Consider the following 60948-nt stretch of genomic DNA (forward strand, 5'->3'; position numbering starts at 1 on the left):
ATTTCTTTGAATTTTCTGTTGATCTAGACAGAGTCTATCATAAAGTCTATCGATGCGCAAACGCTAGTGAAACAAAGTGCAATGGAATAAAATCAAGGGGCAGTTTCTTCAGTTTTTCAACGGGATTTTGAGCTGTGAGTGTGAATCATGAAATTAAATAAGAGAACTGATTTTTTTAGGTTATTTAAACTGCAGTATGATTTTGAAGCATCGTGATTCATATTCAATATTCAATTGAACAATAATTTACAATTTCTCCTATTTATAATTTAGTAGGCCTAGATCTAGATCTAGATCTAGGCTACCGGTATTCGTTTTGTAGACCTGTTAGATCATGCATGCCAGTGTGTGGAAAAGTAATTTGTTAGTTTAACTTAGTAAAATCCAATGATTTTCATGAGGTTGATACCGGTTAATTAATGGCTAGACCTTATGCATTGAAATTATAGGAGTGTGAAGTGGAATTTGGTATGCTCAAGTTGGATGAATTTTGATTGTACAACACTTTTTCGTAGAAAAATTGCCAACACACACACACACAAATAACGATGGAATCACACACAGAAAAGTTTATATTTGGGACTATTCATGAAATACAAAGGCAAATGTTTTTCAAACAATATCAGACTAGGCCTAGATCTAGTCCTTATCGATTATTCCTCTAAGATGAATATCTATAGACATATTTAAAACTTACGGTATACATTGTAGATATTTTTGGAGTGAAGACAAGGAACCACCAGCAGCATAGGCAAGGCTAAAAAGCTGCGCCGACCAGCTGAAACTGTAGCTGATGCTAGCTGCAGGTACGGTATCTAGCTAGGCGCTCTGGCGGGTCTAGCGGCGGCGCCGGCGGTCGACGCCAGTCCTGGGCGTACTGCAGAGAGCTAGCCCTGCCGGATCGCGTCGAGCTAGCTAGCCTTGCCAGGGCCGGACCCATGGGGAGCGTTGGGGTGCATGCCCCCTTTTCCTTCCGAAAAAAAACAGGGAAAAGCCCAGAATTTTCAAATAAATGTTCAGTTTACGCATTCAGAAATGCCTCAGAATGTACCTTAAAGCATCTTATAGTTCAATTTTTTTCCGGGGCCCTTTGGCCCGGGACCCATGCCGATATAACACTTCATGCCCCTCCTTAAAAAAAAAAACTCTTGGATCCGCCGCTACAGCCGGTCGAGCATGCAGGATATGGCACAGGCTGCCTAATGGTACGCACGCGTATTCCGCACAAGCCTTCCACAGTAAGTTACTGTTACAGAATATAATCCAGAGGCGGTGATCTACAGTAGCTGAGTAGCGCGCGCGCGCTGGACGACTAGTTTTACAGTATCTTACTGGGTCATCAGTATAATCCAGGAGACAATATAGTTCCAGTTCATTACTATTGCAACTATGTCACCTGGGTTACAGAATATATATTCTGCTCTGATATATACTGAGCGACTTTGGGTCACCTGCTTCGATACCTTACTGGCTCGATTATTGGTATCAGGTGGCTAATGGGTCTCAACAATCGTCAACATTACCCCTTATAACGGTTAAATAGTGTGTTGCCATGGTGACCCGACGTGTGCTCATGTGACACTTGCTCCGGGCTTTTCTTTCACCAAAGATGTAGAGAAAGAGTTAGGGTTGCAACTGGGCTTTATATTAGGTTTGTGGTTAGGACTAGGTGTAATGCTTGATCCAAGGTTCAGGTTAGGAATGCGCTTTTTGTAGGATGCTGACCGCGGAGAAATTGTCGCCGGAACAACCGTTGACATTTGACCAATTCCATCCTGGGATTTTTTTGTGTTTCAACCATTTGTTTTATAACCTTATATCTTATTTTTTTAATTCGAAATATAGATCACACATGTCCTGATGGATGGGATGTTTTCCAAGGCTCGTGTTACCGGCTCTATATCAACTCAGAAGCACGTACATGGAACGAGGCAGAACTGTTATGCCAGGAGAACCCTAAGGGTCATCTAGTCAGCATTCGTGATGAGGACGAGATGGTCTTTCTACATTATATGATTTCTTCCCAATGGGACGCGACAGAGACCGAGACGTATATAGGAAAGTATAGGTGTACCTAAAAGTCTTTTGCTTTAACATATAACAGTCACTATATATGTCTCGAGACCTCTTGAGAGCATGCATTGGTACTTCTTTGGTCTCTGTTTAACATCTTGATCATCGCCACTCTGTGCTTTATGACGATCTTTAAAGCCCCACTGTCGTACTGGTAGCTACTTGCTCCCTCTATATAGAAAACAATGCCTAATCGGTGACCATTGGTCCCCCATGATCCTCTTTTTCTTATGTTAATTAAGAGCTGAGTTGATGAGATAACCACCTGTCCAGTGACCTTGCAGAGTGGTCTTAACCCTCCTTTAAACTAGTACAGATAGTGCGGAGAGACGGACGTGTTTTGAGGAAAGAGAATGCCCTTCATTAGCAAGATAGTTATGCGATGGCCAGTGAAGACGTCTTATTTTTCAGCCACGCTACTCACTCCACCGCTGCACGCATCCCTATGAAACATGACAGATATGAATTAAATTTGAAAATCTTTTGTATACACAGTGCGTCCCAGAAAAAACGAAACCGAGAAGTATCGATGTTCTATCATAACTTAATCACAACTATAATTAATGAATGATACATATTTGGAAAGCTTAGAGTCTCCTCTTTCATGTGATGCTACTCAGATAATGCATATTTCACGCCTGAGTGAATAAAAGCAATTTGAAGGAAGGAAACCAAAAAGACATTTGGCGGGCGGTATCTGAATTTCGAAGAAAAATTCACATTTCTAGAAAGTTGAGTTTCTGCTCGTAGACGAGAGTCTTCATGCATGGCTGATTGTCAACGAAACGGACTTAAGTCTTTTGTCAAATCTGCTTTTTGCTTCGGCAGGCCCCCAGTGAAAACGAATTCGTTTGTTAAAATTATGAAAATGTAAGGGCTACTTTAAACAAACAGAACTTTGTTATTCCTGGCTTATTTTTCTTGATTGAGGTATCATATGAAAGAGCAGAAAATGAACTTTCTATAAATATGAATTTTTCTTTGAAATTCAGATACCGCCCGCCAAATTACTTTTTGGTTTCCTTCCTTCAAATTGCTTTTAATCACTCATGCGTGAACCATGAGTAGCATCAACTGAAAGAGGAGACTCTAAGCTTTCCAAATATGTATCATTCATTAATTATTTAATGGTTGTGATTAAGTTATGATAAAACATCGTTACGTCGCTTGGACACATTTGATATAGTTTGCTCGGAACAGCAACTGCCATACATTATACAGCTTTACGCAGGGTCGTATTGGGCAGCGTGGCTCCATATCAATTCCTTCGCGCTCCTTTTGGGAGATCAACCGACCCGCGCGCATTTTATATTACATGACATATGGTAAAATTCTCGACATCTTTTTACACTTTTCTTTACCATTAAAAATCGAAATTGAGAATAATATCCTCAATCGAGATATGAGAAGAAGGAAACATTTCCTTTACATTCCATGTAAAACCATGCCCTTACTTGAAAAAAAACCTCCGTCACTTTGACGTTGAACTTTACAATCCATTTAAAAAAAATTACTCTCTCATACACAATGTCAATGGATCGGTCGCACTGTGCTCGATTGCCTTTCAATAAACCAATCTTTAACTTTGCAGCAACGCGTTTTGCGTCAAATTTGTAAATCCTCAATCACAGACAATGACATATGATACGTAAGCTTTTCATACATATAAATTTCATTTTGATTGACTCATTTTTAGCTCCGTCAATTTTCATGTCAAATCATGCTTCATGTCCCATTTTAGAAGCCCGACCCAGGGTTTTGTGCCAGCTAGCCCTGTATGCATGTACGTAATGCTATGCATACACATATAACTGAACATGCATAAGTACAGTACATGTACACACGCAGCGCAGCGCGTACGAGCGCACTGCACTACATTTCATTGGTTCAGTACCATTATGAAAATAGGGGAACAATTAGTGGGATGGGTTTAGTGCCGTCACAATAAACTTGCGCATTACACGCGTACGTATAATTAGAGCAATTTATGCACCCCAAAGAAATAATGAATACAGCCCGACCTCTCTACTCACAGAACTGCACAGATACCGCACAGTCCGGTCAAGGCGGTACGCGTATCGTTAAACTGCCAAATTTACAGAAATTGTGAGGAGCGCTTTTGCTATGAAAGGAATTGATATGGATAACGGTGTTTACTTATTGCGAAACTTTCTTGTAAACGGAAGGTATCCATTGTCCTCCAAAAGCGACCGTCTCTCTGACTGTTCAATCGACCCCTCTTGAATCTTCGTGGCTTGTGCAATTGCGAGCACTTCATGCATTAGCAAATAATTGTCAAGATGGTTGACACATGGTCGTGCAAGCAGACCTTGCGAGAAGTATCCAAAGTGGACCAATCATATTGCTTCTCTTCTGCTCAGATGATGTCTTTATGTTATTACAGAATTGCAAAGCATTTTTTGTTTTAAGAGGCAAATTTTTAAAAATATGGACTAAATTTGACGACTGAACTGTTCGCACGTTTTGATCGTAGGTCTCGGCAGAAGAGATGAACGTGGAGTTTTCTATTGGAATGACGGCACCCCTATGTCTTACACAGATTGGTACAGTCCTCCTCAGTAAGTCACGTGATGGAAAGTAATATTTCGCATAAAATTGTTATTTTTAAACCTTATGTAAGTTGTATCCTGTTTAAAAGTAAATAGTCCTAATTATTTTATTAAATTGTATTCATTTTTCTGAATCATTTCTGTGATTCAGCTCAGTATATTCTATGTAGGATATATGGATTACGTTTAAACAATATTCTTGTTCAGTCAGCGAAATAAAGTCGAAGGCGCATACCGAACCACGAAGTGCAGGTGTACCAAAGCATCCCATGTACACACTATTTTGAATGATAACCTTCTTCTATTGCTTCTTACATAATATATTTATAATAGAATCGCACGAATATTTTTTTTGGCACATTAATGTTTTGATAAGTTGAAGACTTTATTACTATTTTCGTATTAAAAGTTGCATTTCAGAAAGAAATGTTCGCTAAAATAACGTGAAAATTGTAAATAAATTGTTGATAAATTTTCAGAGGAGCAGGAGGTGACAGACAGCCTAATGGAGGTTTACTGGAAGCATGCACGATGCTAGTCTTCGATTCAGCCACTTCGACAGATCTGTCGACCAATCTCTGGCATGATGTAGCGTGTGCATCTCCTGAAACAAAGCAGTTCATATGTGAAACAGAAGCATCCGGAACGCCAGGTACAGTGATTTAATCTAGCCACACAAACACACACCCACCCCCACAATTATATATACATGTACGATGTAAATTAATACCACTTTTTGGAATATCTATGAGATGGTGTAGCAAAAAGTTAAACGAGACAATTTTCATTGCTTGAAAAATGTACGAGTATCCCAATATATGAAATACACCAAGACACACTCACACTTACACCTCCACTCACACACACACAATTTTGTGTAAGAATAAGAAGTGACTCTTATTTGCACTAATCTTCGGTCTGCCTATCATATTCATGGTACAATGTACATAGTTACAGACTTAGTTTTAAAAGTTCTCTTTTCAAAATGTCGAAAAGTACGTGATCTGTATGCTATAATAGTTTGTTTCCTTGGTTTACTTTTACTCTTTTCACAGATCTATCAGGGGAATTACTAATACATTTACCATCAATAGGTAAGATACTTCTCCATGCTTTGTTTCTAGTAGGTAGCAAAACATGGTCATAATACGTTTAAATTTCATTTCTGATGGATAATTTCGCACTTTCAATTGAAAGACTTCGAGTGGAATCTATTATATATGTGTGAAATAACAATTAGAATTGCTATAATAAGAACGGTATTTTGAATAGTATACAAAACTTACGCATACTTAATATTCTAATACAATGTGATTTTACCATTCTTTACGCGCTAATCTATATACAAAATATATATAAACGTTACCTATAAACCCCTGTCCTTTACGTCGAACGACGTCTTGCTTTCTTAATAGATCGGCGTCCAATTTATCTTGTTTACACGGCGCTTGTCTCATTTTTAGTACAATATTTTAACAGTTACTTCTATGTTTTTCATAATTACGTGAAACTTTTACGATGTGCATCTCATGCCACACTCCACCCAGGTGAAATAAATGGGTACCTGGTAGGAATTTATTCCTTGAAATGCTAGAGCGCCGTATGGCAGCCGTGCTAAAGCCAGGGTAATAATCGGGAGCGCCAGCAGGGTCAAATCTGACTGACATGAGCGCTATACAAGAACCCACTATTATTATTAATATTATGTTCAGTTGCAATGTAGTATCTGATAAAGTGGAAAATAAATTTACCATTCTATTGCTTCATTTAGACTCTGTCAGGTACTGCGGGACTAGACTTTTCCAATGTTCTGCGGGTGAATGCATCAGTAAGGCAATTGTTTGTGATGGAGTAACGGACTGTTTATACGGGAGCGATGAAGAGAGTTGTCAAGAAGGTAAAGTACAGATCAAATCAAAGCAATTCACTTATAAAATCCAAAATCTCAAATTCTCATGACTCCTTACAAAAAAATTTACATATTTGTTGGTCCCTAATCCTTCTCCTGTGGTACGTTTTGGTGTTAACAGGATTTCATTATGATACACAATTGTATACCTACTAGTATAGGGAAGCGCTAAAAATTATAAAGATCAGAAAAAAAAGAAGTAGCCCGGGCCACTTTAAGGTAACGATAACTAAATACACAGTTTGATTCTTTGTTTGTGGTTTATAGTTTTCTCTCAAATATTTTATTGTAGATATCTAAATTTGTTCTATAAATTATTTGTTTGCTAATACGATTATGTTCATTTTACCTGTTTTTTGTTAAACAAAGTGCACGCGGAACCGCCGAAAAGCTGTTTGGTTCGAAGGTGGATGGTGATTGTGGATATTTACCGTAAATAAATAAATACAATACAATACAATACAAAACTCTAAAGCCTCAACTCTAACATGTCAAGAATTTCGAAATATTGACACTCTTGTATGTCATTCTTATTGAGTTAGCATTGAAAGAAATTGATAATCGATAAATTAAGGAACAACGTACTAGACAAAGATTTATCAAAAATAATATTCAACTTTTTTTCTTCTGATTCAGTTTGTAATTCTGATCAGTTTCGATGCAGTGACGGGTCATGCATATCAATATCCTTTTATTGCGATTCCATCCCGCATTGCCTGGATAACTCAGATGAAAGTGAATGTGGTAAGTGAGATTTTCTTTTCTTTTCTTTTAAAGGGAGTGTGTCATGTGTCTTTCCCGTGGCCCTACTCGGGGCCAATCGGGTATAATGCGACTACGGACGACGCGACCGCTGCATTCACGTGCGTGCAAACATACGCGAAACCGAAGCGTGAGGAGAACTTCGGTCTGTTTCGCGAACGCTAGTGCGCGCTGACCCAGTTAAAGGTAATACAAAGTTTTGGTATGGGATCATGAATTTGGTTCAAATGAACATATTGGAAGCATATGCGATCCTACTCTATTCAGTGATCGTTGTCGCGGTTGAAATCGAATCTAAAGTTATGAAATTGTAAATCATAAACTTTATGTTGTATAGTTCCCTCTCAAGGTCAAGATATTAATTAAGCTATATAAAACAATGCTTCTTCACTAAAATCGACCGTTTAGCTATTCACGTTTGGAAATTGTATATCACAACTACATATTCTGATATTTTCATGGTCGCAGCTACCATTGTACGGCCGTAGGCGCTATTTGGAATATTATCAAAATTCGACGGGACCACCGGTAAATTTTCTAGTGCTTATAGCACATCCACAGGGGCATCATAATATATCAAAATTGTAAAAAATCAGTATCCACCTAATTTTCATGTTTTTTCTCAAAAACGTATACCTTTAAGCAAAATTAATTTTCCAAAACCTCAATGACTCCAACAACAAGTGCTACAGCAGAGCCTACAAGCTTGTGATGAAATTTCGTATCTCACGCAAAGTTAACAACAAGCATGCTCATGGAAATGTGACATTGTTAACCTGTTTTACTTTTCTTTCAGCCTTACCGCCTTGTACTGAAGATGAGTTTGCATGTAGCAATGGTCAGTGTATCCCAGCCGGCAAGAGATGTGATTTCATCAGCCATTGTTACGATAAATCAGATGAAGATGGATGTGGTAATAACTATACTTCATACACTATAATACAAATGTCGAATGTTAAATACCACAAAACCATTTTGGATTGTCCGGTGGATCTACATAACCATACAGGCCCTATTTCGTTATTTATACGTCAGTTTAGTGTTATGTGATTGTAGGTTATAGGTCTTAAGTTAGTCTTTGGTCCTATTGGTCCATATTATTGTGATTACGGAGTTAGGGTATAAGCGATACATTTAGTTTTCAGACCAAATAAACGTTGAACCATAGCGGACGATGTAGATCTAACAATGAAAAGATAATTTTATGGTAAAAGAAAAAAAATCGCTGTATTTTCCATGTTCGGTCATTAAATTATTATGACATTCCACATTAACAAAAATAAGTTCTATCTCAATACCTTGCCGTTAAATAATTTATTCAAGAATGCAAACGAGGCAAAGTGACGTGGTTTAAACAAAATGTAAAAAAGGAATACAATTTAAACATAAAAAGCGCTTTCTAATCTGGTCAATTCTTAAACTTCATTGTGAATTAGTGGTTCTCTGCCAGAACACGTCCTAGAGGTTGTCGGCTGATATTGTCAACTTCACAATATTCTAACGAAGTGACGCTTAACCTTTTTTCCGCCGTAAAACCGATCTATTCTAGATATATTGTGGGCAATCTATTTTGTCATCTTCACACTATTCTATGTGTAAGGGGATGCATTTAAATTCTACAATCCACACTATCATTAACAAAATTCTAGGTATACGTTTTATACTATCCTATCTTTTCTCCCCCCCCCCCCCCCCCCCGACACAGTGTTGGAGCTTTCTCCTTCGGCCTTTCAGTGCTACGACGGCTCGCTTTTTCCAAGTAAGGTACAATGTGATGGGGTAATAGACTGCATAGGAAATACGAACGAGGATGAATATGAGTGTGGTGAGTACGTGTCACTCTTCAATCTCCTACATTACCAAGTCCAATCCGGATGACTTCCACTGGATTACTTGTACCCGGACAACCACTGAGTATTTAGCCCGGTCAAATAGTGTGTTTATCGTCGTAAATCAATATTAATTTCCCCTAGGGCAAAACAAATGAAAAAATTAAAAATAAGCCAGCTTGTGGTTGTCATGTGATCGTTATTCCTCATTTCTGATGATTTTTTATTCCACCTGAAAATCGATTATAGGGAAGACGAAATGGTCTTTAGATAAGGCATACTATCCACTGTATTTCTCCTTCTTCAAAGTGTTACCTTATTATTGTACTTAAAGCCCACATAGGTCAATTGCCCAGATTAAATGTTTCGATTATTCACGTCTTTGGTACAGGTTATGGCAATCCGGATGATGCCTGTGATTCGGCTACAGATATCGTGTGCAATAACGGAGCATGCGCATCACACTCATCACGATGTCTTTATGAACTAGATGAATATGGCTTCTTCGCCGGATGTCGTGACGTCACACATTTAAGAGCATGTGGTAGGCGCCATTTTAATTTCAATGATGTCCAGCAGTATTAACGAGTGTTAAAACGCTTATTCTAAAAAGCTATATAATTTATTTTATCCGTTTTTGTCAGCATGAGAATATCTTTTTCGAGTTTAAGAATGACTTTGAAGTGTAAGGCATTTCTTTGCTCTTGGAAATGTTGCCTAAAAATTATCATTCATAAAGTGCTTGTTTCCAAGAGTTTATTTACAGCCGCAGTAAGAACTTAAATTCAGTTATAATACATAAAAACAGATCAAGGAAAAGAAGGGCGTAGTCGTTTTTCTTATAGGAATTCACAGGTCATTTAAACTTTTTTGTCAAAAATATTACGCATTTGCGTGTATCACGCATTGTTTCTCAGTTAATATTCTCAAAATTTTTCGTTCTATACAGATGATTTTGAGTGTCCGGAGTCATACCTAAAGTGCCCCTCCTCTTACTGCATCCCCCTCCGATATCGATGTGACGGGAAAATGGACTGCCCCTCCGGAGAAGATGAAGCCTTTTGCGGTGACTTTGGTCAACGATTTTCATTAGATTAGATGGATGGATTCAATTATAATAATATGTGTATACACTAGTCGATTGGCAATTCGAAAGAAATTCGCAGAGCCATTTTGTTAAAGTTTGCAGAAAGATATTGACATGACAGGTTGAACGATATCATTGATTTGGGGTTCGAATTCGAGAACCTAAAGGTTTTTTTAAAACCTTTAATTACGTCGTAGTTGTTTAGCCCGAGCTCTTAGTATGTTGTGAAACTAGGTTTTGTAGAAATATTCTTTGCCATCTTTTGAAATCCATTAAGCAGCTTCTAAGGTCCATAAAAGAAAAAGAAAAGAATCTCGAAGATTTTGGTATATCTATGCCATGAAAAATTCAAAGTGGCAAATGGAGAATTAGTGGTTTATAAAGAGTTAATGTATATTTCTGTTTTATATATTACTGAACCTCTACCGCTTTATACATCAAACTTAGATCAGTATGAATGCCCGGATGGATCATACCGATGTCATGGGCAACACTATTGTATCGGTCTTGATCACGTGTGCGATGACATCATACACTGTCCCAAACAAGACGATGAGGAATTTTGTGGTATGTGATATTCACTATTTTTCCGAAATGAACATAATTATGGTATGATTCATACACCTGTACAGCAAATGACGTGTATATTTAATTTGAATGTTGTTACTTTAGGCTTGTGTACATTCTAGTTAAAATATCAAACCACTTACCCTTTCAACAATGATAAAACAACAGCAACAACGACGGAATAAATAAATGAATTAGTGAATATTGATCAAGTAGTACAGATTCGGGTACGGTAGTCAATGTGGTAAAAATTTACATTGAAAACTTACATTACTGTATAAAAAACTGTTAACAGAAAATGATAAATATTGTTAATATTAGCATGATTGGTAAAAAAAAGAATAATGGTAATATATACGCGTAGTTTTATGCGTAAAATATATCATGACGTAGTCAAGTAGGTACTTCAATAACATCATACTATTAACAATAGAATGATAATATATATATGTATGCTGAACACATTATCATTGTCAGGAAATACTAAAATATTGTCAATACTGGTATTTTGAATTAACATGTTAATGGATTGGATTTTGTTTGTCCAACAGGTCAATGCCCTCAAGGCTGTAAGTGTGATGCATTATCCTACTCCTGCCATCCGGACCAGGTCGCTCTTAAGCTCCTTCCCCGCCAGCTCAGAAAATTGTAAATAATTTATAATATATATATTTCACAAGATTTTATTTACAAGGTTATGCACTTGTGTACACACAATCATTGCGGTATGTAATATTTGAACTGATTTATTTTATGAAAAGATGAAATATGAAAATCTATAGTTTCGGAGCAGTTTTTCACAGAAATAAACTGATTTGATTTGAAAGTTATTGCTCTGAGTTAAGCATGAAGCCAAATATGATGATACTTAGGTTTTTATTTCATTCCATTTTACTTAGTCCATGTTTTTTAAGTACCGGTGTCCTCAGACATTTGAACAAAATACGTTTAATCCCTAAAATCTCCCTGTTTGTGCAGTGTAGACTCACCCATATTATACCCATCATCTTCTTTAGATCTCTGATCTGCGATGGGCTAGCTGGCCCGTGCAATTCATCATTGCGGATTGTGACGAATGATGACGTCACAGAAGAGACTCGTAATCAACTCATGCCCGTAGTGATGCCGTCTTTGATTTCTTTGTAAGTATCCGTTTAATTTGGTCTTTGACTAATTATTATTTTGTGTATAAGTGCTTTTTGCGATTTTTCCTTTTGTGCACCTTAAGTAAATGATTTCGAGTGGTCGATCTGGGCCTTTATTAACCTTAGTCACACCGCCAACCCGACTCCACACCGATCCCAATCCGAACGATTCTTGGCCACTGATGGTAATGTAATTTTTGTTCTGTCTGGGGTCGGTCGCGTTGGTGTGACTGAGGTATTATGAATCCTATGATATTATTATTGGTATTAGTATTATTATTAGTAGAAGTAGTAGTAGTAGTAGTAGCAGCAGCAGCATCATTAGCAGCAGTAGTAGTAGTAGTAGGATTGTTGTTGTTAGTATTGTTCTTATTACTGTTTTGTATTATTATAGGCGCAGAACCAATATCAACACGAAAGTGCTTTGCCAAGCAATGTGCGATATTGTATGATTAAGTTTTAATTTTATTTCCTCTTCTTTTCTTTTTGAAAGACTTAGTGACGATACAAAAAGAACAAAACGATTTTCGTTAATGGTTTTTTTTGTCAACCTGATACAGATAATTGGACATACCGGTTTTAATTTGTGAATAAATTACAGGTACTTGGAAGCATCATTTCTGGAAGAAATTCAACAAGGTTCATTTCTGGAAAACAAAAATCTTTTGAATTTGTAAGTATGTAGTCCTTTACGATCCTGTGTATTGTGTACTAGAGGTTTTCATTTCTACTGGCATTTCACCGAGAACGTCGCTTTAGAGCCACAGTACTTCTAATGAACATCCGGGTAATGATCGATAAATCTACCGGATCTGCAGGAGGCAAATGGTATGCCAGAATCCTTGTTAACATACAGCAGCCAAACTTTGATACTAAGAATGAATAACATTTAAGAAAAATGCAATATCAAAATAATTGTCAGTGTGTTACACTATGGCTACATGGACGGTTCTCAATACAGCATGACCCATTATGCTTATTTGGTCACACTGTGGATCTTAGGAGAACGAATAATAATGGGTCTACTGTGGTCACTAGACGAGCTTAACTTAATACCTAACGAATATTGATGCCCACAGAGTAAAATTTATCACACTTTGGCTACCGAAAAAACTGTGAAATAAAGAGACCACAGTGTGGTAAAAATGAATGTGACCATTGTAGCCACTAAGAGAATTGTGGAATATTGGTACGGAAGCGTGACGATATTGGATATTAACACACTGATCACTGGTAGAACTGTGAGATATAGGTACCACGGACTGCTTGCAATCACACTGTGTCCACCAGAAGGGCAGAATTGTGGAATATTGGAACGACAGCATGACGAGAATGAATATTAGCACGATCTGGATCAATCGTAACTCTTTATAAGACGGAGCCCAGAATACATCTAACCACTGTGGTCACTGGGATGGCTGTGAAATATAGGTACCACAGTGTAATCAGAACGAATACAATCGCACTGTGGGTACTTGGAGAATTGAGGAATACAGGTACTACATACAAAGTGATCATTATATGGGCTGTGATATATAGATACCACAGTGTGATCAGGATGTGTGTCATCACTGTGATCACGGGGAGAATTATGGATAATGGTTCCACAGTGTAATTAGAGTTTATACAATCACACTGTTGGCACTTGGAGAATTGAGGCATACAGGTAGTAAGAACAGTGTGATGACCACAACTCGGCAACATTAGGTACAGTTTACCAACATTTATGCCGGGATATATATGCATGTATATACCAATGTGTTTTTTTTTCATTGCAGGAATTTGGCGAGGAACAGTATTCGCAGTCTATTTCGAGGTACTTTTGATGGTCTTTTTCGTATGAAGACGTTGTAAGTATCAACCTGTGAATTCATGTTAACCAAGGCTCATACCTTTATGACGTTACTTTATTATCATCAATATAGCTTCAAAGCTCTCACTCCTACGTTTTGATTTGGATGGATTTTCTCCTTTGATCTCAGTAAAGTCTAGCTACGCAAGATTCCGATAAAATTTCAAAGAGAGCAGGAAACATCGGTATTACATTGGAGCTTTGTAAATGTATAGTTCCATCCATTGACAGCACAGGAAATGTGGCAGCATTCGAAAATGGAACAATTCCGATTACATTTTTGTTAAATGAAAAATGGTACAGTTGTTTGATTTCAAACAGCAAAACCATCGTCTCTGCTTTGTGAAACCATTCTTAGTGCGATCGACTTATGATAAATAAACTGTACTCTATTGTCATTAATCTCTTTCAGAAACCTTTCCAAAAATCCACTCACGTTAGTCGAGGCGGGGGCATTTGGGAATCTCACCCTTCTCCAAGAATTGTAAGAACCGTTATCTAATTAGATCTTTCATGTAACCTATTTGTTATCTATAATGTTAAAATAAAAATAAATATATTTATACTGCTTTAACTGAAGGCCCTGCAATTTTTAATACCTCAGCAAATGACAGGTACCCATTTCAGCCTGGATAGAGAGGGGCAAGTGTGGATCAATATCTTGCCAAAGGACGTTAGTGCTGGGCTGGGATTCGATTCCTCTATTCGAATCAACCACTATACCACGGCATCTAAATAGCCAAAGATGTGTAGAATATTGCCCAATTATAAATGCTTACTACTTGTACTCTGAAAAACTGTGTAACCCACATAAGCTTGTAATGCCATTTCGCCACACAGTCTCAAGTCTTTCCAGAAATCAATTCAAAGGCAATTTCAGTACCCTATTGTGTATTCCATAGAAATGATATTACATGTAATACATAATACGGCAACAGTATAGTGTTCAAAACCATTAAATGGGCGATGACCTAGGTTATAATGAATCGCTGTTTGAAAGGTTGATTTTCCGAGAAGATTTGGAGATCGTGTTAAACGAATAAAATTGATTTACGGATTTCTTTTCAGGGATCTTCGTGGAACCGACATCACCGTCACAACAGACACAGGACGTGATATGTTCCTAGGATTGGAGAACCTACAGCATATGTTCGTTTCTTAAATCTAATATAAACTAGACCGTTCAATGATTGCAGAATTCATGTTTACGGTTTGATGAAACAGAAATAATAAGACACAGGAATGTTATGCGTTTTGGCCAATTATTTATTAGTTTTGGCCGATTATTTGATGTAAAAATTTTGAAAAAAAATTTGAAAAAAGTTTGCTCTTGAGGAAAGTGTCAGGAAACGTCGAGCTGTGTCATTAAATCATTATTTGCTAAAATGAATAAGGTACCTGCCTCTTGACTTATTATTTAAGTGCAATGCTTGTATATATGACCCAGTCACATCCACAAAAAAAACCTATCCGAAATCATTAGAGATCAAAGACAATCCTGTATTCGTGGCCCAAAAGATAAAGATAAAGTTCGTGTTTGGATTACCATTATAGCGTCCATTTCCCCTGTATACTTATTTTTTCATATTCCAAACTCTTCCAGGAACAGAGTTCTTTTGATCATTTCGTGCAACTTACTGCTTTTTCACTATAAAAGGAAAATGTATAAGCATGGAAAGGTCACGTATCAGATATTTTGAGAAAACGGTTGTAAGACTCGTCAAAAATGTCATCTTTCCACATTACTTTTTTGTTTTTACTTAAATGGAATTTATAGTTAATAGTTAATAGTAAATAGTAGAAAGTATCATAATATACATGTACAAACAAGGATAATGATGCAATTATGAATTTACTAATGATGCCTCAATCTTTAAGAAAATCAGCAAAATTTAGTAGGGTCCTAGTAAATTTGACGTAGTTTTATTTTATATTTACTATACTTTCAAGTCAGCATGTTATTGATTCTAAACGTAACCAATATATCATATTTCTTTCAATAGACATGCTGACCGTTACGTCTTTTGTTGTCTCGCTGGATTGGTGGATTCGGTCGGATGCAATGCACCACGTGATCAATTCTCATCATGCGAAGAACTCATGGCCAGTGGAGTTCTACGGATTTTCATCTGGATTCTAGGAGGCAGTGCTTTCATCGGAAACGGGTTCGTCTTCGCCTACAGGGTATTCAATCAAAAGAAAGACAGAAAAACCTTTGTTCAGTCCAGTTTCATCACGAATTTGGCCATTTCTGATTTTATGATGGGTCTGTACATGATCACGATTGCATCTGCTGATATCTACTACAGGGGGAACTATGCCTTGCATGCTGATGAATGGCAGTCTAGCGCCCTCTGCAAGGTGGCGGGGATGCTTTCGGTCATATCAAGTGAGGCTTCTGTCATGTTTATCATGATGATCAGTGTTGACCGGTGCATTCACGTCCTTCTCCCCTTCAAACAAGGACTCCATCTCTCCCCCACAGCTGCTCGATGTTCTCAGCTAATCATCTGGGGTCTCGGAACTCTGGTTAGCGTCCTACCTGTGGTAATCCCAGCATACAGCAAAGGCAACTTCTACGGACAGTCCGGGGTCTGTTTGGCTCTGCCTCTGACCGTTGACCGTCCTGCAGGATGGCATTACTCAATCTCCTTGTTCATTGGAGCCAATTTTGTAGCCTTCCTTGTGACCCTGCTCTGTTACCTGGCTATGTACATCCGCTATCAACAGTCCAAACAGATGATTGCTCAGACAGGTAAAGGATCCAGAGATGACAAAAGACTCACTGAAGATATGAAGTTGGCATGGAAGATGTCACTGATTGTCGGAACTGATCTAATTTGCTGGTTCCCGATCATCGTCATGGGTCTCTTGTCAGCGGCAGGGAAACTTACTATATCGGCTCAGGTGAATACCCACAAAATTATATGTAACTAACATTACATACTCAACTAAATTAAAAAAAACGCTAACTGTAAATGATTTCTGGCTGAGTGGAATGCAAAAATCCTTTTCGGTCAGGAGTGCATTTCTTTCATATCTTACAGACTTCGAATTTCCAAAGTACGAGGCAGCAGATATAAGAAACGTGTTAAATAAGATATCTGATTCCAGTAAAAATGATGCTCCAAAGCTTTGACCTTGGTTCCATAATCACTATTCATTACCACAATCGAACACAGGTTAAAATACAAATGTATTAATGTTAAAATAATTAGCAGATAAACGAATGCATTTATATTTGTTTCTATTTGTGTGATGTGTTTATAATAGAGTCATTGCTGAAATCTGATGTTTTGCTCTCGGCTTATCTCGGAGCTTGTCTTTCCATTGAATTCGATTGTTCGATGATTGTTCCTTAATGAAAGTGTCTTCTTCGCTTTTATTCTTTTGATAGGTGTATGCCTGGACTGCTGTTTTCGTCCTCCCTGTCAACTCATCTCTCAACCCTTACCTCTATACACTCTCTAGTATGCACGGGAAGAAACAGAAGGCCAAGAAATCTGCCAATTCAGTTACAGAATCGAATAAAACGATTGGTACGCCATTTTGCATTTCTAAAACTTGTTGGCCAATCAACAATTAGGGAGACAACCATTATTTGGAGGTCAACTTTACAACGCAAGTTCTGCATCAAATATTACTGACAGAATTGTGATGAATGATCACCGCATCCTAAGATCTTTGAATCTCTATCTCTCTGTACTCAGAGGCTGTCTCAAGTAATTTCCATTCAATATTTATTTCATATTTTTTTAAATATCCCATCCATTCAATACTTTACATATGATTTTCCAGCGTTTCATATTCATTTTAAATATCCCATTTATATCGCCTTATATGCCTACATTAAAAACATCCACAAACGTGACTGCAAAGATTTTCAACACATCAACCTTAGACACTATCAATATCCTTGTGCATCACAATGTTCAATGTGCGAATATGACAATGATGTTAATTCGACGATGAATTATAAAGGTATTTTTGAAAGTCTATACGGTCGTGTTCACACAGGGGCGTACGCAGGGGGGGGGGGGGGGGGTTCAAAATTTGAAAATCGCGCCGAAAATTTCGCAACGACTCAGCAAGCCGCTGAATAAGGGGGGGGGGGGGAGCAGTTCCTCCAAAACACACACCAAAAAAAAAAATGAGGGGGGGGGGGTTCGACCCCCACCCCCCCCCCCCCTTGCCTACGCGTCTGTATTCACATGAATGGCCGAGCAGCTCATGAGACTCGATAGGATATTTATGAAAATAGTAAATCTTATTTTTGAAATATGACTAAAAACAACGACGAACAAGCAGCACCCCCTTCAGTAAAATTGTATGCAACTTCTTTTAAATGTGTTATGCTCGTTGTTTCCTTTTTGTAAAATATAGAGAGCAGCTTTGGGGATGGAGACGGTTCTTCTACGGCTATAGCTACCCCTTTTACTATTCGGCCCGTCCCGGTTGTGCAGCACCTTGAACACTGGTTGAAGGGTGAATCTCGTGACTTGACCCGACAAGAACTTGAGGTCATCGGACAAGACATTAGCCAATCACATGCGCTCTTGAGAAAGGCTGGCAACACCGTGGATGGATGTTTAAAGAACATTGTCGTTCAAATAGTGAGTAAAGTAGAGTATATATTTAGACCGATGATATATCAATCAATTAATTAATTAATCAATCAACCAGATTTTTTTGTATAGTGAATAGTGTGGTTTTACCTACTTTGTTCAACGGGTGCTAACCCAGCCACTTGGACAGCTATTCACCCATAAATAATAAAATATCAATATATAAAGAAGGCCCGCTGCTTCGACATAAATATATAACAGTAGAAACAAATTCATGTTTCCATTAAAACTGAACAAACCTTAGTGAGAATACAAATGTGCTGACAGCCTAACTCATCCTTCTCTTGGCCGTGCTAGCCGATACATAAAATTCATTGTAGGCCTCTTGATTTTATATCAAAAATTCGACTATCGTCCCCTCGATCTGGATGTGTACGGAAGGCAAAAAAGATAACCGCAGTGAATAAAAGGATATTATGAATTATAAACAAAAATGAAGAAATAATAATAATAGTAATAGCTAGTTCTAATATAGCGCTTTCCAGGACCGAAGGCCCTCTCAAAGCGCTCTACAAATATATTTGCTATCTTTGTTGCGTGCTTGTTATTGATATTATAAACTTTTGATATGGTATTAGTCATCGTGACTGTTGATTTCAATTGATTTCACTTGATTTTCATTTCAAAGGATGGAGCTAATAGAATCCAGAGGGCCTTTGTGATTTTGGATCCTCCGACGTTCAATTTGGTATCGGATGAGCAGTGCAACGATGAACCTAACCAGGCCAATATCAATCTCGCTAAGGTTATGGGGTTACTCCAGGAAATACACGAATTGAAGTATTAAAGGCCTACTGGACAACTTGCAATGACGATGGAAACGCCATTAATCTCAACAACAACATTGTAGCTACTTGCTCCCTCTATAATATAAAACAATGCCTAATTGGTGCCTGTTGGTCCCCCATGATCCTCTTTTTCTTATGTTAATTGTGAGATGAGTTGATGAGATAGCCACCTGTCAGTGACCTCGCTGGGTGGTCTAATCCCTGTTGTCCACTCTAGTACAGAAGGCCTTTAAATATGTGTATATAATTATAGAAAAAACAAAATGGCTACAGTCCTCGAGACCAACACCCAGACACACCGTCTCGCAGGAAATCTATACAAGAATATTATCCGACTTTTCACAAGACCAGCTGACATCGAAACTGACAGCCCAAGAGACCAATACGATTTGTCAAGCTTTCTAGGCTTTCGGTCTTGTAAGCAGTTGGTTTTCCTTGAAGACCTGACATATCAATTATGTATATATATTATATATATATATATATATATATATATATATATATATAGATTAATCAATGGGGCTCCCTCTATTGTTTTTATTGTATCATGCTTTTGAGTCATGCACCCTTCAAGTACAAATTATTTGGATAACGAAAAGAAAGCAAATGACGGGATTGTATATATTATGCCATATTCCTTTTTAATCATGCTTTAGATTTGTATAATTCAGGTACCAAAATAAATTACCTTGAAATGGAAATTAAAGTTAAAACTAGAATTAAAGACCGTATGCATGCAGGAACAGACAGGGAGGGGAAAGAGTCACCAAATCTTCTTTTCTTTTTGGTACAATCTCTGTTAACAAATAAAAGATTGAGAATCGTGGTTTCCCTTCAAATGTTTAAATCATGCATTGCTTGACCTTTTTTGTTATCCTGTTGGAAAATTTTAACAACGAATGGTAGCTGAAAAAAGAATGGTTGCTATTTTTTTCTTTGGGGACTTTTTATTAGAGCAGTTGTAAATATAATTGTCACCGATCTGTCTTCGCACTTGTGTTTTAGTAATATGTTATTGTATGTATGATGTTGTTGATTCTGAAACTAAAAACAAAGTTACGTTTAATTTATGCTGGCAAAGAGTCGTAACATTTTTAAACATTATTTAGTGTATCATTCGATGTCACAATCTGTTTCTAGTTTCTAATAGGTAATGAAAGATCATTTGGATCAATTAACTGTTTACTATATTGATTAATAAATTTATTGAATGTTTTATCTATGTATTTACTTGATTTATCGTTCGGGTAAGTGATCTAATGAATATCTGGTTGTTTTAGTAACTGAATTGGTAACACATTCGTTGATTTGAATGATCATCTAAAAGGGATGACTGGCAGTTGATACCTTTCTAAAATTGTGAAATAAATCTTACAGTTGCATTTCTATTGTTTTTCATACTCATTGCTGGTTATATGGTAGCAACATTTCATACCAAAATTATTAATCATTTCGCAGCTAATATACGAAATATTCTCTTCTGCGCTTGACCAAAAGAAACGTATTATTATTGCATGTTCTTTTCCGTTTACGGGCTTAGTAACTATTGAATCACATGAGTCGCCGGATTGTCGACGGTCCGTCCGCGGTTCGAGACCCGCCGCGGCACTAATGTCCTTTGGCAAGACATTGGTCTACATTTGCCACACTCAACCCAGGTGATGTAAATGGGTACCTGGCAGGAATTAATTCTTTAGAGTGCTAGAGCGTCGTAAAGGCAGCACAGCTAAAGCCGCGTAATAATCTCCAAGTTTGGAAGCGCTATATAAAAACTGAGTATTATTATTATCACTATTATTATTATTATGTCCAGTGACGTTATGAACTATGTATACGTTTAAATTAAAATGCTTGAAATATGAAAATTATTGCTGGTTGCAGAAGCGGATCTAGAGGGGGGGTTGGGGGGTTGCAACCCCCCCCCCCTTGGACGGCCCAAAAAAAACAAAAAAAAAAAAAAAGGGAAAAAAAAGAAAAAAGAAAGAAAAAAAGAAAGAAAAAAGAACGCACGCTGGAGAGAAACCCTTTCAAGTGCAAATATTGTGAGAAGATATTCAACTCATCTGGTAACTTAACCAAACACATGATAACTCTGGATATAACTATGTATTAAACTGTTACTTGATTTAAAAAGACGTTATCATGCACTGCTTTTTATGGTCTCCATTGTGTTAATAGATGCCAGGAAAACATCACTTACGGGGTTCAAATAAACACCCCCCAAAAAATCGGCTCGCCGCTTCGCGGCTCGTGGACGATGCTCCGCATCGTCATTATTTTGGTCAACCCCCCCCTTAGCAAAAAGCTAGATCCGCCCCTGGGTTGTATGGTAGCAACATTTCATACCAAAATGATAAATCATATCGCAGCTACTATACGAAATATCCTCTTTTGCGCTTGACCAAAAGAAACGTATCATTAGTGCTTTATTGTTTACGGGCTCAGAAACCTATTGAAACACATGTCCAGTGACTTTATTAATTGTGTATACGTTAATAATCAAACCTTGAAATATGAACATTATATAATATAGAGAAAAATCGTTTTACAGTGCACTCATAGATGAATATAATCTTTTATTCTGTGTCATGAAACGCTCAAACAAAATAAAGTTCATGTTTAAATATATCACTATACTTCTTTTGTTTAAAAGTTTACTCTGTGTACGCTTTGCTTGATGATCTAATATTTCTTGACAATCTTGATTTATTTTTTGCGACACATACCACAATTATTTAAACGTTATACTATGGTCTTTGTTTCTAGTTCATTTTATGATAGCCTACTTAAAATTATTTTTAAATGAAAAGATGAGAATCGTGTCTGCATTGGTTAATTCATGAACTCACAAAATACGTTTCATATCATCATTTCCTAGAATATCAATCTGGTATTTAACATCCTAATTTGAATAAAAGACTTACCCATAATTGCATTCCATGCGAATATGGGCCTATACAGCTTCAATTTCGTAAGAGTGGGGGTCTGAAGTTGGTCTGAAGTTTCTTACTCGAATACGATTTTACACTTTCAAATATAACGAGCGAGTATAACATAATATATTGATACTTATTTCAAGCACAGTATAATGATAATGATTACTCTTGCAAAAGTAAGTCGAGCGGGGGGGGGGGGGGGAGGGAGGGGGATGCAGCTCCCCAGGCGCGTACGCAGGATTTTTTTCAAGGGGGGGGGGGGTTAACATTTTTAAATCGGGCCGAAAATTTCGCAACGGCTCAGCCAGCCGCTGAATCAGCGGGGTGGGGGGGGGGGGCTGTAAGAGGACACTTTTTTTTTTGGTCTCGAAATTTGAAAAATTGACATTTTGCTCCGGTTGGGGGGGGGGGGTTTCCTCCAAAATACACACATAAAAAATACCAAGGGGGGGGGGGGTAACCCCCTAAACACCCCCCCCCCCCCCCCCCCGTGTACGCGCCTGCAGCTCCCTCAAGCCCTGTACCCTCATCGTACGTCTATGATTCCGTAAGACTTGTATACCGAAGTTAAAACTGCGTCATGAAATGGATTTATGTCAATGCGGCAAGAATTAGGCTGGATTGACCCTCGGCGTTCACGAGACTGCCGGCAAAGGAGATGGACATGGCAGGCCTTCTGACAATAATTTTAAGGGTTGAACAGACAACTTTTCTGCCACCCTTCTTGCCTGGTCACTTTCGAACGACATTTTTATAATCACATCTAAACCAGAGTCATTATACACAGAGTTTGGCCAAACTGGTCACAACATGGCGTATATACAGAGTGAGTGTGCGTGTGAGTGTGCGTGTGCGTGTGTGTGTGTGTGTGCGTGCGGGTGTGTTCGTGTGTGAGTGTGTGGGTGAGCGCATGTGTGTGTGCGTGTGTGTTTTTTTGTCTGTCTGGCTGTCTTTGTTCAAAACACTATTTTATTCCTCACCCAGCAACTTGACGCAAGTGAGATCTTGCAGTCGTGTAAAGATTGTTTGATGTTCAGTCATGCATGTAGAGATTCAAATGAAAATGGTACTGGGAGGATAACTCTATCGAGACATATCATTAAACCCATGATTAAATATTCATACTATACTTCAAACAATACAACTTTTAAAAAGTGGGCCATTTTTTTATGAATCACTCTGTATATATATATATATATATTGAGGGGGGGGGGGGGGCGGGCTTGCGAAACAAAATAGTATTAATGTGCCCGACTTGAGCGGGTTGGCCAAACTCTCCTAATCTTGCAATATCTTTTATCGATCTGCACCCTGAAAACGCACCCTTCCCCGCTTTTATGGACTTTATAATTATTAGAAACACAATCGCCATAATTTAAGATGATCAACATAAGGCCAATTTCCGTAACCTTCTCTGTTGCCTTTGAAATCATGTATAGAGTCACGTATATCCATTGTTTTATTCGAATATAGTGAAACATAGAAGACTGCTGGTATTGAAACTGCCTTACGGGCCGGGCTTACAGGTTGTATTTTTCTAAAGACTTTGCGATCACGTAGTGAGAGAATTTTTACAGACGGATTTTTTAATTAAAAACAATAGATACAAAAAGAATGAACAGGTTAAAAAATTAACCGACAACCTCCAATAATATAATATATGCCTTTATGGCTATGGCCATGGGATAGCACTTACTTGACGTGAGTTTCACAGCGCTCTGCGCTGGACTGTTTCTTCCTATGATTTTCAAAATTTTATAATCTATTTTTTCGACAAAAAAGTGACGTCTTCCTGTCTTGACCTTCAATCCTTTGTTTAGTATGTTTTAGAGTGTTATTTTATTTTGACGGAATTTTGTTCTTGTTCACGAGAAGAGCGCGTCATCTGTGCATGCTGAGAGCGACCTACGCGTGCGGTCGAGTTGTACTAAGGACGATTGTAAAGTTCGAATATGCCCCTGGACTATTCAACTCGCCCTTGGGCGATTCGTCTGTTACCAAGTTGATGGATCGACCCGAAAGTCAAAATCTCGGCTCGGGGTAGTGTTATCGGGAGTGTTTGGACTATAAGAAATCCCGAAGTAAACTTGTTACAGATATGTATGACCTAGAAATTGAATCCTCTAGCTAATAGACCGAAACCTTGAACTAATGGAGGAAAAAATCCCTTTTATGTATTATGGATAATATATGACCAAGGATCGAGGTATGAGCTCCGAATTAGTATGACAAAATAATTAAGGTGTGATAGCAAATGACATAATTTTATAAAGTGAGTGCCACCATTGACATGCATATACTTCAGGCCTACCTCCTCAAATATTCTGCCTTCCAATTCGTTAAGTCGAGCTAACCCCATGAGCCATGGCATTATTCGCTAACATATTAATATTAAACAATCATTTACAGTTTCTATTTAGTTGGGCGAAATTATTTGGCACGACTTATTCTTTGGGCGATTTGGAGCGTGAATAATGACGTGTTGCTATATACGTGTTAATTGTCATATGATAATTAACATTCATGTCACAGATGCAGGGTGTGACTCATAGAGCTTTCGTAGCCGAGTCGGGCACAGATGAAGGGGGCCGAAGGGAGTGATAGGGCTATAGGGGTTTCATCCCGGCCGCTACTGGTATACCGTCGATCCCCTCCTTTCTATTTCTTCCACGCATTATTTTTTGGTTGATTCATAAGAGTATTTTGCACGAGTTTTTCAAAATACCCACGCCTTTCTATTATCTTCCATGCTAAATGATATTGCCCCCCCCCCCCCCCCCATTTGAAAAAAGTTGAAAATGCTCGGACCTACATGCGCGGATCCTATAACGGGGGAAAATACGTTGAGCCACCATTGACTCGCCTGATGAAATTTGCGTTACTAATTGTATATATATATACACATATATAAAAAATAATTATATATACACATATAATTTATATACATATATATTTTACTAAAGGCGTCATTAAAGGGACATTTGGAGTGAAAAAATGAGTCATTAAGTAGACTTTGTCATTAGGTGGACAATTTGGTGTCCTCTTAACGTTTTTTACGTTTTATTTAATATCATGGAAGGCCCAATTTTGTTATATATCTCTCTCTATATATGTAATTTTACTAAAGGCGTCATTGGATGGACGTTTGGAGTGAAAAAATGAGTCATTAAGTGATAATAATGATAATAATAATAAAAAACGTTAATTATAAAGCGCCGAAGTCCCTTAGCGCCAAGAGACATTAGACATTAGACATATAGGGTTAGGGTTAGGGTTATGGTTAGGATTTTGATGATGTCCACTTAATGTACCATGTAGGGTTACATAAGAGTCGCCGATCTGTTTTGCAATACTCATAACGAGCAATAAAAGCCTTTTAATATACTTGTAGAACTTGGCCAAATTAGGAGGGGCATATATGGGAACGCAGCTCCAGAAGTGGTAGGGGGGGGGGGGGCAGTGTGTGATATTGCCCCCTTATATCTATAAGCCAATGCTAGCTATAGGGATGTATTTTGCGCATGATTCATATGACGTAATATGCCTGTTTTAATTATTGATGCGATATATTACATTTTCTGTATTTACACTTGAATTAAATTTTTAAATTGCACAAATCGCAGACTTACCAAGAAAACCCATATGCATCGTCTAATATTTAGAACTAATATAATGGCTGGGTCATTATAAAGAGAAAAGAAAATTGAGCTTCTCGGATGAAATATAGGAATAGACGAAAACAACCAAAATGGCGATCGATTGCATATTTCGATCGAATGAAGAGGTGTCAGTTTAACTACCACCCTATATACCTCTGCTACAACCAGACCTCCTTCGATAACCACCCACTTCTAGTACCATCCTCCCTCTGTTTCCGGCCATCCTGCATCTACCACCACCCTACCTCCTTTACTGTCCAACCTCTATTACCACTCTACCCCTACTAGTACTACCATCCTACCTCTACTACCACCCTACCTTTACTACCCTACCTTTACTACCACCCTTCCTCTACTGTCACCCTATACCTCTACTACCAGTACCTCTAATACCACCATACTCCTTTACCCTTCCTCTACTATTATCCTCCCTATAATACCTCTACTAGTACTAACACCCTACCATCGTTACCATCCTTCCCCTATATACTACTATCCTACTTCTTCTACTATCCAACCCGTTCTTCCACCCCATCCTCATCTCGACTACGTGCACCCTACCAGATAAAACCCTTTACCATTTAACATATGAAATTGAGAAATGGGGAAGGAATTTAGGTAGTGTGTCTCTCCATGCAGGTACACCTTTTGTGCCGTATAATAAAAATATTTTTAAATGGCAACACTACGAATACAGTCTTTTGCCAAATAAAGATGATGAGTTTTTGTGGTGTATCTGTAAAATGCAATGCTTCTTTTTGACACATAGAGACAAATAGATGGATTGATAGATTTTGTTCCTGCATGCTTATACTACAATCACAAGTCCTCGAATTAATCGCAAGTTTGCAGTGGTTCCCTTCTCTTATTACGTGCGTAGTAAAGATTGATATCAATCGCAAATAAGTTCCGATTAATAATAATTTGCGATTAATCGCAACTTTTTATCTGACGAGTCCCTGTTTTGTAAAAAATCAATCTGATTCCGTGAGAATCATTCGCGGGTTTGATTCCATGTACGACTCAGTTTGTGAGATTGATTTCGTGACCGTCACGCCAAAGTCACATTTTGAGATTGCTGTTTTCACTATTTACCGTACATTTTGAAGGATATTATGCGAGGGGAGCATATATAGCGACCGAGCGATATCTGAAGATTTTTATTAATTTAAACGCTAAAAGTGGGTTGCAGTCTTTAGTCAGTATTTGCTATAAACATTTTGGGGGCACTTTTTTCAATTGCCCCCTAAAATAATTAAGGGGGGACTCGGGATCGCCGCTCCCTTTACAGCTAAAAACAATACATAATCAATGGTACCTAGAAATATTTTTTTTGAATATTTGCATAGATTTTTCATCAATGATTTGACATGATTTTTCAACAAATTTCCAGTAACAGAATTTCGAAATCTATTTCTAGACAATAAAAATTGATCTTGACTATTTTTGTCGTTCTAATCTTCGGAACACGGACGTAATTTTCCACCTTTTTTTGTCTTGTGGAATAGCATTGCTCTATAATGTCACGGTAATATGTTAAAACAAGACTATAAATAGATGAACATGGTAACCGTCAGGCGCGGACCAAGGGGGGGGGGGGGGGGGGGGGCCTTGCCCCCTCCCCCCTGGCAAAAAAAAAAAAAAAAAAAAAAATTGTGACCAGAAATGTACTTTCCAAAATTTCCGGGGGCAAAATAGAAGAAAAAAAAAATGTACTCACTACCCCCCTCCCCCCACTTAACGAAATATCGGCCGGCAGGATTTTCAAATTTCAGCACACTAAATTTCAAATTTGGGCCTTCCCCCTAAGAAATCCTGGATCCGCGCCTGGTAACAGTTGTGCTGACCAGGCGCGGATCCAGGATTTCTTAGGGGAGGGGGCCCAACTTTTTTTATTTTTTTGCTCCCGAAAATTTGTAAATCGCGCCGGCCGAAAAGTCGCTCAGTGGGGGGGGGGGGGGGGGGGGGGGGGGGGGGGGGGGGGGGGGGGGGGGGGGGGGGGAGGGGGGGGGGGGGTAGTGAGCACACTTTTTTTTTTGGTCCTCGAAAATTTTAAAATTTGCACCCCCCCCCCCCTTGAGCGCCAGGGGGGGGGGGGGGCCAACCCCCCCAAAAAGGTAAAAATCGCGTAATTTTGCATGATTTTTTTCTCAAGGGGGGGGGGGCCGGGCCCCCCGGGCCCCCCACCCCTCTGGATCCGCCACTGGTGCCGACCCCCGTCAAACAAAATTCATAAAAATGGGGACATGTATTAACCCCACCAGCACCCCTTTTTTAATCTTGGCCCAACTTGCAGAGCGCCATCGCCTGTAAATAGGCCTACACTGCATGCAGACAACACGTGTACTTATAAATACGCTTATGCGCTAAGCTAGCTACTATGCTGCGCTAGCAGACACAACATAAACGTGACAAGTTTTAAATTATAGGGACACGTCCATATTAATTAGAGGGTTGCAAATTTTTGGGATGAGCTTTAGAGTTTAATTAAACACAAGATTGAGGCAACTGTTATCACCAATACTTTACTGAATTGACAAATTACTATCATAAAGAAGATATATGTATGTAAAAATGCACAATGATGATCTAAATGAGAAAGATTTAGAGTAAACTGAAGAGTATTATGAACTCAGTGTAACTCCCTGCATACTTGAGATTCCTATGTGTACAATAATCGAACTACACTTTTGACCCGCCCCACGTATACCTCAGTCGTAAAGATACTGGATTGAAGATGTCGGGAAAAGGTGAGAATTGTATGATTTTGCTGGATTTTTCGAAAATTTTGAATACTGTTTCTATGGCATGTATTCTCACCTTGTATTGTGTGATTTTTTGCGCGATAGGACACATTTTTAGATCTATTTTATGGACTCGGAAGAATGGTTAGAATTGCTCTCACAATCAGTCTTCGTGTCACTGAGCCATAGTATTGCATGCAGCATGCACAGCCGGTTGGTGAGGGCTGTTTTCATCTGGTTTTAGAAATAGATGCTCTGTCACTTTCTACATGATCTACAGCTACATGCACAACAAGAGGGTTTCAGTTTACAGTTGACTGTTGTTGAGTTGGGGATGTTTGTAGTGTTTCTAACAGTCAAAAATCTTAATCTGAACATTGTTTCATGAAACCATCAAGCAAGTATTAGATCTAGACTTAGACCGAATTTTTCTGTCTCTTTCGTTCGTTAGCCTCTGATTTGGGTAGGTCGGCTCTCTCTTTAGAGACAGAACAGCCCCATACGCTGTAGTGGCCGCGCGTTTGTACTAAGAAACGTTACACAAAACTTGGCCAAACTTAATCCCTAATTTTGATATTTTACCGGATGCGTATCCGATGCATTTAAAGTCCTAAATTAGCTAAATACTTAACTACTTCGGTTCCACTTACCAACTTGACTGGAATAATCCGTTTATGGTCCATTTTTAGGAAATTATGGGTCAAGATCGACATCCATGAAGAAAATCTTGCAGCCGAGTCTCATTTTTTCTAGTCTACGCCGAAGGCAAAATGATTATAACGGAAAAACTGTGCATGTCATTACGAACTCGTAGCTCGTGCACAGTTTTTCCGTTATAATCATTTTGCCTTCGGCGTAGACTAGAAAGAATGAGACTCGGCTGCAAGATTTTCTTCATGGATGTCGATCTTGACCCATAATTTCCTAAAAATGGACCATTAAACGGATTATTCCAGTCAAGTTGGTAAGTGGAACCGAAGTAGTTAAGTATTTAGCTAATTTAGGACTTTAAATGCATCGGATACGCATCCGGTAAAACATCAAAATTAGGGATTAAGTTTGGCCAAGTTTTGTGTAACGTTTCTTAGTACAAACGCGCGGCCACTACAGCGTATGGGGCTGTTCTGTCTCTAAAGAGAGAGCCGACCTACCCAAATCAGAGGCTAACGAACGAAAGAGACAGAAAAATTCGGTCTAATCTAGACTAGGCCTAGACCGAAAGCTTCAGTCTCTATAATCGTCGGTTGTTCCACTGAGACTACGTCTGGCTCCACTAGACCTCCGGTTATAGAGACTGAACGACTGCCTATGCCAGCCTGTGTTGAACTTATTCCGCTAGATTTTAGCCGCTAGGCCCCTCCCACAAACTTGCCACGGCCGTGTTGTTATGCCCCCAAAATCCCCCAAAATGTCATTTTACCTCGTTCAATTCCAATTTTAAATTAGGCCTAGGCTATAATACATCGGTTCCACTTACTAACTTTATTGATATAATCCGTTTAATGGTCCCTTTTAAGGAAATTATCGGTCAAAATCGACATCCATGTTGAAAATCTTGCAAGCCGTGTTAAACTCTCGCTGCCGTCAATCTCATCCCTTCTAGTCTACGCCGAAGGCAAAATGATTATGAAGGAAAAACTGTGATAACGCCATTACGAACGTGTAGATGGCGCACAGTTTTTCCTTCATAATCATTTTGCCTTCGGCGTAGACTAGAAGGGATGAGATTGACGGCAGCGAGAGTTTAACACGGCTTGCAAGATTTTCAACATGGATGTCGATTTTGACCGATAATTTCCTTAAAAGGGACCATTAAACGGATTATATCAATAAAGTTAGTAAGTGGAACCGATGTATTATAGCCTAGGCCTAATTTAAAATTGGAAATGAACGAGGTAAAATGACATTTTGGGGGATTTTGGGGGCATAACAATACGGCCGTGGCAAGTTTGTGGGAGGGGCCTAGCGGCTAAAATCTAGCGGAATAAGTTCAACACAGGCTGGCATAGGCAGTCGTTCAGTCTCTATAACCGGAGGTCTAGTGGAGCCAGACGTAGTCTCAGTGGAACAACCGACGATTATAGAGACTGAAGCTTTCGGTCTAGACTAGGCCTAGTACTAATAATGATATGCCAACAACATCCCACTGAACTGTCAAAACATTGAGTGACTTGTTGTTAAGCAGTAGGGGCGCTGGTCCGAGGATAAGGATCGTCTTCATAAACGAGGATCGTCTTCATAAACACGGACTGATGCGTCCTCAAAAATAAGGACCGTCTGCATTTTCGCTGACGTTTCATATTTTTGATCGGTGCATTGCCTGGCGATGCAAAAAACAGATTCTGCAATGATTTTCTTGATGCATTTACATTGACTTTGTACAGAGACCTTTACATTATGAGCAATAAATCCTTGGGAAAACGGACAACCCATAAAAGTAGACGGTGAACTAGCATTATTTTCCCCCGGGGAATCCATTTTTAGCATCGCCAGCAGGCCGTTCTGTAACATGAAACGCCCCGAGAGCCGATGAAAAAAAAACGTCCTCGAAAATGCAGACAACCCTTATTTTGCAGGACACATTTTGTCTGCGTTTATGAGGATATCCTTGTTTATGAGGACGATCCTCATTCTAGGACCAGTGCCCCTACTGTTAAAGATAAACTCTAGTTCTGGTAAAAAAAAGAAAATTAATTCTCACAGAATCAAACGAAACTGTTCAAGATTACAAATAAATGACATGGGCCAAACAATTTTGGAAGAAAATGTATCCTGGCTTAGTAATGAGCATAGAAAGACAAGGAAATCAAGGTAGTACTAGCCTGACACCATGTGTGTTGTCTCATATATAGCTTTATGTGTACAGTGCTTGCTACTTTACCAAGACTCGGCCAAATTTATTATGATTTTAATGACTCCAGAACCTTGCAGTGCACACCAATACTTACATGCTACATGATCAACTGTTTCTGATCCATTCCAAACCTTTTCTTTCACAATGCAATCGCATTACCAGAACTCACCTTTATCTTTATATTATTCAAATTCAATGGGATATCGGCAAAATGATATTTGGTATGGTTCAGTGAAAAACTGCCTTGGTCTACACATAGAGTCAATGTATCTATTTTGATTATAAGAACAATCTCTCAACCTGACGCTGCTAACAGAAGATGACACAATCTCCTAAAAAGGGCCCCATCGATCTTATTACTTTTTAGTTCATATCTTGTTTGGGTATTGTGCCGTCTTCGGTATGCAGTTGCCATTGGTATTAATTTTTTATTTTTTAAGTCTAGCCTCTAATTAGTAAGACTTTCAGGGAATAATTTTCCTGGTATCGCATCGCAATTTGCTATGCATTTTTGCATGACTGCTATACAAAATATCTTTTGTGTAGCAGTTTTCTTCCATAGAAATGTACAGAATTTCATTTGAAATATTTATCCATCGGCTGAAATTGCTAATCAAAAAATTTGAGGAAAATTATTCCCTGGACTTTCCTTGCACTTACAAAAATGGCTTGCAGATCCCCAGGGGATGTATTCTGAAAAGGATGTTCTCATTTATGTCAGGGAAAATGATGTTAATGGCCATGGATATCAAACTCAAATTGCACAGAACTAACACTTACCATTGGTGTTCTCTTTTAGCATGACATGAACGTAGCCAGCTTTGTGCAGAGTCTGCCGACATTAACCAATGACTTACATACATCCAAATGTTGATGTATGACAATTATGTTGTTTTACTAACATTGATGATAACATATATTTTTCAGAATATCTCTCTAGGTGTTTTTTACTTTCTTTTCTTCTTGTGTTATAGATGCTTTTTTAAGGAAGAAAGGTGAAAATGATATTTGACACGGATACTTTAAAACATGTGTCATCATGAGCAGTATACTAAAAATTAGAAACCTTTTGCATAACCCTGTAAGTTGGGGCTCTGATCGGATCGGAAGATGGGAGCGACACCCTCGCACCTTTGATCGGTATCGGATAGGAAGATCGACCAAAAAAATCGGCCAAATTTTTTTTTTTTTTTTTAATGACAAAAATTTTCAAGTTTTTGGCTATCAAATGCTCAAAAAAAATCATGGATGGTATTATTTTGTCATTTAGAGTTGTTGTAGACCATGTTTGTTGATTTTGGAGCCTTTTCAGGTCTAAGAGAAGAGGCAAAACATGCGGGCCGCCATCTTGGATTATAACGTAGGCATGCATTATAATCCAAGATGGTGGCCCGCATGTTTTGCCTCTTCTCTTAGACCAATATTATTAATTTCAAAGTCATGAAAAGGCACTAAATATCAACAAACATGGTCTATAACAAATCCACATGACAAAAGAATCCTAGCTATGAATTTTTTTAATAGCATTTGATAGCCAAAAACTTAGAAAATTTCCGGCATTAAAAAAAAAATAAAAATCTGCCGATTTTTTTTTCCGATCATTTTTATTGATCAGCGATCGGAAATTATTATCCGATCACCCCTGATCGGCTCAAGATCGGCCCCCGATCCAATCATCTATTACAGGCCTACTTTTGCATCAGATTTACCTGCACATGTACGTGTATGTTAAATGTTTAATACATGCATGTATTATTAAACATAATCTATACATTTGGATGGACAGGTATAAAATTACGTCATTCTATGGGAATTCAGAAATAAATCATCCACTCCAAAATTCATAAGTGTACTGTATGAATTATCACTGAAACCGACATACACATGTATACACAGGGAAAATTCTTAATTTAATGGAAGAAATAAATGTGATCTGATACATGAACTAATGTTGACACTATTTTGTTGAGAGTATTTACAATGTCATGCCTTACTACCGCTCACTCAGCATATTGTTTACCTTCTTAATAAAATGCACGCATCCAAGACAAAACAAATAAAAACAATTGCTTTGTCACTGGGAACTCGAGCCCCGGATTTGCGCACCGGGGGTTGTTCATGCGTAACACATACAAGATTCCAAAATTACCTCTGAGTTTCCAAAATAGTTAGATTTTTATGCAATTAATTAAGTCTTCTATGATTTATCATATAACCTAAAAAAAACAGGAAAATCTTGCGCTAGTTTACTTTCGTATCCAATTTTTTAGCAGTTTCATATCAATTCTTAGCAAAAGAATTTTAGCCTAATTTTTAACTAATTTTGATCATAATCATAATCATGAATTTGGATCAAATCCGACATCGGGAAGCCTCCGTTTAGGGCTTCTATGTCGACGTCGTCGCTCAGTACCGTCTCTACACAATACCTCTGAAACTATCAATCAAAAATTATGCAAACTTCTTGTATGGTTTATGGTATTACACTATGCACAATATACATGTGGCTTGCATGATGTGACACAATAGCAGGTTTCATCACAATACATGGTTTGAATTTTGACTGTCTAAGAACTCTTAGTAAAAGAGAAAAAAAACATTCTCTTTCAGGTTTCGGTCATGGTAGAGCAACCAATCCGGTTCATACGGTGACCCCCATGTCTCCACTGCCAATAGGAACTACAATGCGATGCTTATCGTTTCCTCATGTGCATTCTATTTCCTTGTTGAGTTGTTCAGTGAAAGAAATCAACTCTCAAGCTCTATAGTAAAAACCACCTTTCTTAGAAGTGATAGGGTCTACTTACTTTTATATATCCTGCCAGGATATCAATGTTTACTTGATCAGCCAATTGTACAGGTTCAGCTAAACAAATATAAACTAAAATATAACATGGGAGCAGGGACTCCCAGGGATTTACTGACCTGACAATCTCCAAAGTTGAGCTCTTGAAAACTTAGTAAGTTTGTTTGTCTGGTTTAATTTTTTTTTTAAAAATCGCTGCAACTTGCAATTTAGATAGCAATTTAAATACAGCTCCTGTGAACATTTTTGTTTCTATCTTTGTAGAAATTATTTTCTGCACAATGCAAGCAAGGCTGAAAACATAATAGACAAGTTTCAATTTTAATATTTTAATAGCAGATCCTCTATTTACAATGTATGTATGAAATCAACTTCAAGGAGTTTCGAATGAAATAGTTTTGTTTCTCACTTTTTTTCTTGATAATGGAGACATGGCTGATGAGTCTATTTAAAAATTACTTGTTAGTGATTTTCTTCTTCTCTTCTAATCTCTCTCCCATACAGTTGAAGATCAGGCATTTGTGACCCTCGTCACCAATGACAGATATGCATATGGAGCCCTCGTTGTTGGGCAGTCGCTGCGAGATGTGGGAACCACACGACAGCTTGCTATTCTGATTACACCACAAGTAACACAGCCAATGAGGTAAAATTCAGACCTGTTAATTACCCGATTGAAATCGTTTTCCAGATTATTATTTTTTTCCTAATTTTTTTTTCTTCCTGATTTTTTTCTTTTCCCGATTTTTTTCTTTTCCTGATTTTAATTTTTTTTTTTTTTTTTTAAACCATTTTTTTCCCCTTTTTTTTTTTCTTCCCTATATTCCCCTTATTTTGTCTATTCTTCCTTTTTCCCCCCAATTTTCTTACTCAAAAGGGGAGAATGTTACATGCCATTTTTCCCCGAATCCTCTTCTTTTTTTTTTTACTCAAGGGGGGTGTGGTTGAGGGAAACCTCCCCCCCCCCCTTTTTTTTTTAATGCTCACTATCACCCCTGAAAATTTAATGCTGGTCTTTGAAAAACAAAAAATCATATTTTGGTGCATTGTAGTTGCCTTGAAGAGGTCCCATCACCAGTTTGCAAATATTTGATTTAAAGTTGGTATTTATGTATTTTAACCATCCATTAATTCATTGATCCATCCATTCATTAATTTTTACTCCCATCCATTGTCTCTCTATTCAATTTTCCATACATCTATTTATCCATTCAGTAATTCATCCATCTATTCAGTAATTCATCCATCCATTCATCAATCCGTCCGTCCACCCTTCATAATATTCCTTTATCCATCCATGCATTTGTTTCATTATTTTGCTAATTGAACAAAACAGATGTATTGAAAAAGATGTCTGTAAATTGTAATTATTGAACATTTGAAAAATCAATAGCTCCCCCCCCCCCACACAAAAATAATTGTATGGAAAGGCCTAAACTTTCAGGATGTTTTATGCTACAAATGTAAGGCATAACATGAATTAATACAATGACCATTGTTATTATCAGTATATTTAATTTCAAATTAATTAAGAATTTATTTGTTAAACTGTAAAGCAGTTTTACCTACAGTACCTACATGTAGCATTTGAGGAAGTAATAATACAAGGATGCAGTCATTTACAGTAGGCTACATGTATGTTTCATTTTTTGCCCAAGTTGTGTTGAGGTCACACTTTTGTTTGTATATCCTCTACATAAGCTAGTATAACACCTTTTTTCCTAGTAATATTTCCTAAATATAATATATATACAGAGAGAGAGAAAGAGAGAGAGAGAGAGAGAGAGAGAGAGGGGGGGGGGGGGGGGGGCTAGCTAGACAGTTGCCTTCCTAGAGGGGTTTCACTTTGTACATGTACAACACAGTTATTTTAAAGTGACTCGGTAACATTGTTGAAGGTTGATGAAAAAACTGCGTAATTTTTGTATGAAATGTTACTGAATATATTCCTTCTACTGTACTAACCCTATAACATGCAAAATATCCTGAAAAAATTCCCAAACCACAAAGATATTTATGGTTTTCTTTGAAGGCGTCGCTGTGTGACACCCTCTAACAGTAAACCAGACTTGACCTTCGAATTACATTCACAAAGCTCTACAGCCTAACATTTTTATTTTCCTTTGCTATCGCAGGAGGCAGCTCTCCATGCTCTATGACTACATACAGGAGGTGACAGTGAAAAAAATACACGGGGATCGGGGCGAAATAGCCCCCGAAATGCCCAAAAGAGCCCCCGAAAATCAGAAAAGAGCCCCCATAAATTTACATAGAGTTCTATGCAAAACAAATTTTAGAATGTTATTTTAGGCAGGCAAGCTTGAAATGTAGCCCCTGAAAAATAAATATTAATTTTTTCCCTGGGAGGTGAATCCTCTAGACAACCAGGATGACGCCCGATTTGCTCTCTTAACCAGACCTGATTTAGGAATCACAGGCACAAAGCTCTACTGCCTAACATTTTTGTTTTCCTTTCCTTTTCTATTGCAGGAGACAGCTCTCCATGCTCTATGACTACATACAGGAGGTGAATCCTCTAGACAGCCAGGACGACGCCCACCTTGCTCTTTTAACCAGACCTGATCTAGGAATCACATTCACAAAGCTCTACAGCTGGCGGCTCACCCAGTACTCTAAGTGTGTTTTCCTGGATGCAGATACCTTGGTGAGTATAGGATTGTGACAAACCCCCTCCCACCCCCACCCCCCTGAAAAAAAAAAAAAAATAGGTAACACTCGGGTAAGAACAGGAGGAATTCAAATAGTTGATATTAATGTAAATTGTAAACAATTTCTTTTTTCCTTTTTCTGTTGGTTATTTTCTTTCATAGTTTGCATTTGTAATTTTGCCTTAACTTAACAGGGAGGGAATGAAGATGTCTTTCAACAACATCAATTCTGGAAGGTTATGAACGGGATGCTTGGCCAGACCAGACTATTCTTACCTCCATGTGGTTACCATGTCATATACACAAAGATGTATTTATTGTATGTTTAATCTGCAGTATGCTCACTCCAAAGACAGTTTGAACAAGGCCTCGCGTACACAGATAACACGTTCTTGATTGGCCCGACCTAGCGCCATGCCTTCTTTAAAAAAATAAAAAAAAAATCAAAATTTTGAAAAATCTGAATATTCCGGATTTTCAGGTCCTAGAGATAAAAAAAAACCCAGAATATTCTGAATTATTTGTAAGGGGTGGCAGGTATGGTATTGTGTGCACATAGCTTAGCGCAGCGGCCTAGTCTGTGTGTTGACCTCAATTCAAACTTTCATTGACGGGTGTATCAATTTCATTTTGAGACAGAGAATTTATTTTACTTGAATATAAAGTAAAAGACTTGCCGAAATTTGAGTACTGCAATTTTTGTGAAAATAAGAAATTGCAATATTGTTTTTAATATAAGGAAAATAATTACAGCTTTAAAAAATCCAAACAACTAGATCTAGGAGGTTCCATGACACATGCTCCGCCGACGATTGCTCCGCCGACATTTACTCCGCAAAACGCGACAATTGCTCCGCGACATTTGCTCCGCGACATTTGCTCCGACGTCAAATGCTCCGCCGACAGGTGCTCCGCCGACAGTTGCTCCGCCGACAGTTGCTCCGCCGACAATTGCTCCGCCGACAGATGCTCCGCCGACAATTGCTCCGCCGACAATTGCTCCGCCGACAATTTCTCCGCCGTCAATTGCTCCGCAAAACGCGACAATTGCTCCGCCGACATTTGCTCCGCCGACATTTGCTCCGCCTGAAGCGACACTTGCTCCGCCGACATTTGCTCCGCCGACATTTGCTCCGCCGTCAATTGCTCCGCCGACAATTGCTCCGCCTGAAGCGACAATTGCTCCGGTGACATATGCTCCGCCGACAATTGCTCCGACGACATTTGCTCCGCCGACAATTGCTCCGCCGACAATTGCTCCGTCGACAATTGCTCCGCCGACAATTGCTCCGCCTGAAGCGACAATTGCTCCGGTGACATTTGCTCCGCCGACAATTGCTCCAACGACATTTGCTCCGCATGAAGCGACACTTGCTCCGGTGACATTTGCTCCGACGACATTTGCTCAGCCCAAAAAGTGTCCCATTAAATACAAATGCTACTAGTACTACGACAAATGCTTCGCCGACAATATTTTTTTTTCACGGGTTGTTTTTGTTTCTTTCTTTTTTTCTTCATTTTTTTTTCATGTAAATGAAATGAAATGAATGAATGTTGATAATGTGGGAGGAAAAAGCAGTTGCCTAAAAGTCATTTCGAATATACTGAAATAACTTTCCATCTATCACTGTACGTCCCACATAATGTACACTAAACACTCATTACATGTCATGGGAAGTTTTTTTTTTTTAAAGTAGAGCAGGAGCCACATTCCCCAAAACGCGCATACCTCCTAGTTAATTTCAAACAGCTGATCAATATGTAAGACCTGAAATTACCTCAATGAAAGAAGACTAATAACATGAGAGGAAAGAAAAGAGCAAAAAAGACAACCGTTTTTTGCTATTCCCCATAATGTTTGATTTAAAAAAATAAAAAATAAAATTATAGCTCCTTACGCAAGTTCTCCGGCGAAAGATAATTACTCCGCTCAAAATCTGTTTCATGTATTACTCATTAGCTGATCCAAAGCTCAAGGCTATCTCTCTCTCTCTCTCTCTCTTTCTCTCTCTCCCATGCTCCTCCTTTTCCTGTTTACACCGTTTTCTTGTCTTCTTTGCTCTTTTCTTTCCTCTCATGCTATTAGTCTTCTTTCATTTCCATCACTTCTTCTCTGCTCCCCCTCTCGAGTTCTATTTCTCTCGTGAAATTGAAACGTAAAGTAATACAATCATGTAGTACATTCTTGTTTAGAATAATATTTTCAATAATATCCAGTCCATTTTCTAAAGGTTTCTTTCCTTTAGTTAAGTGTATGTAGCTTTAATATATATATGTTAGTGTGCAAAACACTCCGTTTCATTCGAGTACTTTGTTTTCACTAAATAATTTAAGGGACTCACGAAGCCACCGGAAGAAGAGCAATTGGCTTATCATGAAGAACTAACATCAAACTGCAACAAAATGATTTGTATAAATGTGAATAAGCAGAAAGGCTGCCATCTCATTTTCCCGTCTAAATGGGTTCTCTTCCTTACGTATATAAGTGCCCTTATTTTCTAAACTTTTTTTTTAAATATTTGTGTGTTTATTAAATTTTCAATCATATAAAAATTACATATTTACAAGTCATTGGTAATAATTAGACAAACAAAAAAAAACCAATATGTATAAGAACAACTAACAATAATGAAAGGACAAGAAAGTTATAAAAAAAAAACATTATAGTAAAAAAAAATACACTGTACACATATAAATCATAGTTTGAACTCCAGTGCATAAAGGGGAGTGAGGGGGCACAGGAATAAAAGTTAAATCAACATGAGTATCATAAGTCAAATCGCCATTTCTTAAAATGCGAAACAAGCTTGTTCCTTTTTTTTCGCTGAGAAATATTCAATATCTTTTTGTTTCTTTATAAAACTCTTAAAAAGATCAACACTTGGTAAATCCCCCTTATTTTCTAGACTTCCATGATGACCTATTACATTGTATAATGCTTTACCTAGTAAGATGCATTGATCGAGGTAATTTCAGGTATTACATATTGATGAGCTACTTGAAATTAACTAGGAGGTATGCGCGTATTGGGGAATGTGGCTTGCTGCTCTACTTTTTTAAAAAAACTTCCCACGACATGTAATGAGTGTTTAGTATACATTATATGGGACGTACAGTGATAGATGGAAAGTTATTTCAGTATATTCGAAATGACTTTTAGGTAACTCCTTTTTCCTCCCACTTCATCAACATTCATTCATTTCATTTCATCTACATTATTTCAAGAAATGCATTCAGAAAATGAAGAAGAAAAAAGAAACGAAAAAAATAGGTGTAAAGAAAATATTGTCGGCGAAGCATTTGTCGTAGTACTAGTAGCATTTGTAGTTTATGGGACACTTTTTGGGCGGAGCAAATGTCGTCGGAGCAAATGTCGGCGGAGCAATTGTCGCTTCAGGCGGAGCAATTGTCGGCGGAGCAATTGTCGGCGGAGCAAATGTCGGTGGAGTAAATGTCGGCGGAGCAAATGTCGGCGGAGCAATTGTCGCTTCAGGCGGAGCAATTGTCGGCGGAGCAATTGTCGGCGGAGCAAATGTCGGCGGAGCAATTGTCGCTTCAGGCGGAGCAAATGTCGGCGGAGCAATTGTCGCTTCAGGCGGAGCAATTGTCGGCGGAGCAATTGTCGGCGGAGCAAATGTCGGCGGAGCAAGTGTCGCTTCAGGCGGAGCAAATGTCGGCGGAGCAAATGTCGGCGGAGCAATTGTCGCGTTTTGCGGAGCAATTGACGGCGGAGCAATTGTCGGCGGAGCAATTGTCGGCGGAGCAATTGTCGGCGGAGCATCTGTCGGCGGAGCAATTGTCGGCGGAGCAACTGTCGGCGGAGCAACTGTCGGCGGAGCAACTGTCGGCGGAGCATTTGACGTCGGAGCAAATGTCGCGGAGCAAATGTCGCGGAGCAATTGTCGCGTTTTGCGGAGTAAATGTCGGCGGAGCAATCGTCGGCGGAGCATGTGTCGGGTTACCATCTAGGATCATTCCCATTTTTTTTTCTTCGTAACATTGGATAACAAATTTCACAAATTCCAACATAGACAGATAGAATAACATTGATAATTAAGATTATTTAGTGCAAGGGTAAATATGACGATGGCCCGGAATATAATACCATGATAATAATTCATCAAATTACTTGTAATATTTGTTTTAAAAAAAATTATTAAAAAAAAATTATTAAAAAAAAAAAAAAAAAATCCAAATGTTTACTTTTTTTTTTTTTTTTTTTTTTTTTTGGGGGGGGGGGGGGTGTCAAATATCCCCTCGGGTCGCGCCACCCGATTTTAATTTCTTGGCGAGAGGCCCGAGTTTGAATATTTCATGTAATAGTAAGAGCAGAAGTATCATCTGTTCATTTGAGCGTATAGTACCTGTACATCTAGATGTCAGCCTTGTACATCTTATTTTTTGTGTGATAAACTTCATGTACAGTACATGTAGTTTACCTGTATATGTATGGAGTGTCATAATGAATTACATACATGGGGACATATTAGAGACTACGTTTCATGCCTTCATCTTTTCCTGGATAACTTCGAAGAGAACTTTCAAGTATTTGTCCTGTTTACTTACCATTTAATCTTCATAAATCTGTACTGTAAATATGCATAGGCTAGCTCTTGTGAAAAACTTAGATGAGTGTTTGCATTTATAATGAAGGAAGTGATGAACTCAGTTTTAAAAGTATGTTCAGTCTGTTGACTCTGTTAACATGTTCACATAAAGCCAAGTCAACAAGCCACCCTACCCCCCCCTTCTCACCACTACCACTCTGTTTACCACCCCTGTGAATTTGCTCGTGTGTAAAAATTGCTGATTGCAAAATCAAAGAGTAAAACAAAATACCTATTTCTTTTGATTCTATGATTTTGACCAAAATTAATCATCAAGAAATAGCTTTCCTTTCAATCCTTTGATGTAATATACATGTAGGTAACATGATCATGATTGTCATCATTACTATCATCATCATCGTCACTGTCATCATCATCACCATCATCTTCACCATCATCTTCATTATCTTCATTACCATCATCAATCATCATCTTCATTATCATCATCAATCATCATCATCTACATCATCAGTCATCATCATCATCATCAATGAACTTGCTTACCCGGCCCCTTTAGACTTTCCTCCAATATAATTGTTCAATATACATGTTAAAGTTTGCATGTTTTTCATCTCCCTTGACAGGTTCTTCAAAATGTAGATGACCTCTTTGATAGGGAAGAACTTTCGGCAGCTCCGGATGTTGGTTGGCCCGATTGTTTCAACTCTGGCGTATTTGTTTTCAAACCATCAAATGAGACGTATAGAGGCTTGTTGCAATGTGCAGTTACTCAGGGAAGCTTTGATGGTAAGGGTGGTTGTCATTGTGATGGAGATTGAAAATGTTAAACTTGTGATGATGATGATGGTGATGATGATGATGATGGTGATGATGATGATGATGATAGTGATGATGATGGTGAAGATGATGATGGTGGTGATGATGATGATGATGATGATGATGATAATGATGACAATGATGATGGTGATGGTGAAGATGATGATGACAATGATGATGATGATGGTGATGGTGAAGATGATAATGATAATGATGATGATGATAATGATGTTGATGATGATGATGATGATGATGATGATGATGAAGATGATAATGGTGAAAATGAAGATGAAGATGATGATGGTGAATGATGATGATGATGATGATGATGATGGTGATGATGATAATGATGATGATGATAGTGATGATGATGATGAAGGTGGTTGATGTTGATGATGATGATGATGATGATGATGATGGTAGTGATGATGATGATGGTGATGTATTATTGTGACACTCATTCCCAATTTGCTTGGCCTTGTAAGATATACATTGTATGCAAAGGAACGTGGCATGTATCCAAAGTTTCCAAGATATGATACTGAAATTTGTTTGTTTATTTTTGTCTACTTTTTCTTTTTTCTTTACAGGTGGAGATCAGGGCTTATTAAACACATTCTTCAGCGACTGGGCAACGGCCGATATCAACAAACACTTGCCCTTTATCTATAACATGACATCTGCAATCAGCTACTCCTACCTTCCAGCATTTGTAAGGTACGTGAATGACCTTTGACCTTTGACCCCATGTACAGTCAGGTAACAAAGGGGGGCTTGTTGGGGGAACATACCTCTCCTCCCCACAACGAATGACAAAATAGAATGGGGGGGGGGGGGGGGGGACAGATGGGAAAGGAATGAGTAAAGAAGATGATACATGCAATCACCCTGATCCCTCCCCCCCCCCTCACACATTTCATCCACCTTCATTGCACCCCTTCCCCCTCACACATGAGTTCTATCACATATCATCCACCTTCATATTGTAGTATTCAAGACTAGTGGCCCTTCTTCTACTCACAATGGCACCAGTGCCCCTCCGTGGCTGAATCCATTTCACTGTGGCAATACCAGTGGAATACCTTCAATACCTCTCCTACCTAACAACACATAATGTATTAAATGAGCATTCTGATAATTGAAATACAATTATTCGTTGGAGGTTGTTGAAATTGCCAATTTTGAATGAAATTAAAGATTTTGATCCTCTTTAACATTTTCAGGCCTGATAAAAACCTGATTTAAATCGGTTTCCCGATTTTTTTTTTACCATATTTTTTTTTCTTCCCTATTTATCCTGATTTTCCTGATTCCCCCCTTTTTTAAAATCCATTCTTCCCTATAAGGCTGCGACGGGTAGTCGAATGCTCGAGTACCCGCACGGTTGACAACTACTCGGGTACGATTTCTTGTACCCGAATATTCGGCCGCAAAAAAAAAAAAATTAAAAAAAAAAATGTCCAGGCCCACGCTTACCCGTGCCAGGGAGAGTGGCGTCCGCTGGCATCGTACCGTCGGTAAATTTTTTTTCCCAACTCAAGCACTGTCAAACTCACCTTTCAGAAACTGGGACCAAATGTCCAGATTTCTGTTTGGACTTTGAGGAAAATGGATTATTCTGCCATCTTTGGTTTTTAAAACAGCATTGTTTACTGTTATTATTCTTATTAAATCGGCGCCTTCAACTGCAACTCAAAGTAAAGTTGCATGCATTTTCAGCGAGGGACCTGAGAAACTGCCGAGTGGTATGGTAGTGGCAAAAAAAGAAAAAAAAGAAAAAAAATTTAAAAATCCAAAAATTCAAAAAATTCAAAAAATTCAAAAAAATTCAAAAAAATTCAAAAAAATTCAAAAAAATTCAAAAAAATTATAAAAAAACATGGCATCCGAATATTCGAGTATTCGCCTGTGAGCCTGGGAGTGTACTCGGGTACCTCATTACACTGTTGTGCACAGCCATACTTCCCTATTTTTCCTTATTTTTTCCCCAATTTTCTTACTCGAAAGGGGGGAATGTTGTTAGATGCCATTTTTTCCCTGCGAATCCTCTTCCTTTTTTTTACTCAAGGGGGGGCATGGTTGAGGGGAAAACAAAAAACCTATTTTTTTTTTTAGTGCTCACTATTACCCCTGCGTTTTAAAGCTTACATTTCTTTTAAAAATTCCTGGCATCAAATACAGTATTGTCATGCAAAAAAGATGGATGCAGAATATGCAGAAATTTTTGCTGTTTCTGCTTATGCGTCTGGTATGTTTTTAGGTTCTGAATAAAAAATCATAAGCCAAACCACAAAATAAGGAATAATTTTTCCTGAAATGGATAATGTTCTTTTTCTCTCAGATGAAAATGTTTTGATATCCCCTCATCCAAAACAGATTTGGCAACGAAGTCCGCATCGTACATTTCATCGGTCGCACAAAGCCATGGATGTATAGGTACAACACACAAACGGGTACCATCTCACGACCCTCGGACGTCGACGTCACCCACGACTCCATCTACGTCAAAATGTGGTGGGACGTGTTCATGTCAAAGGTCAAACCCAGAATTGAACAAGAACAGGTGAGATTGATCAAGAATTCATTTGATGAGGATAATGATGATAATGACCGTTTCTTTTCAAATGCAGGTATGACAACATAGTGGTGGTTATTTTACCTGAATGCTCAGAAAGTATAAATTCTTGTAGGTAAAGCTACCAGAGGACCGACGGCTTTAGGTCCTCTCCGAAAGACCTGGTATTGAGGATTAATGCCTTACCAAAGGGCACTAGCGCATCGCCTTGGTTTCGAACCCGGGTCGCCAGATTACAAGACCACTGCTCTACCACTGAATTATCGCGCCTCCAATTAACGGACCAATCACACAGGTCACTGTATTCAGTTTCGGTTCCGCACTTTACAGTGCATAATGTCCACTCTACTGGGGGAGCATTCCAGCCAGTCACCGCTTTACAGGTGCGCACATGCTAATCCAATCCTTCTGGATACCCATCTAACACCTGGGTTGAGAGAAGCACTGTGGATGAAATGCCTTGCTCAAGGACATAAGAGCAGCGCCAGGGTTTCAACCCAAAACCATTGTATTTCAAGTCAAGTGATAGAAAAGATGTATATAAGCCCATTTATTCAGCCTAAAAACTTTGTGAAAAACCATGTTTTGGGATTGCCATTTACACTTAATGCTACGGTCACAAAGGTTCGAACGAACGATAATTATGTACGAATCTCCGTTTTTCCATTGTCTTCCCGAATTTCCATTGTCTGAAAATCGTTCGTACGGCGTTCGTAGCAGTTTGTAATGGCATTTGTGGCCGAGGCTTTACCCAAAAGAAACTGTTGGTGTTTGATATGTTTGTTTTGGGGGTGAGTTGTGGGCTTGTTGCTGCCCTGTTTACCAGTAGTTGCTTGGCAACACCCGAATGTTAGAAAAATCAATGATTTTTGCTTGCAGTGTTGATGCAGCTTATGTTTGCAGGAAAGCAAACAGGGGACCTACTGCTTTTAGAGGTTCCATCTGAATCGCTTGTGAATGGAAGATCAGTGTATTACCGAAGACTTGGTCTGTAACCCTGAACCAATGCTTGTGAGACCACTGCTCCGCCACTAAGCCATTACACTTTCTCACCATAAACTCAAAGAGCAACTATTCTTCATGTGTAATTTGAATATGTGTGTTATTACAGATATCATGTGTGTCAAAAAATCTTCCGTAAGCCATGTTTCTAGGATTCTAGGAAATCTATCGATGGACTTCCTCCCAGGTCTCTTCCTGATAACACGTAACTACTAGTTGCTACAGCCCGTATTTGTTCACCAAGTTACATTATGTGTTTCACTTCTCTTAGAGTTTTCATTCAGTCATCCTGTTGGTCATTTTCTTTGGTATTTGTTTCTGTCATAATTCTTTTATCAATTATGTCCTCTTGAACTTCATGTGTATATATTTCTTTTTGTTTGTTTTCATTGCTTGCACCCTTTAACAGTGAATGTCCATTGACAATGGGATGTTACACTTGGTATCATGTTTATTCACTTCAGTTACAACAGCATTGAAATAACAGTCTTTAATAATAATAATAATAATAATATGCATTTATATAGCGCCCTCTATCTAGATAATTCTATTCCGAGGCGCACAAATTAATATTGATGACAATTCAAGTTCCATTCTGTCTTTACAAAACAAACTCTTAATCATATGGTTCTACATACGTTAAGAATAAAAAGATGAACTGTGGTACATGTAGATGCCCTTTTCTCACTGGTCTTAATTTTTTCATGTATGATCCAAAATTTCTGTACACAAAATTATTGTCTTATTATAGACAATCTCAATCTCCCCTTATTGAGTGATGAAATAAATAGATAATTCCTAAATCATCTTTGACTGAAAAAATTGTTTTATAGTAGCCGTTTCTCTGAAGAACATTCCTCCATGTATTGCAATATTTAAAAAATCATTATTTTGATTATTATTATTAGTAGTAGTAGTAGTATAAGCAGTAGTCTGATTAGCAGTTAGTAATTATTATTATGATCATTATGATTATTAGATGTTGTTGCTGTTGTTATAGTGGTTGTGATGGTGGCAGACATGTTGAGGCAGCTCCTATCCAAACACCTTCATCACTATGCAATGCAGAGTAGATCCGAATACCTACACTATGCATTGCATTGAAGAGGCACACATTTATACAGGCATGAGACCATGAAAGCCAGATCATCCCAGATGGCATTGCTGATTTAAAGGGATTGGGTAACTTTGTCTCGGATTCTGAAACAAAATAGCTCATGCTACAATGATAATTATAAACCTTTAGATCAGTCAGATATCCCATGACTTTTACAAGCCGATCGCCTGTCTGATTATCAAGATATTTATGATTGGAAATCAAAATCAAATTTTTTCATAACACTACAGTCTATTGGGGAAAACGAGTATGGTAAAACCAGTCGCTCAAAGATTTTTACTTTTGTGAGGCACTTCTTGATCATTTTGAAGTGCAATTTTTTTTAGGGCTTCAATATTACACCACATCACAGATACTGATAACACGTAGGGCCGTGCATCTCAGATTTAACATTGTTAAACAATGCCTTTAAGGAGCGCTCGTGGTAATGAAGGTGTGGTGTTTTACATCACTCAACTACGAGGAGCACTCAAGTTATACGCCCTACTCTTTGGTAAACAGACCGCCTTCAGGCCTCGTGATGATGAAATTGATACCTACAGTGTACCGTCTACTACATGTAGCTTGTAAATATATACTGTACATCAATTGTCTAGTCTGTACTGAAGGCACCGGAGTAGCCCCCCCCCCCCCCCCCCAGGGTTTGAATAAATACAAAATTACAAAATTACAAATTTCTCCCACCCTTGTGCACAAGTAGAAGCTAAAATGTGTCTTCATTCGTAGACTAGCAAGATGATTAATTTTCTATTCACTTTGTGTTTTCTTGACTATAAATGATGAATTATGAGATGTATGGTTAACATTTGTTGAAGAAATAGTGCCAAGGTCGTGATGTAGCCCACATACGTTATCTTATCCAATGACACATGTATTTTGATGCCAAATATACTCCAAAACAACATGGGATTCTTTGATTTCAATTCATAGAAAACAAAGGACTAACATTTCGTTACCTTATCCCTGTTTTGAAAACCACCTGAACAAAAACAAACAACATAAAGACATGTTAAAAAGGCATACTTATTAAACATGCTCTACATTATTACATCTTATTTTGTAGACATGTAGATAACTGAGATAAGTATGTGTATACTTGTAGAGGTTGTTAGTGCATAGTTGTATGTCCGACCCCCCCCCCCCCCCCCCCAAAAAAAAAAAAAAAAAAAAAAAATTATATTACATATTAATTAAATAAGAAAAGATAGCAAACGGCCAATAACATAAAATCAGTTAAATGAAAGGAAAGAAGGAATGAATGACTGGAAATGGGGAAGAAATGTTACATACAATATATCTCCTCTTGCCATTCATTTACATGTAAAACTTTGCTGCAGAGTATTATGAGGTTGTGCTCCACCAGGGACCCGTTTCACAAAGCCTTTTTTCAATGACAAATGACAAATATCAGTGACAAATCTGTTAATAACCAATCAGAAGTAAGGATTTCAGTAGCTTAGAACAACAACTGTCGTTTGTCACTGATGACAAGTTTTGTGAAACACCCACCTCGTGTCTGACTGGGGCCTTTAAGACGTTGATGAGTCACGGTTGACTCGCCTTTCATTAAATGCTTGAGCGTTTGATTGAAATGTCAAGTTAGAGGTGTTGACCTTTCCCCATCGCTGGCACAGCAAGATGAACGTGCATGCATTCTTATCAGTGACATTCTCATTATTCTTCTCTCACTGGAGGGCCTGTTACTAAATTGTGTTTTCAATGGGGGTTCCAGACTGAAATATTTGAGTCTACATGATATGTCTTGAGCTATTTGTAGAATCTTTTTGATTTGGGGGGTCACTGGGTCAGAACATTTGTTTGTGCCCGTGTGTTCTGGGTTGCCTGCTAATGTTGATCCTTGGTTACTGGCAGTACCTTTTTAGCTATTAAACTAAACGTATTGCATGCGTAACTAAACATATTGCATGCATAAGTAAAGTGTCTACCTTCGTTTCCTTCATTACATTTATTAGCCACGGATATAATAGGCGTAGATCTAGGATTTTGTATTAAAAAAAAAAAAAAAGAGGCACAGTATTCTTCAAATTTGCTGACAAAAACAAATTAGAACAAAAAACAACAAAAGTCATCAGGATTTGTTGGTGCATTTTGGATCAAAATTTGTCTTTAAGACAAGCAGCCGCCATAAGTCTGTAGGCTGTACTTATAGCAAACCTACTCCCAGCCAATTAATTGAGGGATATTAGTGGCTACGATGTAGCTTATACCAAATATTGTAGCTTTATTGATGACAACCTTTATGAAACTGGACCCAGAACCTTCAGAGAAAATGCAAACATTTCTTCTGACTAATTTCCTGGTGTATCATGTGCTATCTTCATTTTCTCTTCCTTTTCTCTTTGGGTGGAACATTTTCATATCTTCCGTGTATTTAAAGATACTATGCTACTTTTGTAATCTTTGTGTCCTTGTGAATTTATATGATTTAAACTCTTGATTTTAAAGTAAGGATTCTTTTGTATTCATTGTCATGTGTATTCCATTAACTTATGTTTCTTCTGTGTTCTTTTCATTGCTGTTGGTACTTTGGTTATCTGTCTCTTGGAAGATAATCTTGAGTTTTGGTTGTGAACAATTTTCAAAGATTCATTTTGACTTAATGATCAAGATTAGTAACTCCTAAATCTGTCAGTTATTTGGACAGACTACATAAAATATGTATCTAGGAAACTTGCTAAATCCACTGTTTACTGAAAAGAAGCCAATGACTTTTCGAAATATGCATGTGTTGTTGTTTTCAGTTCGTTCCTAAATGATACATCGTTCGATGTTTATTTGGCATTTTGCAATTTATTTTTTACTTCAAATTTGTCTTGGAGATTTGTACACTGTATAAACTTTTTCTTGAAGTTTGTACTAATACCTTTGGAATGATATATTTAACATGTATGGGTGAACAAAAATGTGTTTTCCTTTTTTTTCCTTTCTCATGACCAAACTCAAGATTATGTAATATTTTACAACATTTGTGAGCTTTTTTTATATTAACCTACTTGTTGTATGGCTCATCTTTGGACAGGGCACGCCTCTCCAAGATAGCCCATCAATAACACCGCCCTCTATAGCCCCATGCCATCACGGCGGCGGCGGAGAAACTATGTCACATGACTCATCTGACTCTAACCACTGCCGTCATGGCCACTCTTACCAGGGGTACTCAACTGTCCCTGAACACTACCAAATTGGAGGAGGAGGGGTGCAACATAGACCCCCTCCTAGTGTACCCCAAGAAAGGACATCAGTGCCCACTGTGGTACGCTTTCTTTCCTAACTCTGGTTATGTACTTCATTTATTGTCTGTTTTTAGCCAGATGGGCATTATGTTATACCTTTTTTTACACATAATTATGCTCTTCTGGGTCTAAAGAGATGATATCTCAATATTGTACACACCACTTGAAAATTATACAGCTTCCATCTTAAAAATAGCAATAAGGTTTTTTCCCCTTTTGTACTTTAATGTGTCCGAATTCATTAAAAATGAGAGAAACTATGTTTAAAAGGTTAGGCCTTGTACATTTTTATGGGTGAAAACACAAATTATCTTATTCCAATGACTACCAAATACTTTCATCCTCTTAGGCTTAATACAGGGGCCGTTTGATTTTGGTAACCAAAGGGCTGACCTTTTATAGATTTTGATACTTTGTTTTCTTGTAAAGTAAAAACAAAATACAACAAAATTTTTTTAAATAAATATTTCCATATGGTAACACTATGAAACATGGATAAAATGCATGCGTACATGTATATTATATTTCTATTCATAATTCTAATACAATGTGTATTCTTGGACTTTAAACCCACATTTCCTTTTTTGTCTTATGTAATGTTGGAACGGAATATTCTATTCTAAATTTTCGCATCTTTCCTTTTTTGAGAATGCTACATAAAGAGGTATGCATACTTTATATATACATGTAGTTTGTAGACTGGACTCTCATTAAAGTATTTTGCATAGTAGAATCATGTAGAATTGACACTAATATTGCGTTTCATTCTATTTCTTTTTTTCCCTCTCCCCATTTCATTTGCGGTCCATTGTTTTCCCATCACCGCTAACATTTGGAATGTGATTGTTGCTTTTTTATATATCAATATCTGGCTTCCTTTAAATATGGTACACTTATTTTCTCTCTACTCTTGTTATGTTTCTATCAAATCTTATATTGCCTCCTACCCCCTCCCCCCTCCCTATTTTCCTTCCATTCAAATCCTCTGCTTGATTTATCTTTCTTTACATGTGTAACTTTGCTTTCTGTTTGTCATGTATATTTTACATAAACGTGTACATGTTAAACCCTAACTTTCTGTCATTCCTCGTTATATGTTACCCCTTACATTGAAAAAATGAGTTATTCCTTTCTCTAACTCTTCACTTGTAACTAATTAACCATTGGTGATGCTGCCCGGCTTGATTCATGTACTTCATGCTTCCTTGAAAACCTCATCTCCATGCCTTGAACAAATTTTGACCTTTCAACTTATCCACCATCCTACCAACTTCCATAAAACATTGACCTTTGCCTCTGAATACTTACATCTTATGGTCCGTAAAACCATCAATACCCACGCATACATACTTTGGTACACTACACTATAGGCTACTAACACGACACAGTCTTCTGTAAGTGGGACTGAAGACAGGACTAACAGAGAACAAGGCCGAGCAGAAGATATGACAGCGCCCCCTGTTGTTGACCCCAGGCCACTGGGACAGGTGGCGGAGGGTCAGACACAATCAGTGGTAGGTTAACCGAAAAGAGACATTTGAAATGATTTGAAATAAATTTTTAGAATTCCATACTTGTAGATATATTGATTGATTTTGGTGCAGGCTGGGAAAAGGATTTGTGTTTGAAGGGTTTGACTGATTCAATGCAAGAATGTTGATCTAGTGGGCTTGTGGTCTAGTGGGCTTTCGGTCTCGTGGTCTGTTGGTCTAGTGGGCTTTTGTTTTAGTGGGCTTTTGTTTTAGTGGGCTTTCGGTCTCATGGTCTTTTGGTCTAGTGGGCTTTTGGTCTAGTGGGCTTTTGGTCTAGTGGGTTGTCGGTCTTGTGGTCTGTTGGTCTAGTTGGCTGTGAATCTCGCGGGCCATCAGTCTTGTGGGCTTTCAGTCTCGTTGGCCTTTCAGTCTCGTTGGCCGTCAGTCTTGTGGGCCGTCTGTCTTGTGGGCTTTTGGTCTAGTTGGCTGTTGATCTCGTGGGCCATCAGTCACGTGGTTTTTAGTCTCTTTGGCCATCAGTCTCGTTGGCTGCTGATCTCTTGCGCTGTTGGTCTCACAAGCGTTATCCAGGCTAGTGGCACTCTCTGTTGAGAACCAGAAGGGTGTCTATGCATGCAGTACAGTACATGTGCTCTCGACATACAGTAAGACAGGATTGTAATCCATACAAGGATGTTCTTCTCTATGAGTATTAGTCTAAAGCTGCAAAAATATGACTGCATTATCCGTTTCCTTAATCACACCCCGCAGATGTCATTATTTTCAAGACATATTCAGGTACGAAAGATGTAATATAATAAAAATAATATTTAATTTTTATATAGTACTTAATACAAATGTCTCTAAGCGCTTTACAAATACCCTGGTCATTGGATTCAGTGCTTGCCCGCACACACTGTGTGCACGATCTCCACTCTTTGGGGAGCATTCTAGCCAGGCTTTACTTGACGCTCAAAACTGTTTGGCCAACAATGACGGCCGCATCCTACCGGGTACCCATTTGATACCTGGAATGTTTTTAAGAGGCTGAATACAATGTTGTTGTACACATTGAATTTTTACAATATCTGCCTTCATAGGTAATTTTTCAAATGATCTATCAAACTTTCATTTTTGTGGTTTTGCACATTTTTCCTTTTATTTATTTTTCTTGGAAGGGATTTTTATTCCTACAGGAACTGACTATTTTTTGTTGAAATATGTTTGTTTCAGATCACATTTTAGAGTTTTTGAGTTTTATTAATATAAACAAATGTTTATATTGTGATACACGATTGTACTCCGAAGACTAGTAATGTAATGTTTCCAATATTTAATGTGTAAGATAAAAAATAAATGTAAACATTAAACATCAAAACGATTGATTATAGAATATCCAGATATGTTGATAAAATATTGTTAACTTGCTAAAGCCTGAGAGAACTTTGGTTGAAGTCTATGAAAACGAATGTTATAAAAAAGTCAGTTCTACTCCAAGGCCGATATTCGTAAAACCTTACTTGGTTAGTTGTCAACAAATTACATCCGCTATACTACGAAGTGTCAACTATGCTCACACTATGAATATGACTAACTAACAAAGAAAGCGGACAAAATATACAGTTCCTCAGGTAGACAAAGGAACATCCCTTCACTGCTATTATGTAAAAAATGTGTAGAACAGGTGTCACATGCATATTCACTTTTTACATAATACCACTGAAGGGATGTTCCTTTGTCTACCTGAGGAACTATATATTTTGTCCGCTTTCTTTGTCAGTCATGTTCATAGTGTCAATTAAGGTGTTTTGAATATGAGCCCAGGTTGGTTTTTATTAGTTTTTGCAATGCAGGACTCGCAATCTTGTGTAAGCAGGACTGAAATTTTTAAAATATTTTCTTCAAAACAAATGTCAATTATCTTTTGTGAATTCTATTACTGTTTTGATTTGCCCATTCAATTTAAATTTGTATATTTTGTTTCCCTTTGTTGTGAATATCCATGCATCCTTTGACTCATGTTTAGCATGTAAATTTTCCAGATGGTAAAAGTGTAAGTAATATTAAAGTTTTTTTTTCTTGTGTTTGTTCTTAAAATTATATATACCGGTAACCGACAACTTCTCTTCATGGTATTTCAAAAGCTCTGGTGTTCTTAACATTTTTTTGTTGTGTGTACTAAATTTTATGTCCTAGGTTAACCCCATTACATTCTTGTGTATGAGTATTCTATTATAAATTTTGTTTAATGCTGGGTCCCCACATTTTTAAGGTTATTGGTGACAAGTTTTCTGAGGTTTATTTCATCAAATTTAAGGGTTTCGGTTGTGGTCGCTTTTTTGGGTTGTAGTTGGGTTCAAGGTTAGGATTAGGTTTTTGGTCTAGGGTTAAAGGTAAAGACCAGTTTTGGAAACGCCCCCATCTCAAAAAATGAAATGGAAGCTCTTATTACCAATCATGTGAAAGAATATGTTTTAACTAATACATGATGATACAAATTTTGCCAAGAAACCGCCTATTTGGACCTGATTGATATCGCGCATGTGTCACATAGTCCCATATACATCTTTCTGTGTACAGTGCTTGTAACTTTACCAAGACTGGGCCAAATATTATCATTTTGATCATTCCAGAACCTTGCAGTACACACTAATACTTATATGCTAGATGATCAACCTTTTCTGATCAATTCCACAACATTTCTTTCACAATGCAATCGCATGACCATAACTGGTCTTTATCTTTACAGAAGTAAGTCAGTTGATAGGATATCGACCATGAAGCAATTGTCGCTGAAGCATGTGTCATAGAAAAGAACCTTAATGATCATAAACCTGAATATACAGTTTAATATTTCACCTATTTAATCTCTTGTGTGTTATTTACATTTAATCTCTTCTTCCTCTTTATCTAGTTTCCACCAAATAGCACACAAATTGGAAGATGGTTTCTCTTTTGGTCCCCTCTCTTGTTGAGTTTCTTGACCTTCCTCATTAGTTTGGTTATTCTTGTTAGAAGAGTTCTTCTCATATAAGCATTCAATGTTGATAATTATGATATTGCTGGGATTCCCCTTCTTTACTGACATATGATCTCTCTTTTACCTCTTTCTTTCCAGGAATAGCTGAATTAACATACCACATGAATATAATTATGTGCGATATACTATTAACCTTGTTTTCTAGATTAAGCCCATTCTATTTGATAGATAGTATTCTTGGACCTTTATAACAAATTTTTCCAGATAATATACATTGTATATCAATGATCTTTATTTGATTGATTCATTTATTGTTGTTGGTTGGTGGTGGTCTGCTTTCTACCTTTTTTTTCTTCAGAGTTGGTAATGTAAAGATCACGATTTGAATTTTCGCCTTTTCAAGTGTGACCAGGATATAACACCAGCTTCAATCCTTTTTCTGAAGGGTTTTGTAAAAGAATGGTCTGAAAGCTAAAGTACAAGGATACCCTCTTATCAATCAATGGAGTATGAAATGCTACTTGCTTTCACATGTAAAGATACTGTTTGAGATTTTTCCTCTTTTTTTTGGGGGGGGGGGGGGGGTGGAAGAAAGGGGTGTGCCGCAAAATCAAATCGGTGCAGTTTTCTGCAAAATGTTAGATAGCCTTTGCACAAATGGCCCATGGGCAAAGGACCCACCTCCCCTCCCCCTCCCCCCCCCCCCCCCCCAAAAAAAAAGATAAGCAAAAAAGAGGGGGAAAAAATATTGTGGGGAGACACTTGCCTTCTTAACTACTTTTTGAAATTGTATTTTTTGTTTTCCCTTTCAGACTGACGATGATTATTAGCACATTTCCCAGTTTCTTCGCCTATCATGTACCAACATTTATTTATAGTTATCAGGCCTGATAAAAACCCGATTTAAATCGGTTTCCCAATTTTTTTATTTTTTCCCGATTTTTTTTTCCTCCCGATTTAAACAAAAAATTAAAAAATCCAGATTTTTTTTTTTTTTTTTCCTTCCCTATTTTATCCTGATCTTCCAGATTTCCCCCTTATTTTCTCCATTCTTCCCTATTTTTCCCTATTTTTCCCTATTTTTCCCTATTTTCCCCCCAATTTTCTTACTCGAAAGGTGGGAATGTTGTTAGATGCCATTTTTTCCCCGCGAATCCTCTTCTTCTTTTTGTACCCAAGGGGGGCGTGGTTGAGGGGAAAACAAAAAACTGTTTTTAGTGCTCACTATCACCCCTGAGTTATTAAAACTGTCTTTTTTTTCATCAATGTATTTCCTACAGGGCACAGACCTAGCAAACGCATTGGGAGACCTCGTGCTTGAGGAAAACCAGGGGGCAGCTGGCCAACCGAGAGGGCCCCCATCCCCCAGGTCGGACCAGCACGCCTGGGAGAGAGGACAGATCGACTACAGGGGGTCGGACAGCTTCGACAACATCATGGGTCGCATCACTGAAGTCATGAGTGACCCGGCCATAGCGGCTGCTGCAGTGGATAGCAACAGCATCACGCCTGTCAACGTTGATGCCACCGCAGCTGCAGAGAACAATGCAACAAAAAGCTAGATTGATCCTCCAATCGAGCCTTTAAATGTCAAAATTGGTATTGTTAAAGCTGAAAGAAATGTATACCGGGTAGTCGGTGCAAGGATTAGTCACTGTTTTTTTTTTTAGTCACTCATTGTTACATTGACTTGTTTCTGTTTGCAATTATGATTACTGCTGAATAGTCACTAATTGCAATACTGACAATGATTGACTATTATCTAATTGCAACAGTGACTAAAGACTAACGAGTGACTACAGGTAGTCAGATTGCAACAATGACTAATGACTAATTAGTGATTTTAGTATGTTTTTTATTGCAATGATGGTAATAACAGACAAATGACTGATCAATGACTACCGGTAGTCACTGATTGCAAAAAATGACTTATGACTAATTGATGACTAGTCATTGATTGCAACATTGACTAATAATTGATCCTTTGTCTTTGATTGCAATGTTGATAATAACAGACAAATCACTAATCAATGACTACCGGTAGTCACTGATTGCAAAAATGACTTCTAACTAATTGATGACTAGTCATTGATTGCAACATTGACTAATGATTGATTCTTTGTCTTTGATTGCAATGATGGTAATAACAGACAAATCACTAATCAATGACTACCGGTAGTCACTGATTGCAAAAATGACTTATGACTAATTGATGACTAGTCATTGATTGCAACATTGACTAATGATTGATTCTTTGTTTTTGATTGCAATGACGGTAATAACATACAAATCACTAATCAATGACTACCGGTAGTCACTGATTGCAAAAAAAATGTCTTATGACTAATTGATGACTAGTCATTGATTGCAACATTAACTAATGATTAGTTCTTTGTCTTTGATTGCAATGGTCACTTATGAGGTGATATTTATGTCATTCAATCAATTTCTTGATCTTTATTTCTAGTTACTGAATCAAGGTAAACAGTTAAGTTTGAGCTCAACTGTTGACCCATTGCCTCCAGAAACCGGGTGGTTTGTGTATTAAGCCTATGGCAATGAGAGAAATTCAGGAGTCAACAGGTATACGTTTGTGTGTGAACAGAGATTGCCGACTAAGGCGATAAAAAGTTATAAATCAAGCTCCAGACCTAATTATTATGATATCTGCTTAGAGCCAGAAGGTCATTAACCCCTCATCACTTGATTCAGATTTAAAGCCCTTCTGCTTCTGAGTAATTTGTAATGAAAATGAAAGTGAAATTGTGATGATAATATAGTTGATATTAAACCATCGGGTGCTGTTATGGTGATGGATACTTAATATGCGGCTTGCATTGAATGTCAAATTAATTAACAAAATGTTATCAAAATTTGTATATGGTAAGACTGAAGATCTAACCAAATTTTTATATATTAGATTAGTAATACATTGTGAACATACAAGTAAAAAGTGTTACTACATGTAACTCAATACTGCATCCCCCCCCCCTGCAATTTAGCGACAACTCTGAAAACGCACAAATGGGTGAAACTAGAAAAATAATTGTCAAAAGAATTATAGTGATATTACGTTCTTAAATGCGCTACAACTGATGAAAAAGCCATGCAATTGCAAGTAAAAATATCATACAATTAATTGTTATCACTTTTTACTTACAACTTTGATGACATATTCTCTCAAAATGAAGATTTGCAGACCCTTGTCGGTACATGTAAGTTCACATTTTTCTCAAAACGACCCAAAAGACTGAAATATTGCAGATCTTTTATCAATATTCTCATAATTTCACACCTAACTCCAACTAAAATGTTGTCACTAAGTAATTTTATGTTCCTTTTTTCATTGGTGATATCAGATTGTCAAAATCTCACTTATTTTTTTAGAGGTACAGAATTGTCTGTGAATTATGGTCAAGCGCGAATTATGTTTGAGGGGAACTACATCCTAATGTCAACAATACATATGCATGAAATTTAATTTTAAGTTGAATATGCAACTTGTTTTCTTCCAACCACAATCTGAAGTTCAGGTACATGAAATGAGGCTAAATGTGTACAAATGAATGCATTTTAAGAGATGAAATTCTCAACTTGTATGTAAGTGGGCATGGTATTGTTACTGCGTAAGAAATTTAATTACAAATATTTCTATGTTGAACTGTTTGCACTGAAACAAGTGTGACGAGGGGAGAGCGGTTGAAAGACGTATAGTGACTTAAAAGAAAATAAATCTACTCGGCCTTGTGCTACAGAGAGGGAGTGTATTTGATGCAGTAAATGAAATCAAAAAGTTTCATTTATATTTATTATAAAAGACTGAATATACTATCATATTTTGTGAATTAACCGTAACGAAGAATTTTTTGTACTTTTGTCAAGTAAAAATTTGAGGTTATAAAATCATGATTATATAGTTTGGTTTAATGCAAAATTGTAAGCATATACAAAAATAAAGAGTAGTTTGCTGTCAGCCAGCCAGTTGACCAAAGGAACACTAGCTAAATTAAAAGAATTGCAAATGCTTGTCAGTTGAAAGTGAAAATCACCAGCTCTAGAATTAAAAGAATGCTTGCGCTTAAATTTTTTTTCCTCTCGCTATTCTAGAGGATCACAGATTATTCTGGCTCATATTGGTAGAGAAATCATTTGAAAAACTTTGAGGAAATCTTCTGACGTTCTTTTTCCCCTCTAGATTGCTGATTTTGACCAACAATTTTCCACCTTTCTCCATGAATGTGATGCCTGTTTTTGCGATAAATGTTGGACAATCGTGTTTCAGAAGAAATTAGAAACAAAGTACATGGACATGTTTGTGTGGAGAATGGTAATACTGGAGGCCTAAATTGTACATGTATGATAAACTTTTGTCTGGATTTGATTTTCTGTTAATATGTTTTGTAGAGTTGTACTGTGTGTACACATCTTTCTTCATTGCATACAGTATATAGGTAACCCTTCTGGTTCCTTCGGACTTCAAGCACTTGAATATTGCTTATTGAAATTGCAGACAGCAAGAAATGTTAAACAATATTTGGTCTTGAAAGATATTTAGCAGTAAATCACAAAGCTTCTTGGTAAAAAATTACAAATTTAAAACATTATGGAATCCCACTTGAAGACCATCTGTAGTCCCACCTACATGAATTCATGCTTCCGACATTTTCTTTTCTTTTAGAAGTATATGTACAGTATTTCGTGACTATTTCCAAAAAGAAGATGATTTAACATAGTCACTGATCAAATATCTTGCCTAATCATGTGCAGCTCAAAAAAAAGTGTGGACCATACAAGCGCAATGAACATGGATTTGTTTCAAACTGGAATACAGAAACCAGATGGCACATGCATTAACCCTCAGTCTACTGAATCGTCTCTTTCTCATATGCTTAGTATAGGAATCACACTGTACTTGTAGGCCATTGGTTAAGCCTATGTGATAAAAAAAAATCAAGGTCATAATCTGTCTTGCTAAGAACAGAGTTTCATGCATAGCCCACTTATACTACACCCAAAGTGAGTTTAAAGAAAGTAAGAATTAAAAAAAATAATAGTGATACAGAGTATTTATAATGCGCCAACTCCACATGACTTATATGCTCAAGGTGCAAACAAAATTAAAAATGAGCACATGAATATATACAAAATGAGACAAATTGCAAAGCAAAATAAAGGATGTACTTTATCGATTGAAAACTGAACTGCAAACTTCCAAGACTCATAAATCCCCAAAGTGTATCATTCTGTTATCGAAATACTGACTTGGTAGAAGTGTTGGGTCAGATCTCTGAGGAAGAAACTATACCTACATCTCCTCTCTGCGTATGTTTTGAAAGGCAATACAGTTTAGTTTGTTTTGTTTTTACTTGTTAATTAACATGTGCTTATAGAATAGGACTAAATTTTCAGTTACCAAAGATTATGTTTAGTATTGTAACTTGCAAAATAAACTTATATTATGTATTTCAACCTGCAATTTTTTTTTCTCGGAAGAGTTGTGAAGGGTTTAGATAGGGAAGTTTTTATTTAAAAAAATCTTTTGCTCTGTGTGCATATGGTTTTCATTTACAGCACTGTTTTGTATAGTATTAAGATTAGAAAGAGAATTTGTTGTAAACTTGTGAAGATGCTATTAATGCCATATTTAAAAGAAAAGGTTTTGTAATATCAGTAATAAGAATACTTCCAACACAACTAACATTGATTCAGTATGCAGCTACAATGTACTAGGTCTTGTAATTAGTTAAATGAATTGTTTTACCAATTACCAATTTCCCTCTATCATATGTTAATCAAAACTGTTGCAGCTTAGGAAAATGATGATTAATCTTTTCATACTTCTAGCCGATTGGTATTACAGTGAGACTTGCACTATCAATAATTGGTTTAAATAAATTTAGAAAACTACTACATCAATGAACTATATGCCTATATATATATACACAGCCAACTGTTTAAAAACTTGTTTTACGCCACACAAATAATCTCCCTGTGCCACATTGTATTCATCATGGGTTAGATACTAAAGGTTTCAGGATTAGTTAACGGTTTCCGGTGCAAAATTACTCTATAAGGAGCACTGTCAAACCGAGTGGTGTCAAGGAGCTACTCAATAACAGAATTTGGTAGTTTTTGCAAAGCTGTTATGAAGCACAAAGCAATCAAGTGGTGCCTATCATTTTATGCGAAACAGCACTGGTGGTTAACAAGTGACCATGCAGAGAATAAAGCAGCCGAAGGGTAAAAAAATGAGTCAAAATGACCGACTTGTGCTTGTACATAAATCTTG

General features: G+C 37.7%; 2 protein-coding genes and 1 long non-coding RNA gene across 5 annotated transcripts in view; 2 read left to right on the top strand and 1 right to left on the bottom strand.

Annotated features, from left to right (window-relative positions):
• Positions 1–990, bottom strand: part of LOC105437014 — a 5896-nt gene extending 4906 nt beyond the window's left edge. The window contains exon 1 of the long non-coding RNA XR_004063576.1: positions 698–990. This is a non-coding gene — a long non-coding RNA (uncharacterized LOC105437014). The remainder of the gene's footprint in view (positions 1–697) is intronic.
• Positions 991–4078: 3088 nt separating this feature from the next.
• On the top strand, positions 4079–19305 carry LOC105445020 (G-protein coupled receptor GRL101-like). The gene is made up of 17 exons (XM_030981436.1): positions 4079–4142; positions 4568–4652; positions 5123–5295; positions 7016–7071; positions 8111–8227; positions 9049–9139; positions 9535–9687; positions 11349–11445; positions 11814–11939; positions 12544–12615; positions 13721–13792; positions 14207–14278; positions 14863–14943; positions 15798–16701; positions 17192–17333; positions 18178–18407; positions 19048–19305. Exons 1-17 carry the CDS (start codon positions 4079–4081, stop codon positions 19204–19206), a joined length of 2694 nt encoding a protein of 897 aa, XP_030837296.1. The 3' UTR covers positions 19207–19305.
• An 8954-nt stretch (positions 19306–28259) lies between these two features.
• LOC754694 (glycogenin-1) lies at positions 28260–60514 on the top strand. Of its 3 annotated transcripts, XM_030982162.1 has the most exons (9): positions 28265–28561; positions 34711–34852; positions 36342–36378; positions 36734–36871; positions 42067–42229; positions 42850–42976; positions 44636–44822; positions 53706–53732; positions 55940–60514. In XM_030982162.1, exons 1-9 carry the CDS (start codon positions 28540–28542, stop codon positions 56219–56221), a joined length of 1125 nt encoding a protein of 374 aa, XP_030838022.1. In that variant the 5' UTR covers positions 28265–28539; the 3' UTR covers positions 56222–60514. The 3 variants fall into 3 exon arrangements, with proteins under 3 accessions (XP_030838024.1, XP_030838022.1, XP_030838023.1); XM_030982164.1 differs by lacking the exons at positions 53706–53732; positions 55940–60514 and adding an exon at positions 49994–50587 and having other exon boundaries at positions 28260–28561; XM_030982163.1 differs by lacking the exon at positions 53706–53732 and having other exon boundaries at positions 28266–28561.
• Positions 60515–60948: the final 434 nt, after the last annotated feature.

The sequence above is a fragment of the Strongylocentrotus purpuratus genome, unplaced genomic scaffold (assembly GCF_000002235.5).
Source record: "Strongylocentrotus purpuratus isolate Spur 01 unplaced genomic scaffold, Spur_5.0 spur5_scaffold_12, whole genome shotgun sequence".
Taxonomy (NCBI): Eukaryota; Metazoa; Echinodermata; class Echinoidea; order Camarodonta; family Strongylocentrotidae; genus Strongylocentrotus; species Strongylocentrotus purpuratus.

Coding starts and splice junctions, on each gene's coding strand:
- LOC105445020 (XM_030981436.1), top strand. CDS start 4,079: ATGAATACAGCCCGACCTCTCTACTCACAGAACTGCACAGATACCGCA. Junction 13,793..14,206: donor CTTTTTCGTATGAAGACGTT/GTAAGTATCAAC, acceptor AATCTCTTTCAG/AAACCTTTCCAAAAATCCAC. Junction 16,702..17,191: donor AACTTACTATATCGGCTCAG/GTGAATACCCAC, acceptor TTCTTTTGATAG/GTGTATGCCTGGACTGCTGT.
- LOC754694 (XM_030982162.1), top strand. CDS start 28,540: ATGTCGGGAAAAGGTGAGAATT. Junction 44,823..53,705: donor CCAGAATTGAACAAGAACAG/GTGAGATTGATC, acceptor ACTCATGTTTAG/CATGTAAATTTTCCAGATGG. Junction 53,733..55,939: donor ATTTTCCAGATGGTAAAAGT/GTAAGTAATATT, acceptor TATTTCCTACAG/GGCACAGACCTAGCAAACGC.